Raw genomic sequence first — 72,089 nt, 5'->3', positions numbered from 1 at the left:
TATTTGAACTTCATACTCTACTTTCTTCCATAATCCAAGTCTTTCAACTCCTCAATATTCTAAGTAACATGAATTTAAATGTGAAACTCACCTTTGATCATGTAGGAATGGTCTTTGTATGAAAATACACCACTTGAGAAAACCCAACTTCACCACCCAAGAGGTTCTTGGCTTTTATCAACCCTAGTGAACATTCTTTCACTTGATTTCCCTTGATTATTGGTGTTGGATCTTTAATCTCTCTTCAATTTGTGTTGGTATGGTGTATAGAATATTCTAGAGGCTTCAAGAGGAGTGGAGAAAGTGAGAAATGAAAACTAAGAACTTGGGACTTATATTTATAGTTGCAAAAATCTGACCCGTAATGATTTTATACGGACACTTATACGGTCCGTATAAGTGACCGTATAAGTCCATCAGAGACTGGTCCATTCTGTGACCGTTATACAAACCACTATACGGACCGTATAAAGTTATACGGGCTGTATAGTTGGTCGTACAACTCACCCTTTTTCGAAAATGCTCTCGTCGATTCGTTTGATTTCCAATCCTTATGGAACCTTCTTAACACTTGTTTAACACTTTATTAACAATCTAAGGAACCTTATAACTCATCCTCAAGACCTTAATAAATACTCGTTAGCTAGATAATTACAAAACCTTTCCCAACGCAACTTATTCTTCACTTTCCTTTGGCGAACTTAGTCTTACCAATTCATATAACTCCAAATTCTTATCGCATACACTTTAAAATTACCAAATACCCTTCTCATGGTCGTAAGAGCTCCATGCTCACCTTATGCTTGCTCTAGTCTACTCACAGTATGACAACCCAAATTTCTGAGGTGTAACACTCTCCCCTCCTTAAGAACATTTGTCCTCGAATGTTAAGTTCTCGGGAATTCTACAGAAATTTCGCCAGAGTTTTTCCTGTAATATGGCACCTCCATCCTATCATAACAACCCAAAATAACATCACCTCAGAGGGCTACAACAATAATAGCAAGAAGACATGGCCACACACGACCCAAAAGCATTGAAATAAACATTACATACCTGGGGATAATGGCGTCTCATCTTGCACTTCTACTGGGGGTTGAAATAAGTACTAGTATTTGCACTTCGTATCTTCTCACGCTTCCCAATGCACCTCTTTTACTTATTCGTCTCTTCATAATACCTTCATTGAGCTTACATTTTTAGTCCTCCCTTCACTACTCCAAAACCATTTGAGGGGGCAGCAAGAAATTTTCATAGAATCTTTTAATAATTTTTCCTAAATCTCTTCGAAATGAAAGTTCCACGATCTAATGATTTAATACCCTCTCCTTCTTGCAAGCTTTATGTGACCACCTGTATATATCAATTCCAAGCCATCTTGACAGGTCCTTTCACCTTTCTTAAAGGTCTAACGTACGTGTTCTAGCATGCCTTGGAAAGTTAGAAAATGAGCTCTATCTGCAATGACCTATCTTCCCCAGATCTCTCAGAATGCATCGATCTTCAGGTACCGGTAGAGAACCAAGCATTTTAGTTTGACAAATTTTCATAGGTAGCTCATATGATCATTTACAATTGCAACCCCCATCTCAGTTTTAGGTTCATCCTCATTCTCGACTAGTGTCACAAAATTGCCTTACACAAATTTACTCCCTATTATTTTCTTCACCACCACCTCTCGCTTTTAGTTTCTTATTTAAGTCCATCTTACTGCAATTACCTCGCGATGCGGCTTTAATTTATTCTTGTCTGAGTACTCTAAGCTTGGAATTCTTGTATCACTCATACACTCTCTCTTCTAAACGATCATACATATTTGTTCCTCTTCATTGTAAGTCACTACCGTCAAGTATTCACATGCCTTTAACTAGTTCATTTCCATTTCAATCCTCTTCTATTGTTAACTCCGCGTCCTTGTGTTAGCAAAGGCATTACCAAATTCTAGGTCAATTATTTTTGCCTCCAAGTCTTTCCCTGTACAATGCTTCCCCAATCATTATGCAACATTCGAACTTCGCATCCATGTGTCTTGCTTGCGGTGGCTATTCCACCTGACTTCCCGTCTTAGTCCATCATTCACTTCTCCCTCTAATCCAAATCCTATTTTCACTGTGAACTCATTCGCATGAGCTCTTATTGTATGGAAATACCATTTTTTCCTTGTCTATCTTACACTTGGACTGAAGCCATAATGCTCACGTGATGTATCTTCTTGAGGCTAATACCGCTCTTCCGTCACATGCCCATCCTTTAACTTTACCTCATAAACCACCTTATTTTTGTACAATTGCCATGTTGAATTCTCCACCTGTCTTCCATTCCACGGCCCATATCTTGCATTATCTCATTCTTACGCCTCCGGCAGTCACGTTGCCTCAGAAAATCGAAGACTATTTCTTTGATGGTCTCTTTGGTTACCGTTTTGTTGCCATGGCTATTAAACCATAAGGGAATTGTCTTTACCCCAATGTTCCTTTCATTACTTCTATCAATACCCATAGACCGTCTTGTATGTTCACCATTTACATCGATGTAGCTCATAACTGCTCTATACTCCGTATGCCAAATCATACCCAAGATCTCTCTCTCTCTTGGCTCACCTTTTCTCAATAACCTCTCCCTGGGACCTTCACTGTGTAACCCACCGGGGATACAATTCCATTTGTTGCTATCCTGACATACGTTTAAAGTCAGTCTATTGATCATTCACAACCAAAGTTTGTTCCTCCTTTCGTCTTAACCCTCATACTTTCCTCAAATGAATTCATTCATAGGACAATAACTGTCACGCCCCAAAACCCACCCTAGACGTGACCGGCATCCGACGTCATGAACAACATCGGAAGAACCTAAATGATGCAATAATAACACTTGAACCCGCCAGGTTCAACATTCGCCTCCAACAGTTTAATAAAATAAATGCAAACAGATCATGAATACAAGAGTTAAATCAGCGAAAGTCTTTATAATTTAAATAATTCAACCAAAGCATGATAGTGTGCCTGAAAGGGTTAAACAACAACTCTTCTTCTACCCACATTCGAATGTATACTAAGGAGCTTCTAAGAATAAGGAATAAATGTCTAACTCATCGGGACGCAGCCCGGAAACTAATATAAATAAATGGAATTAAATAAGTAGGGTGTCCCATGAATGAATGTATGGGCTCACCCAATCAGCAGCAACTGCAAGTCCTTTCTAAACGTCCGGAGTATCAAGAACCTGCTCTTCACCGTCACCTAACATACCATAAAAAACAACAATGGTATGCTTGAGTACTTCGTACTCAGTGAGTGCCTCGGGGACAACAAGTAATATGAAAATAAAGTACAATAATACATAAAGAAATCAGTCTTGAAAATCATGTGAAAACCAATGTAAGAACATTTATTCAGTTTGTGTATCTCAATAATAATTATCAAAATTGATTATAAGGCCTCCTGTCAAGGTGCAACTTCAAATATGCCTTTCAATTGATCATAGTTAACAACAACAATTTCATGAGAAAATAAGAATATCACACATGCCAATACAGGCCCAAGAATCAAGCACATCGAAGGGTGACCGTAGAGGTTCCCTTGTCACAGCGCACCACACCGGAATATGAAATTCAGCGGTGGCTATCCTTCCTCCCGAATAGCTAGGCATAATCACACCCCAGGTAGCGAACCCGAAAGTGGCCACTCTTCCACCTGAATGGCTAGGCATTATCACACTAGGATCCATAGTGGATACCATTTCTCCCGAGTAGCTAGGCCAAACACAACAACAAAGTTCATAGCATAGAAGCCGATTCACAATTTATCTCAAAGTAGTCACACCATCAAATAGCATTAAAGTTCATTATGCCATTATGAAATTCCATAGTTTCATAGATAATCCTGAAAACGTTTCCACTTCTTTAAACAAGATTCCTTTGTCTTAGTTTCTTTGTAAAATCATCAATACCAACAATTAACCATCATCACTGATCATCTCTTTTATAGAAGAAAACGATTATGATTTCATATACGTATATAGAAGATAATACAATCAAGGTTTAATGTGGGCTTGTCCCCTTGCGCACACCAACCACAAGCAAAGACATGAATTAGGGTTTTGCATGAAAAGTTCACCTTTTTATTCAATAAATAACCTTTGAGAAGAAAGCATATATCCATGATAAGGTTTTTAAAAGAGAGACATACCTTAGTGTGCTAAACAAAGTTTAACAATTCATTTTCCTAGTGAAGAACACCCAAACCCTAGCTTGAATCACTTTAGGAAGAATTATGTTGCAAACCCTAGGTTTTAGTGACAAGAACCATGTTAAGAATCATGGTTTATTGTTAGGATTGATAATCAATGATTAAGATGTTCTTACCTTAGTGTTGGAGCCCTAGAGAGATATTTTCGTCCTAAGGGTTTTTGAGAGGGAAAAGAATGGAAGAAATACTAAAATTTTGCAACTTATAAAATTTTAGCTCGGCAGGCACAAAGGACGGTACAAAGGACGGAGCGTCGATCAGAACGACGGAGCGTCAATCTGCTCCGTCAAATGGTCTTTGTGCTAGGTCAATTCGACAGTACAAACGACGGAGCGTCGAACAGATCGACGGAGCGTCGATCTGCTCCGTCAAAGTCATGAAATTTTCAGTGAGCAACTTTCTCTTCCTCACAATCGACGGTGCAAAAGACGGAGCGTCGAACATAACGACGATACAAAGGACGACCGTCAAACCTCCTTTTCGTGAAACTGTAGAGACGTTTCATTTTGACCATCTCCTCTTGGGTCTTTATCCTAAAGTCATGCACGTAACCCAACATATAAGGTTCCAAAGGACTCATATAATGCTTTCGCACTCTATACGGATTTACGGGATGTTACATTATCCCCCCCTTAAGATTCATTCGTCCTCGAATGAGAATAATAGATTAGAAAAGAATTCACTAAACCACAAGTTGCTTCGAACAAACAGAATGATTCATCCATGAGTAATTTAAAACGTTAGCTCATACCTGCCATTGGGAATAAGTGGGGATATCTCTTCTTCATGTCCTCCTCCGCTTCCCAAGTAGCTTCCTCAGTATTATGGTTTCGCCACAACACTTTAACCGATGCCACATCCTTCGTCCTCAACCTTCTAACTTGACGATCTAGAATCTAAACCGATTTTTCTTCATAGGTTAACCCTCCATTAATTTCAATCTCTTCATGGTTCAACACATGGGAAGGATCAGGTTTGTACAACATCAACATCGAAACGTGAAACACAGGATGCACCATGGCCATATCAGATAGTAACTTCAACTCATAAGCCACAGTCCCAATTTTCCTAACAATCTCATAAGGGCCAATAAAACGAGGACTAAGTTTCCCCTTTTTACCAAACCGCATTACTCCCTTCATCGCCGATACTTTCAAGAACACTTTGTCACCAACAGAAAACTCCAGCTCACGCCGACTCATATCCGTATAGGACTTCTGTCTACTCTGAGCTGTCTTGAGTCGTTGCACAATAAGATTAACCTTCTCAATTGCTTCATGAACTGAATTCGGACCCAAAAATTCCACTTCAGTTGGTTCAAACCAACCAATTGGAGATCGACAACGCCTCCCATAAAGAGCCTCATAAGGAGCCATTTGAATACTCGCTTGATAACTATTGTTGTAAGCGAATTCCACTAGAGGTAGGTGTTCATCCCAAGTTCCTCCAATATCGATTTTAAAAGCTCGTAGCATATCTTCCAAAGTCTGAATAGTTCTCTCTGCCTGCCCGTCAGTTTGAGGATGAAAGGCAATGCTCAATTTCACTCTAGTTCTTAACCCTTCCTGAAAGGATGTCCAAAAATGAGCCGTAAATTGCGTACCTCTATCAAATATAATCGATGTCGGAACACCATGCATTCTAACTATCTCTTTTAGATATAACTTAGCGTGCTCCGCTGCAGTATATGACGTCTTCACAGGGAGAAAATGGGCAGACTTTGTGAGTCTATCCACGATAACGCAAATCGAGTCAAACTTGGCCTTTGTGCGGGGTAACCCCACAACGAAATCCATATTGATCTCCTCCCACTTCCACTGCGGAATCTCGATATTTTGAGCCAGGCCTCCAGGCCTTTGATGTTCAGCCTTCACCTGTTGACAATTTAAGCACTTAGCCACAAAGTTAGAAATATCAACCTTCATGCTCTTCCACCAATAGTGTTGTTTCAAATCCTTATACATTTTGGTGGATCCCGGATGAACCGAATACTTGGAACTATGAGCTTCCATCATTAATTCTTGTCGAAGACCATCAACATCAGGAACACACAATCGCCCTTGCAACTGCAGAACACTATCACCAGTACCAACAGTAAATGAAGTGTACTCACCCCTTTCCACTCCATCTCTCAGCTTTGCCAAAAGTTCGTCATTATATTGCTTGGATTTTACCCTTTCCACCATGTCAGACTGTGATGGCGTGATTCCCACTAACTCTCCATCTTTAGTTTCATCAAGTCTGACCCCCAAGACTAGCAAGTCTTCGAATTTCCTTCCCCATGGGCATGTCATGTGTACGAAAATAAGCCAACGTGCCTATAGATTTTCTACTCAGAGCATCAGCAATCACATTAGCCTTACCAGGATGATACAAGATATTCAAGTCGTAATCTTTCAATAACTCCAACCACCTCCTCTGCCTGAGATTCAACTCTCGCTGCTTGAAGATATATTGCAGACTCTTGTGATCAGTAAAAATATCACAATGCTCACCATACAGATAATGATGCCAAATTTTCAAAGCAAATACCACATCAGCCAACTCCAAGTCATGAGTCGGATAATTCTTCTCATGCTTCTTCAACTGACGTGAAGCATAAGCAATCACCTTACCGTTCTGCATCAATACACAACCCAAACCAATTATAGAAGCATCACAATACACCACATATCCACTAGACCCAGAAGGTAAAGTCAAAATAGGAGCCGAAGTCAACCTTGTCTTAAGCTCTTGGAAACTCTTTTCACAAGCTTCGGACCACTGAAACTTAGCAGTCTTCTGTGTCAATTTAGTCAATGGCAAGGCTATGGACGAAAAACCTTCCACAAACTTTCTGTAATAATTTGCCAAACCCAAGAAACTATGAATTTTCGTTGCACTAGTTGGTCTAGGCCAATCCTTAACCGCTGAAATTTTCTGAGGGTCTACTTTAATGCCGTCACCTGTCACCACATGACCCAAGAAAGCCACAGACTCAAGCCAGAATTTACATTTAGAGAATTTTGCATAAAGCTCGTTATCCTCCAGTGTTGTCAAAGTTATCCTCAAGTGATTTTCATGATCCTCACGACTTTTAGAATACACCAAAATATCATCAATGAACACAATAATGAAGCGGTCTAGATAAGGCTTAAACACACGATTCATCAAATCCATGAATGCAGCAGGCGCATTAGTCAATCCAAAGGACATGACTAGAAACTCAAAGTGCCCATAACGAGTACGGAAAGCGGTTTTCGGGATATCCTTTTCCTTTATCTTCAATTGGTGATACCCAGACCTCAGGTCAATCTTTGAAAAGAACTTAGCACCCTGAAGTTGACCAAATAGATCATCTATCCTAGGCAAAGGATATTTATTCTTAATGGTCTCTTTATTAAGTTGACGGTAATCAACATACATCCTAAGGGAACCATCTTTCTTTCTAACAAACAAGACTGGAGCGCCCCAAGGTGAGGAACTCGGTCGGATGAAACCTTTATCTAACAAGTCCTTCAACTGATCCTTTAACTCCCTTAGCTCCTCTGGAATCATACGGTAAGGTGGAATAGAAATAGGTTGGGTGTCAGGAATAACATCAATTCCAAAAACAATAACCCTATCAGGCGGAATACTAGGGAGATCTTCGGGAAACACTTTGGGATAATCACTAACTATGGGGACAGATGCAAATTCAGGTACTACGGCTTTTGTATCATTAACAACAACCAAATGGTAAATGCACCCCTTAGTAATCATCTTATGAGCCTTAAGGTAGGAAATAAATCTACCCTTTGGCTTAGCAATTTCACCCTCCCACAAAATAACAGGCTCATCAGGAAAGGCGAAATGAACTAACTTATGGCGACAATCCACATTAGCATAACACGTAGACAACCAATCCATCCCCATAATTACATCAAAATCCACCATCTCAAGTTCATACAAATCAGCCATGGTCTCACATCCCTTAATCACAACAACACAAGTTCTATACACTCTAGAAGCAATAATAGGAACACAGAAGGTGTATCAACAACAAAAGGTTCCAACAAAGGTTCGAGTTTCATACCCATATCAAAAGCAAAATAAGGAGTCACATAAGATAAATTTGAACCCAGATCAATCAATGAGTAAGCATCATAAGAACAGATGGTAAGGATACTTATAACCACAGCATCAGAAGCCTGAGCTGTCTCCCTACGAGTCAGCCCATAAAATCGAGCTGTCTCTCCAGCAGAAGTATTAGCAACTTCCTTTCCTTTGCCGTTGTTACGAGCATTCTGATTATTATTGTTAGCATTACCAACAAACGAATTTCTAGCAAATGCAGAAGCAGGCGAATCATTCTTTTGGTTATTCATAGCAGCCATCTCACGTAGCCACTTTTTGCATTCTCTCTTGATGTGGCCTCTAATCCCACAATGATGGCAGATACGTTCTTCCCACACTGGCGGACGACTACTTCCCTGTAAAACCTTACTACTACTACTACTACTACTACTACTACTACTACTACTATTATTATTATTATTATTATTATTATTATTTTATTATTATTATTATTATTATTATTATTATTATTATTATTATTATTATTATTATTATTATTATTATTATTATTATTTTTCTGGCCTTGCCTACCAGAAGGCACATTAGCATGGGAATAAGCGCCAGACTGAGCAGGTGCAAAATACCCTTTACTCTGCCTTCCCTTATAATTATTACCACTGAAACCACCCGCTGATCGGGCCTTCTTATGCTGATCTCGATCCACCCTCTCTTCATTTTTCCAACTCTCTTGTTGTTCAACAAACCCAACCAGAGATGAGAAAGTGCAAGTAGGAGACATAGCAACAACAGCACATGCAGACTTGATACGTGGTACCAAGTCTTTCACTAAACGAGTCAACTTATGCTTTTCAGTTGGAATCATGTATAAAGCATACTTTGACAGACGAGTGAACTCCAAACTATATTCACGAACCGACTTGTTACCCTGCTCTAACTTTTCAAACTTCGTAGCCATAGCAATTCTTTCATCATCAGACAAGAACCTTTCCATGAACGCCTCTTCAAATTCAGCCCACGTCGGAGCTAAGGCAGCGTCACCTCCCTCAGATTCCCACATCTCAAACCATACGTGAGCAACATCCTTCAACTGATACGAAGCAAGCCTCACAGCTTCTGAATCCTGGGCATCCATTGCCCTCAATGCCTTGAAGGTCTCATCTAAAATGTGTTGGGGGTCATCCAAATCTTGTGACCCAAAGAACTCTGGTGACTTTAAGTCTAGGAATTGCTTAAGTCTGCCTCCACCATGAGGTCCCACACCTCCACGCTGCTGCTGAGCTGCAACCAATGCAGTTAACATTTGAATAGCCGTTTGCATAGTATCAATCTCAGGTACACCCGCAACAGGAATAGCAGGAGCAGGCGGTGCTGGGGGTGGTGCTTGATTTCCAGCATTATTTGCATTAATAACATTCGCGACCCTAAGATTTAAGTTAGCTCTCATGGGTTGTGCTCGGTTACCATTTTTGGATCGCGTCAGAGCCATTTCTGCAAGGCACGAATTAACGAGCGAATTAGAATGATCCTAAAAGGACTTGAAGCTCTAAAGCACAATCTAGAATCAAGAAGAATAGGAAACACCTATAAATGTCCTGGGAGTTTCTCGGTCATGTTGGTGATCAGGCTGCATAAGGAAAACCCCACTAGACACAACTCCACAGTCACCGGCAATAATCCTAGGACGTATTTAAACTTAGGCTCTGATACCAAGCTTGTCACGCCCCAAAATCCACCCTAGACGTGACCGGCATCCGACGTCAAGAACAACATCGGAAGAACCTAAATGATGCAATAATAACACTTGAACCTGCCAGGTTCAACATTCGCCTCCAACAGTTTAATAAAATAAATGCAAACAGATCATGAATATAAGAGTTAAATCAGTGAAAGTCTTTATAATTTAAATAATTCAACCAAAGCATGATAGTGTGCCCGAAAGAGTTAAACAACAACTCTTCTTCTACCCACATTCGAATGTATACTAAGGAGCTTTTAAGAATAAGGAATAAATGTCTAACTCATCGAGACGCAGCCCGAAAACTAATATAAATAAATGGTATTAAATAAGTAGGGCTCACCCAACCAGCAGCAACTGCAAGTCCTTTCTAAACGCCCGGAGTATCAAGAACCTGCTCTTCACCGTTACCTAACATACCATAAAAAACAACAACGGTATGCCTGAGTACTTCGTACTCAGTGAGTGCCTCGGGGAAAACAAGTCATATGAAAATAAAGTACAATAATACATAAAGAAATCAGTCTTGAAAATCATGTGAAAACCAATGTAAGAACATTTATTCAGTTTGTGTATCTCAATAATAATTATCAAAATCGATTATAAGGCCTCTTGTCAAGGTGCAACTTCAAATATGCCTTTCAATTGATCATAGTTAACAACAACAATTTCATGAGAAAATAAGAATATCACACATGTCAATACGGGCCCAAGAATCAAGCACATCGAAGGGGTGACCGTAGAGGTTCCTTTGTCACAGCGCACCACATCGGAATGTGAAATTCAGCGGTGGCTATCCTTCCTCCCGAATAGCTAGGCATAATCACACCCCAGGTAGCGAACCCGAAAGTGGCCACTCTTCCTCCCGAATGGCAAGGCATTATCACACTAGGATCCATAGTGGCTACCCTTCCTCCCGAGTAGCTAGGCCAAACACAACAACAAAGTTCATAGCATAGAAGCCGATTCACAATTTATCTCAAAGTATCAAAGTTCATTATGCCATTATGAAAATCCACAGTTTCATAGATAATCCTGAAAATGTTTACACTTCTTTAAACAAGATTCTTTTGTCTTAGTTTCTTTGTAAAATCATCAATACCAACAATTAACCATCATCACTGATCATCTCTTTTGTAGAAGAAAACGATTATGATTTCATATACGTATATGGAAGATAACACAATCAAGGTTTAATGTGGGCTTGTCCCCTTGCGCACACCAACCATAAGCAAAGACATGAATTAGGGTTTTGTATGAAAAGTTCACCTTTTTATTCAATAAATAACCTTTGAGAAGAAAATATATATCCATGATAAGGTTTTTAAAAGAGAGACATACCTTAGTGTGTTAAACAAAGTTTAACAATTCATTTTCCTAGTGAAGACCACCCAAATCCTAGCTTGAATCACTTTAGGAAGAATTATGTTGCAAACCCTAGGTTTTAGTCACAAGAATCATGAGTTTATTGTTAGGATTGATAATCAATGATTAAGATGTTCTTACCTTAGTGTTGGAGCCCTAGAGAGATATTTTCGTCCTTAGGGTTTTTGAGAGCGAAAAGAATGGAAGACAAACTAAAATTTTGCAACTTATGTAGTTTTAGCCCGGCAGGCACAAAGGACGATACAAAGGACGGAGCGTCGATCAGAACGACGGAGCGTCGATCTGCTCCGTCGATTGGTCTTTGTGCTAGGTCAATTCGACGGTACAAACGACGGAGCGTCGAACAAATCGACGGAGTGTCGATATGCTCCATCAAAGTCATGAAATTTCCAGTGAGCAACTTTCTCTTCCTCACAATCGACGGTGCAAAAGACGGCGCATCGAACAGAACGACGGTACAAAGTACGACCGTCAAACCTCCTTTTCGTGAAACTGTAGAGACTTTTCATTTTGACCATCTCCTCTTGGGTCTTTAGGCTAAAGTAATGCACGTAACCCAACATATAAGGTTCCAAAGGACTCATACAATGCTTTCGCACTCTATACAAATTTACGGGATGTTACAATAATCCTAAACCTATTTCAGAGTACCATTGTCTTCTCTTTCCTTTCTTCTTTTTTCTCTCAGAACACCATCTTTTGATAAAACTGTTACTTAAGGTTCAACGTCAATCCCTCTACACTCTTCTCCGATCAGTTCACACCGCTATAGGAGTATTGTACTATGTTATCCTAACATATTAATAACGGGGTACACATGGTCCTTTTAGAATTCTTTGTATAGATGTCGTGTAAACTCGCTCTTCATGCGTAAGATACCTTACTCAACAAAGGATCCCATATTCCTCGTCATATTTTAATTAGCCACACCATTCTCACAGCCTAATGCCAAATGTCAATCGCTTGACGACACCTATTAACATTCCCACTTAGTGTTAAAAGATCCACTGGGTTCGATTATTTTCCGCCCTTTGCTTATCGGGTTTCTGATCTAGTAGACCTTTCTTCTATTTGCATCACTTCTACCCTTCCTTATCTGTTTCCAACATTTCTCTCTTTCTTCTCTTCTCATTTTACTACACACATCCCACATATCGGGCATTCGTCATTTGTCGTTCTTTCGTTCCGTTGATCAACCTTATCTTAGTTTCGCTTCCCTTCATATCAGTAATAACAAACTTGTTACACCTTGGAAAATTTCATGTCATCATGTGGTAGATAGACTAACGTAGGGTAAGATGTATATGATTTCCCTACAAGTAAGAAGGGGTACTTAATGATTCTAATTAAGATTCCAAAGACATTCGAGGCAAGAGAAGAAAGTTCGTTGAAGAATGTAAAGTATGAGTCGTGTTTTGAAAAGGGTTTGCAAAGTACCGAGCCAATATTGATTTAATAATGTCTTGAGGAAAAGTTATAACGCTTCTTAGATGGTTAATGAAATGTTAAAGAAGTGCTAAGAAGGTTCCATAAGGATTGAAGATCAAACGAATCGATGAGATTAACTTCAGGAAAAAAAATGGAGTTACACGACCACTTAAACGATCCGTATAACTTTATACGGTCCGTATAACTTTAATACGGTCACTTATACGGACCGTATAAGGGTCCGTATAACACTCGACGGGCTGAGTATTTTCCAAGTATAAAAATGTGTTCCCACTTCTAATTTTTCATTCTTTCAATTTCACCCCTTCTCTCAAGCCCTCTAGAAGGTTCTCCACATTTCATTTACAAGGATTCAAGGGAAATCAAGGATCAACATCATTAATCCAAGGAAATCACGTGCAAGGAAGCTCTTTAGGCTTGCTAGAAGTTAAGAATTTCTTTGGAAGTGGAGTTAGGGTTTTCTTCAAGTGAACCATCTCCATCCAAAACCCGTTCCCACACAATAAAAGGTTAGTTTTATGATTATTTCATGTTATTAAAGATGTTGAATGGTTGAAAGACTTAGATTATGGAAGGTATAATATGGAGCTCAATTGTGACATGAATCATAATTCTTGAGATGTTATGAGTATGATTTGGTTATAAATGATATTAAGAATATTGGAGGAGCATTAAATGAGGATGAATGTGGTGTTGTATTATGGCCATGGTTATGGATGACCTTGAGAGGAAATTGTGGGAATTAGATAATGTCGAACTTGACAAAGTTATTGATTATGATGTTATGAATGTTGTTATTGCTATTGGGAGTTGTTATATTATATGGAGAAAGTTTTAGAAACAAAGGAGATTCTGCCCAATTTTCATTAGCTTTAGCTCAAGCTTAAGCATGTTTCCGATCATCTAATTCCAGTACGGATTCTTTTGAATGTAGAATCGCGAACATTGGAGGAAAACGCTTGAATTGATAAGTTAGAACGAAATCAAGGTATGTAAGGCTAAGTCCCTTCTTTTTATAAGGCATGATCCTTACAATATGACTTCTTTATCTTTCCATGATTTTCTCATACTCCGGAAACTATGAGTCCATGATTATTAAGAGCTTCTCATAAAATAAAGATAAGTGATGCACTGTGAATATAACGATGATGATGATGAGCCTAAGTCTAGAGATTCCAAAGCCTATGATATGATATTCTTATGAAGCTAATAATCCTTATATGATTCCTTGATATTATTCACTGTTGCTAGACTCACCTTATAATGCTAGTTCCTCCAAGCTGGGATAGGACGATCATGACTACTCCATGATGGAATCGGGATTCTCAACCTTACGTCACCCCGATAGAGTTGTAGTATTTAATTGATTTATAAGGCATGCTTTATGATAAGTATAAAATGATGAGATTACACCGTGCCTAGATGGCCGGACATGACACCGCTAAGGCGGGCTGCTTATGATTACACTGTGCCTAGATGGCCAGACATGACACCGCTAAGGCGGGCTACTTATGATTACACCGTGCCTAGAAGGCCGGACATGACACTGCTAAGGCGGGCTGCTTATGATTACACCGTGCCTAGAAGGCCGGACATGACACTACTAGTGGGCGGCGTGCGATGATTACCCGGACGCGGGTTAACGATGATGGTATATTTGATATGTATAACATGTGTCTTCCTTTAAAGGTTAAGCAGGCATAGTATTCGCCCTAAGAGGCAATTGACGTACAGGTTATATCTTCGTCTCATTTTTCGTTATCTCTTTATTATGCTAGTAGTATTCATTCCTTACATACTCAGTACATTTTTCGTGCTGACGTCCTTCTTCTTTGGACGCTGTGTTCATGCCCACAGGTAGATAGGGAGATGGATCGGATTCCTAAGAGCCTGTTCAGCATATATATACAGGAGCACTCCATTATTTCGGAGTTGCAGATTTTGGGTATATCCTTTTATGTACATGTATTGGGTATGGCGGGACCCTGTCTCGCCCTTATGTCTCAGTATTCTTGTAGAGGCTCGTAGATACTTATGTGTGGGTAGTAGATGTCTCATGATTACTACGGTGTATATTTGTATATCATTTTTGATATCCTCGTAGGCTTATGTGCACAAAGGTAGATGTATTTTGGAAATGATAACGATTGTATTATGACAAGTTCCGTGCTGAGAGAAATGTATATTCAAGAAGAGTTTGACGACAAGTATGATGGGTGGTGCTCGGTAGGGTAGATCCGGGTACCCGTCATGGCCTCTAGTTGGGTCGTGACAAAACTCCTGTCATGTAACCGTTCGAGTAAATTCCTAGATATATAACCTGAACTATAACACAGAACACAACTGCGGTCATAAGGTTACCCAATTTCCAGGCAAGGAGCTTTTGTGAACACATCTCTTTGGATCTCTTTCCTCGAGGTCTCACCGAGGTCAATAAGGCTAGCTTATAGTGAAATGAAAGTTTTCCTCACATTATAACCATCAGGTGAAGCCTAGCTTAATAATCTAGTTCGGCATATCATGCATCGGCTTATACGTATACATCAAGTTCATCTCATAACTTAATGTTCCCCAAAACGAAAGGAGTTAGCCAAATTTCTAACTTACAACTTCCTCTAGAGTGCTTACCCCTTTAATTCTCCTTAGTGTATAAAACTTCTTTCTATTCCAAGCACATCACTTTCCTCTTCTCATGCTCCTTATTCCATCCTAACCCATTTATCATTCCCTCAGCATAATACGTACTTACTATGTTTATCCCGCATTTAACTACTAACTCCGTCCTTAATCACTCGTTGCTAGGCCCTTTTTCTTGCTTCTCGCAACAATCCTGCCTACAGTTCCCACAACTTCCTTTAGATTCCTGGAAGAATTTTAGCAGAGTTTCCTTCATAAACATAACAATCGCAAACCTGCACACAACCCAGAAAACACATCCCATGCCTTAAAGGCCACATATAGAAGCACATATAATATACAGCTCAGCAGCACAAGGCTGACTATTATAAAAGGGTATAAGTAATAAGGCTTGTCTTATGAGTTGTACCTGCACACTCTTTCTAGAATTCCATTGTACATATTATGTCAATCAGCTCTCACTTCGTGGAGGTTTGCTTACTCATAAATCATAATTCTGGCTATCACTGGGTCACCAACAGGTATAGACACCTCAAAATGTTTAATTGGCTCAGGTTTCACCTCAATACGGTCGGCAACATCAGAAGAAATATATGTAACGAAGTAAAACCCGAATCAATCAATGCATGTATGTCATAAGAGGACACCGATAACATACATGTGATAGCATCGGGGGAGGACTCAAGATCCTGTGGTCTCGTTAATGCATAAGGACGGTGCTGATGACCACTCGAACCGGATGCTCCTCCTCTACCTCTGCCATAGCCTGCCGGTGTCTGCAAGATTTCCTCGGAGGGCGTACTGATAATGAAGAACCCACTGCTAATCCCATAGGCCGAACCTTATCTTTACCACATAGCGATGGACAGTCGGGCCTGAAATGGCCTGGCCGAGCGCAAGCATAACAAACATTCAAACCCAAGTGGCACGGTTCGAAACGTAGTGTACCACACTGAGTACATCGTGGTACGGGTAATTTCTTCTGGCTTAAATCAACCCTGTTCTGGGAACTAGAAACTCTAAAACTCAGATCTGGCCCCAAGAAAGCAGATCTATCAACCCTGGGTCCAGGAAACTGTAGAGGCGCACTAGCTGTTGAACGGGCTGAGTGCCTAGAGGGTTGCTGCCTCGGGGCACCTCTGAACTCACGATCAAACCCTGAAGACCTGACCCTTTTCCTCCAACTCCTGTCACCATGGCCCACACCCTGCCGCTAAACTTGAGCGGCTACTAACTGGGCCAGTAAAAGGATGGCCTGCCTCATCTTCTGGATTGAGGTATCTAGTAGAGGGATTGGGGGTGTTGGGGATAAGGTTGAGACTCCCCTTTGCTCCTCTACAGTGGGCGAAATAAGAGAGAACCGAAATAGAGCCTTACTCTGGGGCTCGCCCTCCTCCATATCCGTAGGAGGCTCCCGTTCAGTCCTCTCTTCGACCACTATCTTGCCTTTCTGGGCTGCTGTAGCTTTTCCTTTCATCAACTTTGCTGAAAGCATAACGCACGGTTAGGGAAAAGGGAATTCTTATAATATAGCTCTATCGCACGATCTATAAAGAAAAAAGACGGTAATCATTCCTAAATGCCCCCACAGCCTCCTGTTTATAAGTGTGGCGTGCTTCACACCCATAAACAAGACTCTACTGGACACGACTGATAGACACACTCTAGGACGGATCTGCTCTGATACCATTTTTGTCACGACCCAACTAGGGGCCATGAAGGGTACCTGAAGCTGACTACCGAGCACCACTTGTCACGCTGACTATCATACTTAACCTGGGCATACATCATTCTCAACACAACTTATCATGAAACAGTCTCTAGACTTCTCCCAAAACATATATAAGCATAGGCCCATAAGGCTACAAAATGATGTACAAAATATACACTGATAAGATCACATAACACCTAATACCCACACATATGTATCTACGAGCCTCTACTAGAATACTGAGATCATAAGGACGAGATAGGACCACCGTCATGGTCCCTAGTTGGGTCGTGATAGCGGGGAACTAATAGTGTTATGTCTTGCAGATGTCTCCTAATTTGAAGTTTGATATGACTGTGGGTCCACTACCGGGTTTAGTAATGTGGTGGGAAGGTTTGACTAATGATCAGAAAAAAAAGATAACGGGTTGCATAGGGCATCTACCTTCGTTGATGAATATTACTAGGGATCTGGGTTTGCTTGAGATTATTACTGGTTATTGGTATAATGACAGAATGGTGTTTAGGTTTGGAGAGATAGAGATGACTCCCACCTTAGAAGAAATTAGAGATGTCTTGGAAAGTGCGGGAAGCGTAAACAGATCCAAAAAGAAGTTAGCTCAAAATATCCTCATCCTTCACAAACCTACCCCAAAAGAAATCAAAGACATGTTTGCTGTCAACAAGGCTGACTGGGTACAGGGGCCCACAATAGCCTTTAAGGAGCTGTATGGGAGGTATTCGTCCAACTAGGGGTATGAAAACCACATCCTCGAGTTTCCTTCATTCCAATCTTGGAAAGCCAACCAAACACTAGCCGTCATTACTTGCCTACTAGGAACCATGGTATTTCCACTAAATTCTTCCTTAGCCATAGACACCAGGGTTGTCTTTGTTGTCCATTCTGTCCTTAGAGGCGTTTACGACAGATGGGCATACCAAGTACTTTGATATTATCCCTATCATCTTGTCTAACATATACCGAGCTTTAGGGAAGTGTCTGAACCACTATTATTACTTCCAGGGTTACAATCTCCTGGTTCAATGGTGGATACTTAAGCATTTAGACAAGAATGGTTCAACCTCCCGCCGAGATCTGACTTGAAGGGAAAATGATCTGAGCATCGCTACCGTACCTTGTAGGGTTCAAGACAAAGTGGGATGGGCTCACATCTTTTCCACAATAAGATAAGAACACATCAGGTGGAGAGTGCCTGACTTTCATTCCAAGTCTGTTTGTGTCAAGAGCCATAGACGTCCATATTTACCACTTATGGGCATTAGGAGGATCAGACCCTACACACCTCTGAGGGTACTTAGAGAGTTCGGTATGAGATAGGTCATCCCAAATGTAAGACATATGGGAGAGTTTGTGTGGGACTACGAAGAAGGTCATATCGAGGGTATACAAGATGCTTGGAAAGATTGGAATAATGTGATAAAAGAAGACAAGTTGGACGAGGATCCAAATAACCCAGGTCATGATGAAGATTACTATGAGTGGCTTGGGGCTGAGTTAGCAGGTACTGCCACTCCAGGTCCATACCTTTACAAATTTCCCATAGATAGGGAAACCACAAAAGCAATTTAGGTTAGAAGAATGAAACGACAAACAGAAGAAAGGGCAGCGAATCATCAAGCAAAAATAGAATATGATCAAAATGTAATTAAGAGTTTAACTGATGAGGCAGATGCCTCATTGGCGAGTTTAGAGTAGCTTGACACTTTTGTTAGGGGATCCATAGATATAGGGATGTCATTGACTGATGTTCAGAGGGGTTAGTGGATTGGGACAACATTGATGCCAGCCCACGTAGCCATTCAGACCGCCCTTCGAAGGGCTAAGAAGGCACGGATTGAGAGGGAGCAGATTTCTATCCGAGGAGTGGACTTCTTTTGATATTATTGCATTCATTTACTTTAAAACCTTGTAATCCCACTTGGGAAAGATATTATTAATGAAAAGCATTGTGATTTTTATTTTTGGGAAACAATAATTTTTTTTTACATATGGCACAATTTTACTTCATGCGTTAGTAGCCTTGGAGTAACGAGGTATAGGAAAATGAATTATTCATTGTCTAAATGCTTATTTGATATAACTTTTTTGTGTGAAAATCATATGTATTATTAAAACTCTTGATTGGTCCACATTCCGAACACTGCCTAAAAGAAAAACCAAGAAGACAACCCATAAAACTAATTTAGCTCTACTCTCAAAAGGTTGATTTGCTAATAGGAAATGGAGACTCCAGACAGTATGAGTGCAACTTCTCCTTACATAAATCTGGTCAGTGACGATGAGGACAGGGAAGCAGCAAGTAGGGAAAACCGACAGTGGGACGATAGCCTAGCCCTACTACTGCTAGAATGAAAGAAGCTGTCCAGACCACTAGGGCAGCCAATGAGAAGATTAAAGAAGCTGACACTCTCCTAGCTTATGTTGAGGAACTAACTAAGCAACACCCTGCCAATCCGGTAAAACCGGGAAAAGTGCTGGAAGCAACACTTGGGAGTCACGTCCCACTCATTAAACAAAAAGGGCTTGACCCGATACCTTATGGAGACGACGACTTACTTATCCCCAATTTAAAGCAGAAAGTTTATGGGGACCCGCGCGAATCTCAGCTCGAGAAACCTCCGATTTCATGTATAATTGTTCTCAAGGGCATAAGACCGCACAATTGGGGTGCGCCAGTAGAAATGTCCAAACGAGAACTCATAGAGACTTTGGGGAGTTTTTGAGTATACACGCAAGGCCCAAATCTGTTGCCACCGTGTGCTCCTTCCATGATCCACAAGAAATGCCTCTACCACCGAAGTCAGTCAGGGCATACAGCCAATGAGTGTGGAGCGCTGGAAAGGAAGTTGGTCCAATGGATTGACCAAAGTAGAATTAGCCAACTATAGTGGACCCACTCTTTCCTGACCCATGGCCAAGGGACAAATCATCCAGAAAAGATATCGAGGGCTAGGTTCTGGAGAAGTGACTTCTCCAAATTTGAGGAGTCATACGCTAGGATTCACTCCCTACTGTGTAGTGTGAAGAAGATAAGAGCAGTGCCACAAACCTATCAGAGTCGCCCATGACCTCCAAGAGAAAGTGTTAGCGTATTTCACCTTGGTCGCCCTGGCCACGACATTGAAGAATTTGTGGATTTCAAGCTGGAATTAGAACAACTCGTGAATGAGGGCCACGTTTGGATTGTCGCAGGAAGACAAGGATAGGAGATGAAGATGAGAAGACAATGAAAAGTTGCCTAGCATTGGTTGGGTAGAAAAATCTAAGTATCCTTTTACTGCTTTCAATTAAGAGGAATATCTCTTTCCCTTTTATGTAAACGGAACCACGCTGACCTGATGTCCCGTTGGGGATACGTGGGAAGCCTACATAAGGCCTGGTCAAGGTAGAAAACTAAGTTTCGAGTAGCATAGGAAAAAACCTTTTATGTGTATTCCTGAACTACAGACGAACTTGATTTTCCTTTGGTGGGATATGTAAGCAGTCTATTTAAGACTCGATCCTTTTATCATAAAAATTAAAAATCCCCCTTAATACAGGATGGCTAGAAGAAAATCAACCATGAAGACCACTTACCGAAAAATCAATGTCCCTAAAAACAGAAAATGACCAAAATACCCACGGAATGTAAATCAATCAAGAGTTGAAATAAGATATACGGATCTATATGCTATAAACTGCGAACAATGTGATATTTTGTATTTTGTGCCTAAACTAACACTAACTTGGGAGCCTTTGAGTTATTTTCTCTTATAGACAGGGGCCGATTCGCTGACACCAGTTACTCGATCAAAAGCTGCTACAGCGTCCTTAAACCTTCCATAAGAAGAAAATATGCCTAACACTCCACCACCAAACAACAACCAAAACAGAACTGCCTTAGTCGAAGGTACCCCAATAGCTGACATAGCTGGGATACCTTTAGAAGAGGATGTTCACCTGCTAATAAGGCAATTGGCTGAAGCTAGAGAAGAAGCAGTTCGCCTGAGGGCTGAAAAAGAAAATGTTGCTAATACCGAGGCTAGAAGGCCTGCACCCACTTTCCCAAATTTAGACTTACCAACCCCTGACCATCTCCCACAACCTCAGATCGGAACTACTTTTCAAACTTTACTGCGCCGAAGCACCACCCATGTGGGGAATTTCTCCCACCAAATACCAGCTTTCCAAATACCTGCTCATGCTATATCATCTCATAACCGAAATGCTTATCAAACTCCTCGGGCAACGGGAACTCTTACAACCCGCCCTATGCAACCAAATGTTACTTTTCAAGACCATATCACCCATATTGACTCCTCACCAAAACTGGAGAACATGGAAATGTTCTTTGAGGCTAGAATAGACAAAATCGAGAAGGAGATGGGGAAGGAAATTACTAAACTAGAGAAGGGCTCTAAGAAGAAAGAGGGGCTGAGATACTCTGATTTGTGCATACATCCAGACTTGGGTTTATCAGAAGGTTTCAAAATTTTCAAATTTGACCATTTCAATGGGTCGGGCGATCCTAGGGCCCACTTGAGAGCTTATTGCGACTAGTTGATCGGGAGTGGTGGAAATGAAGCTTTGCTCATGAGATTATTCAGTCGAAGTCTTTCAGGAACAGCTATGGAGTGGTTCATCTCACAAGACATCAGTCGATGGAAGACATGGGAGGAGATGGCAAGTTCATTCATGGAGAGATTTCGCTTCAATGTGGAAAATGTGTCTGATCGCTTCTCATTGGAGAAAATCGATCGAAACCTATAGAGAATATGCCAGTTGCTGGAGAGATGAGGCACTGCGTGTGCTACTACCTATGACTGAAGCTAAGCTGGTAGCTGCATTTATACGGTATCAAGAACCTGATTGTTTTGACAAAATAATACCTATGAAAGGGAGCTCCTGTGCAGATTTAGTCGCTATTGGGGAAGACATCGAATATGGCCTCAAGACCGACAGGATTGTCAACATACTAAATAGAGCAGGTGCATCTGGCACCACGAGCGGAAAAAAGAAGAAAGAAGATGTAGCTTATCATTCTAGAGCTACTAGCCCAAAAAGCCGAGAAAAAGAGATGACCCACAAAAATCAAGACAACTACCAATCGCCTCCACCAACCAGCTATATAACCACTTCTCCCCAATATAGCCCGATGTCTGTGTACTATGCATAACCTGGTTACCAAGCTCCACAACCAAATTACCAAATACCGGCACCTAGCAATCAAGCTCCACGATCAAATTATCAAATGCCAGCACCCAATAACTAAGCTCCACAAAATCAGACTTTCCAAAACTAGGCTCCACCAGCAAACTATGAGGCACCCCAAAAGAAACCTCCGAGAGTATTCACTCTTTTACCAGAATCAAGGGCTAGTTTGTTTGCCAAACTAAGAGACGACGGTCCAATGAATAATGTTCCACCAAAACATGCTAACCCCAAGGATCGATGGTACAGGCCAGATTTCACTTGCGCCTATCATTCTAACCAAGTTGTCCATACTACCAAATATTGCATAAACTTAAGGCACAAGCTACAAGATATAATTGACAATCATGAGCTTATCATCGAGCCAACAACTCCAAATGTGGACACAAATCCTCCCCCGAAGCATAGAGAGAATCAAATTCACATGATGGAAAGAGGTGATGAGTGGGAAGAGAGCCTCGCGATCATTTGTCCAGATATTGAAGGATTGGAAAGCACCGCTGCCTAGTTGTCCTTATAAGAGCAAAAAGAAGTGTTAGGCCCCATGACAAGGAAATCTGAGATGTCCCAGTCATCCACTGTAGCTAAGAAAGATCCCTTCATGCTCAAATGTCCCTCAACAATCGCTCGAATTCAGAACAAGCCGTTCGTACTCAAAACATCAGGGCCAGTTGAGAATGCACCTTTTGTGATCAAATCACCGCACCTAATGATGGTCAAAGGAAAAGCGGTAGCTACTATAGTTCAGGGTATGACCAGGTCTGGAAGGTGTTACGTTCTAGAAGATCCCGTACTCGAAGCGCCACGTCGTGAAAATCCTCAAAAAAGACCAAGCACTGAAGGTGAAGCTTAAAAGTTTTGGAGGCAAATGCCAGTCAAGGATTATTCAATTGTTGAGCACTTGCATAAGACTTCTACCAGGATATCAGTAATGTCATTATTACTCAGTTTGTCTCAACATCACTTAGCCTTAATGAAAGCTTTGGATGAAGTCCAAGTACTCGGTGGCACTACAAGTGAAACATTGGCCGAGATTGTAAGGTATGTTGTACGAGCGCATAGGCTATCATTTTCTGATGACGAATTACCAAGAGAGGGTAAGACCCACAACAAGGCCTTACATATAACAGTCAAATGCCGTGAGAAGATTATCCCTCAAGTGCTGATTGATGGAGGAGCTGGGTTGAATGTATGCCCTGTGACGACTTTGAAACAGCTTGGATATGATGTTTGCAAAATTCGCCAGTGTCGAGAAAATGTAAAAGCTTATGATGGCACAACCACTGATCCAATTGGAGAAATAGATCTGCACATACAAATGGGTCCCACAGAGTTTGTTGTGGAGTTCATTATCATGGATAGCAAAAACGTTATAACTTATTGTTGGGGCGACCTTGGTTGCACGCGGTTGGGGTTGTGGCGTCTTCATTGCATCAATCTCTCAAATTCACCTGGGATGATCAAGATGTCGTGATTCACGATAAAGGAAGTGTCCATAACTATCCGGACAATTCATTACCAGTCATAGAAAAATCGCCAAGCAATATTGATTTTCACACCGTTGAATTAGCCATGTTAGATCGCAGGGGGAATGATGAGGATATCCCTATGCTACCAGTCTACAAAATGGTGGCCACGACTATGATAAGAAATGGGTTCGAGCCCGAGATAGTTCTGGGAAGGAACTTACAGGGAATTAGAAAACCAGTAACTATCGAAAATGGGAAATGTCGATTTGGGGTTGGATACAAGACGTGTGAGGAAGAAGAAGAAGAAGAAGAAGAAGAAGAACATAGACCAAGAGGTCCTGTTAAAATGAGAAAGTCATTTCCTCATCTATATCAGTCCTTCACCGCATGCCCATTGAGTCACGGTGGCGAGGATCCAGAAGAGGGTCCAAGGATGCTGTTTTAGGAAGAGGAATGCGCATCCATCATTGAAGAATGCTTTAAAGCACTAGAGATTCGTCATGCTGCGCTAGGAGAAATGTCAAGTGGATGGACTTCTACCCCTTTGTTCACCTTACGGTAGAAAGAATGCTAACTTTTAGAAAAACGACGAATGTCGGCTTTGAGACCCGACTTACCTCCTTTTCATGCTTCTACACTTCCTTATTACGTGTTGTTTAATAATGGAAATGGCTCGATGTTCCATTCCAAGTCAGGACCATAGTTTGTATTACTCTTTTTAAATTTCAATGAAAACGCCTCAAAGTTTTCAATAAGACAAAGTTGTTTTACTTTACCTATATATATATATATATATGTCATGACATTATTTGTGGCTTCTTTGTTATTACTGTAAAACACAGTAACACAATTATCAATCATATAAATGCAATTAAGAACGATGACGAACAAAGCAAAGATCAAGAAGAAGAGATAACTGAACCAGAAGGGAAACACCTCAAAGTTTGCAATGAGACAAAGTTGTTTTACTTTGCCTGTATATATATATATATACACACACACATATATATACATATATAAATACATAATTGAGATTGCTTTTATATGATTGATAATTGTGTTAGTTTGCTATACAGTAGTAACACAGAAGCCACAAATAATGTCATGACATGTTACGAAACAATTAAGAATGATGACGAACAAAGCAAAGATCAAGAAGAAGAGATAACTGAACAAGAAGGGTTGATAGACGTCGAAGAGGAATATAAAATAGACCAACACCAAACCTAGAGAAAACAGAGGCAGTTAATCTAGGAAACGAGGAAATGGTTGGAGAAACCAAGATAAGTGTACATTTGATAGAACCTGAGAAAGAAAGGTATTGAAGTCTGTTGAAAGAGTATGAAGATGTTTTTGATGGGTCATACACCTATATGTTGGGTTTGAGTACAGACATTGTCGATCATAGGTTGCCAATTCTAGAGGGATTCGCCTCGGTAAAGCAGAAAATCAGACAGCCTAAGCCAGATGTCAGCATCAGAGTCAAAGAAGAAGTCGAGAAACAGATTCAGTCGGGAGTTGTGAAAGTGACACCCCACCCGACATGGTTAACAAACATAGTCCCAGTATCAAAGAAGGATAGGAAAATGAGGATCTGTGTGGACTATCGTGATCTTATCCGCGCTAGTCCAAAGGATAATTTTCCACTCCCTAACATTCACATACTTGTTGACAATTATGCAAAACATGAGGTGCAGTCTTTTGTGGACTGTTACGCGGGTTATCATCAGATAATGATAGATAAAGAAGATGCTAAAAAAACGGCCTTCATCATACCATGGGGAGTATATCACTACAGGGTAATGCCTTTTGGGCTCAAGAATGCCGGCGCTACTTACATGAGGGCGATGACCGCTTTTTTTCATGATATGATGCATAGAGAGATTGAAGTGTATGTGGACGACGTCGTCATCAAGTCCCGCGTGGGTGATGATCATATTGAGCTTTTGAGAATATTCTTCTACAGACTCGCAAATACGATTTGAAGTTGAATCCTGCTAAATGCGCATTTGGAGTGCCTGCCGGAAAATTGCTAGGATTCATAGTCAGTCGTCGTGGTAGTGAGTTGGATCCCACAAAGATCAAAGCAATTCAAGAACTCCCACCACCAACAACAAAGAAAGAGGTCATGAGTTTCCTAGGAAGGTTAAATTACATTGGGGGCTTCATTGCCCAGTCCGCAGTAATTGTAGAACCAATTCCCAAACTCCTCAAGAAAGATGCTCCAACCAAATGGACAGAGGATTATTAGAAAGCTTTCGACACAATCAGAAGATACTTGTAAAATCCACCCGTTTTGGTCCAGCCAAGACCGGTAAGCCCATTACTGCAATATATGTCAGTATCAGAAAATGCTTTTGGGTGCATGTTGGCACAAAATGACGAAACAAGCAAGAAAGAGAGAGCCATCTATTACATCAGTAAGAAGTTCACACCCTTTGAATCCAGCTATTCCTTGGTAGAAAAAACGTGTTGCGCTCTAACCTGGGTGTCTCAGAAATTAAGACATTATATGGCTTCATACACGACCTATTTGATCTCAAGAATAGACCCCCTAAGGTACATCTTTTGCCAACCTATGCCAATAGGGAAGCTGGCCAAATGGAAAATGCTATTGAGTGAGTTCGACATCCAATACGTCACATAGAAAGCAGTTAAGGGGCAAGCATTAGCAGATTTACTGGCAGGAAGTTCGGTGGATGACAACCCCGTACCTTTATAGACTTACTTCCCGAATGAAGAAGTGATGACAATTGAGGGTGAAGATAATGAAGATGAATTAGGCTAGAAAGTATACTTTGATGGAGCGGTCAACTTTAAAGGATCGGGAATCGGAGCCATTTTGGTTTAAGACTCAGGCCAATATTATCCAGTGGCCGCCAAGTTGAACTTCAGCTGCACCAACAACATAGTTGAATACAAATCTTACATCATAGGTATTTGTTTAGCCCTTGACATGGATGTGCGAAACCTTCAGGTAATTGGCGACTCGGATTTGTTGATTCATTAGGTTCGAGGAGAATGGGCTACCAAAAATGAGAAAATCATACCATATGTTGGACTTGTGCAAAGACTGGCGGATAGGTTCCAAGAAGTCAAGTTCAAACATATACCAAGAACCCAGAATGAGTTTGCTGAGGGATTGGCGACAATAGCATCCATGATTCAGCATCCTGACAGTAAATACATTGATCATGTCAGAGTCGAAATCAGAGATCAACCAGCTCACTGTACTTTTGTAGAAGTAGAGATTGATGGAAAACCTTGGTACATCAACATTAAAATGTACTTGGAGAAAGGAGAATATCCTGAAGGAATCACCATCAATAAGAAGAAGACTATCAGGAAGTTGGCAAATGGTTTCTTCCTTAATAAGAATGTTCTGTATAAAAGGACCCCAGATTTAGGTTTGCTCAGATATGTTGACTCTGTCGAAGCCAAAAGGTTGATTGAAAAAGTACATGCTAGAATTTACAGGCCTCACATGAACGGGTTCGGGTTCGTACTGGCAAAGAAGATTTTAAGTACAGGTTATTACTGGATGACCATGGAGAACAATTGTAGCAAATTCATCCAGAAATGCCACAAGTGTCAAATTCATGGAGACTTGATAAAGGTCTCTCTAACATAACTGAATGCTATGACGTCGCCTTGGCCATTCGCCGCTTGGGGCATGGATGTCACAGGACCGATTAAGCCAGCTGCGTCAAACAAGCACAATTTTATTTTGGTTGCCATAGACTACTTCACCAAGTGGGTGGAAGCGACATCTTATACGTCAGTAACAAAGAAAGTAGTAGCGAATTTTGTGTGCAACAACATCACATGCCGATTTGGCATCCTAGAAATGATCATAACAGATAATGGGGCTAATTTGAACAGCCACTTGATGAAAGAAATGTGTGCGCAATTCCGAATCACTCACCGAAATTCGATCGCATACAGGCCACAAATGAATGGAGCTGTGGAAGCCGCCAACACAAACATCAAGAAGATCCTCATAAAGATGATTGATAACTACAAAGGCTGGCATGAACAATTGCCATATGCATTACTGGGATATCGCACAACCGCCAGAACTTCAACTGGAGCCACTCCATATTTGCTGGTGATACCGGCCAAAGTAGAAATCCCATCTCTTCGAATCATACAAGAAGCAGGATTGGACGATGCAGAATGGATCCATAAAAGGCATGAGCAACTAGCTCTGATAGATGAAAAGAGGATGATCGCTGTTTGCCATGGTCAGTTGTACCAACAAAGAATGGCGTGAGCCTTCAACAAACATGTGAGGACTAGACTTTTCCAAGTAGTGCAATTGGTGCTCAAGCGGATATTCCCAAATCAAGAAGAATACAAAGGGAAGTTCACGCCAAACTGGTAAGGGCCTTATATGGTGCGAAATGTGTTATCAGGAGGAGCAGTTGTCCTCGCTGAAATGGATGGCCAAGAGTGGCCAAGAGCAATAAATTCAGACGCCATCAAGAGATACTATGTTTGAGAAAGTAGACAACTACAAAGATTAGTAGCTTTTGTTGTTTTATGTTGGTTTTAATTGCATTTTAGAAAAAACAAATCCAAAAATTATGTATGAACTACGCGTGGACCTGATTCCCTATACTTATAAGGGGATACGTAGGCATTTTTCCAAGCTCGATCGCTTTAACCCAAAAATCCAAAATCATGTATTTTGAACTACGTTATGACCTGATTCCCATTTGGGATACGTAGGCGCTCTTTTGAGTTCGATCTCACCAATAAATCCCAATATATTTATCCCGAACTACATTATGACCAGATTCTCATTTGGGATACGTAGGTGCTCTCCTGAGCTCGATCGTTCCAAAAAAAATTCCCAATAAACCCTAAGAAACCGCAGAGATGTTTTGGCAAGAGAAAGACAAAGACAACCCCATACGGAAACCGGGGCAGAATTTTTTAGAGGACCTCATAATTCTTTTGATATACCAGTTCAAAGGAATAGGCTGATTAAAACTTCTACACTGGGGCAGAATTTTTGAGAGGACCTCAAAAATTCTTTCAATATATCAGTTTAATGGGACGAACTGATTAGAACTTCTACGCTGGGGCAGAATTTTTTAGAAGGATATCAAAAAATCCTTCAACGCCGTAAAATCCAGAATCAACAAGTACACTTTTACACTGGGGCAGAATTCTTGAGAGGGTCTCAAAAATTCCTTCGACATAGTAAAATTTGAGTTGGTACAAAGACATGTATAAACTGGGGAAAAATTTTCGAAAAGGATTCGAAAATTTTAAGTAAGAGTCAAGATCAAGATGAAGAAGAAATGATAGAAGATCTTGTTCGAAGTAACCAATGTCATGACATTAAAAGGCTGTGTATAAAATATACCATTTTCAAAATTACCATTACTACAGATGTATCGCTTACAAATATATATGTTTTCAAAATCATCGCCCAAAAATCCCCTTTTTGCGAAAAATAAAAGATTTTCCAAAAAATTGAGCATTCTTTCCTGTCGAACTGTGAATGGAAGAAGTCCATATGCAGGAAGAGCAGTTGACCACATAGGGAACTGACAAATTTTTCTGTGGATGCAGGAACAAACATGCATGGACGTTTTACACTAACTTGCTTGCTAATGATGTTTGAAACAGGGAAAACAACAACAACAATGACGACAAACAAAATGAAGAAGAAATTTCAAGAAAAACAGCGAAGACGAGCATACAAAAAGGGTAACGAAATCCTCCCTAAGTAAAATATCTTTACGCTAACAAGTTTATTCGTTTTGCAGAGCACAAAGATTTTTATAAAAGAAAATTTTAAGACTATTAAAAGATATAATCACGATTTACCGAAATCTGGTCTCCACTAAACAGTATTGTATCAAGGTATTGAGACCCCGACCTAGACGTCGCATGGCTTGCCTTGATACATTGACTGATTAGACGACTTAAATTTGGTAAGCACAGTTCTCGCCTGAATTAGGTGACATAATTCTGACATCAAATTTAAGATTGTCTACATGGAATGTCGGCAAAGATGGATTAATTCTAGCCCGAAGGGTGGTTACAGTTTTAATTCTGACAAAGCTGTGATTTGAAGACAAAGAGTTGATATCGGCATTGTAGTGCCGTATTCATAACGCAAGAGTCTAGTCCTTTTGGAAGATGTGAACCCTGTCAACGGGCGGGTATTCTTTCCCGGAGTCAAAAAAGGAGCGTGTCAGTTTTGCTGCTGAGGTAAGGTTCATTCCTCAAAACGACGATTTGGGTGATACGACTTCGTGCCAAAGGGGTTGTAGTCGCCATCTATATATAGCCAAAAATAGGTAGCATAATTCCGAGGTTGATGTCCACAATCGTTGAAATACGAATGTGATTCCTACATCAAGATTTGCGGTCGCTATTGCAGTTTATTTCAAGTTAATGTAATTCTGGTTCATGGATAGCGGTTGTCATGAGAAAAGGCCCCATACTTGAGTATGCAGTCGTTAACTTGAATATTCTGACTAAATGATGTAATTATGGACACAGAGGTTAGTGGTCATCATAGAAGGAATATGATACTGCACTCTAATGTACAGTCTTCATTTGGGTATTTTTGACTATAAGTGATGTAGTCCCAACTGGTATACCGCAGACTTTGTATGAGGATAACGATGCAGTCAACACCAGTTTCGCGACAGTCACCGCAGTATGTGAAAATGATGTGATTCCAAATTTTCAGGGGTAGCGGATGTCATAAGAAACAAAAATGACCCCGCACTTGGAAACATGGTCTTCATTAATAACATCCTGCTTACGAAAATAAAAATTGGACTGGGGTGTGAAGGTTTCGCAAGAATGCGGTATAGCCCGACCCAGATCCCAACGGAAGTTATCATTGAGAAATGAAAACATCTGAAAATGTCGAGAAAAGAGCCAACTGAAGTATTAGTATTATTATCCAAAATAGTCAAATTATTTAAAAAATATATATACACACAAAAGCACACACTTACAGGAAAAGAAGAAAAAGACGGATGAGCGTTCGCCAAGAGCCGGACAAATGACGAAAACTGACAGAGTTAACTTTTAAAGCAAATGGCAAGAATGCCGCACAGGTATGGCATTTACGATAAAGATAAAAAATTTAAATCACTAACACACAGGACTCAACATTTGGGGATGGCTAAAAGCTACCAAGATAGGAGCAAAAGAGCCAGACTCAAGACATGCGGAGCAAACGTGGAACTTTTCTTGGGAAACCGAGCAAAAACAGTGTACGAGAGTCAAGCTTTCTACACCAGGGTTGAAACATCCCTTCAAGTAACTAAACCCTAAAAAATCTTCCAAAAACCATCTCCGGTCGGATTTTTATCGAAAATTGTCAAAGGGGATCCCACATAAAGGGATATTCCTTTTCGAGCCATAGAGTTGAACTACAATTGGCCTGGTTCCAAAAAGTCAGGGATATGTAGGCTACTCAAATTTCGAGGCTCGGCCATATTCCCTATGATTATCTCAGGACATCTTGAGATAATCTAAAAATCTCCTTATTTTTAGTCCTCTTAGAGTCAGAACTACAAACGGCCTGAATTCTTATGTAACCTGAGATTTGTAGGAAACCCAGAGACCGGGGTCCGGCCATACTTCCGAAATTTTGCATAAAAAAAAAAAGTTGTAGTCTCTCTTATACGGTAGAAATTAGGTTTGTCAAATTTCGCAGCACAAGGATGGCCTTGCCATCCTCGAACTCCGAAGGGACAGTTGTTGACACTTAATTTTCACCTCATAAGACACGTATTTTAATTTTCAAATTTCTCGAGTCAAAGACGGAGTAAGGATACTTCCTTTTAATTTTAAAATTTCAAAAATCCCGAGAAAAATGCAAAAATGACATTTAATTATTATTTCCTAAAAAAACTGACAAATATAAGAAATATGAGTTATTTACTTCCATCCCGCTCTATCTAGTCCTGAAAATTTTTTAAGTTAACAACGTATTAAGTACGGCTCATTTTTGACTGCATTGTTCACATGTTTAAATATTACCCGAAACTATATCAATATCGGGCTTATTTTCAAGCTAATTTTTTAACTGTGCGAGTTTTAAATTTTAATTTGCCTAAATAATTGTTTTACCTAATATTATAAGTCTTTATAATATTTAGTTTATAATTGATTAAAATAGGGTGGGGGGGCTTGTTTGATAAGTTTTAAAACTTAGTGGGGTGGGGAATTAAAAAAAAGGGTGAGAAGTTTGTTACAAACTTCTCACCCCCCACGTTCAACCATCACCTTCTCGGGCGATTTTCACCACTTTCTTAGGGTTTTAATACCGTGCTAATTGATGGCGATTTTGGGATCATTTTAGCTAATTCTTTGAGGGGTTTTATAATTAACCATGTGTAATCATGGTTTCTAGGTTCAGTTCCCTTCGAATTTCATTTTTTACTATCTAAATTGATCCTTACCTAGGTTGTTACTCGGGTTTTTGTTGTGTTAAGGTTGCCATGGGCGAGGCCTCGAGCCCTTAGCCAGCTTGTGCACCTTAACACCTTAAATCAAAAACCTAGGGGGAACTTCCTAGAAATTTCCTAAATTAGGGTACACAAATTGGGGATTTTATCCCTATTGTACTATTTAGTACGATTGTACCGTTGGAATGGTACAATATAGGCTATATTCGTACTATCCTAGATTTTCAGATTTTTATTTGATTTTTTGATAGATTTTAGGTTACAATTGGTTGTGATTTTGTTGTCTATGTGTGAGAATTTCGAAAAATCTGATATAGAGTACAAAATTTAAGGTTTGGGGGGGGGGGGGGGGGGGATTAGGATGAGGTGTCCATTTCTATCCTAGGAATCCCTAATTTTGTTAAGTCTATAAATAATAAGTTGAGAAGTTGAACTAAAGACCTTGGACCTTGACCTTTTTTTTTTTTTTGAAAACTTGAGAGCAAAAACTGAATATAAGAGTGATACAAAAAATATACACTATCTACATACATATACAAAAACAGTCTACAAAAATACTATAGATATATACTAAAATTCACTCAATATACAAATAGATATATAAGAAGAAGCAAATATAAGAAAGAGGTTTTGGAAGACAAAAAGGGTTTTTGATTACTTGAAGTTGATTTCAACCCCTTTTTGGTCATTAGGTTGCCTCTACAAAAGGTAATCCCTTTTTCAAACTACTTTACTTTCAATTTTGAATACTTACTGTTTTATTGCTTATTCATTATGAAAATGTTATGAACTGCTGTTTCTTACTTTATTATAATAAGATTCTGTTTTAGTTTGAATGTCTAAAGTTATAGAAAAATAAGTTAAAAATCTAGAATATGATAGTATTAAGTAACATTATAACCTGTTAGGTTCATAAAATGAGGAAAAGAAGTAAAGGGGGGGGGGGGGGGGGGGTTAGTCTTAAGTTCTATATTGTGGTTTGAAATCTACATTTGGATTGTTTCATTAAAATAGTGTTATGCAATTATTAGTTTTAGTTTAAATGAGACTATTTTGAAGTCTGGAAGTAGTCTGTGTAGTATTAGACTCAGTTCTTTTTAAGCAGGTTGAATGTAATCATTAGTTGCTATTTGGATTCATTCTATCGTAATATACTTGTTTGAGGTATGAAAATTGTTTTGAATTGATAACTTCCCTCCTAAAAATGAATTAGAGAATCACTTGTTTACTTTGAATGCATTTTTGTGAAAACTGGCTACTTGAAGTTGTTTATATTGTTGATCATATTCTGTTCCTATTTTACTATTCTAAAACTGTTAAAACATGACCCCTAATGGTTAAGAGGTAAAAATGAACATATTTGGACCTTAAAATGTTAACTGTAGTAATATGTTGTTATAACTTGCTACTTGTTTGTGTCCATCGAATCTAGAATTCCAAAAACTGAGTGGGAACCTCATTTTTCAGTGCCAAAACTACTTGAACTTTGCTATTTGTAAATTGTGATAGACTGTGGGATTAACAATATTGAACCATGTCTTGTTTGGCATTATCTATGCTTATGGCTTAATGTTATGTTGAGTTGAATCTACTACTTTGCTAAAATAAGATCATTAAAGGTAAAAATCAATAAAAGTGAATCTGTCTTCACCTAGAATGTGAACTGTGACCATTTGCTATCCTATAACTTGCAACTTGTTGGATTCTTGAATCTGGATCTTCAAAAATGAATGAAGAACTTTTTTGTGTTTGTTGCTTTGCAACATAGAATAGGAGCTTGAAAATGAAATACAGGATCTAATTTATCTTGTTTATATGCTAAGCTGAGAAAATAGGTTGTTGAACTACTAAAAATAGGATTTGCGAATCTTTTGTGAAAACTGATAAAAACCAGAACTTGCTTTTTTCTTAAAAACTTGACCCTGCACTTAGGTAGAGGCCTTCATATGCATACTTTGTCTAAAAACTGGATCTTGATCAACTTGGCACTTCATAGATATTTTAGGACACTGTTTATAAATATAACTTGTCATTCATTTGGAATTCCACACCTTAAGTTGTTGTTGATGTGGAAGGTACATTATATTGGGATTTTGGAAACTCGTTTGGTTTAAAAACAAAAAACGAAAGTTTGGAATTTTGTGTGTGAATATGTGCTTAACTGTGTGTGTGCTAGTTTTTGTGACTCCTCCTTAATTGCTTGTGCCTTATTTAAGTCTTGGAACATGCATTATTAAGCAAAGACAACTGAAATTGATAGAACAAGGTTCAAACTTAGTGTTTGAACTGGAAAGGTAAACTACAAAATTTTAAAAAATGGAAACCGCCTACTTGTTTTGTTGATTGGCTTGACACTGCTACATTCCACCTAGCGAGATCAACTAGCTTTGAATCTCTTTGAGAGATCATGCATTACTGGACTACATTTTAACTTGATAAGATCATGCTATTAAGAAAACTTGCAAGAATACAATATATCCCTGTTTCTTTCTAGAGTAGAGATAGAGCATTCACCATGATTAAAGTTTATTGTTAGTTTTCCTACATGATACTTATCCAAAACTGTTTGAAATTGCAACATTGATTCACTTGTGACCCTTAGGAGATAGTAAATGTTTGAACTTTGAAAACAGCTTGGGAATTTGCAGTTTTGAAAACAAAAAGCCTTTGTGCATGTTTTGTCTTTGAATCTTCCTAAATTAATTGAGTTTGAATTGAAGACCTTGCTTGTGAATTACATTTGTCTAACCTTGTGCCTCTACTTCTTTAAAATCTGGAAATTTAAAAACCTTTGTCAAGTGAGAATTGCTCTCATTCTGGACTGTATAGATCCAGAACCGTAAGTGTTTATTTGGCTTCAAAACTTGCTTGGTAGTCTATATTTGGGTGCTGATTTTGCTTTACTTAGACTCTAGATCTTTGGCTATCTGTTTTCACTGGAATGTTACTTAAACTACTTGCCTAAAACTTGCTATGTGAGAAGAAAGACTTGCCTATCTACTTGTTTGAATCATTGTTAAGTTCTGAGTATTTTTTGGAAATTTGATGCTACTTCTGGGTAGTTTTAAGGAGTTGCTTGAAAGAAAAACATGGGAATACATAGTATACAATAAGTATATGTGGAGGGTATGCCCCCTTAAGGGGTTTTGCTCTCCACATATGAGTATATCACCTAGTATATCTTGTATATTGGGGCTTCTACACTTAGAAAAAATCAGGCTTATGTGACTCTTTGGGCCAGTTGGACCTGGGGGATCGATTTAGCTGAGATTCTTTAAATTTTGTCCCTTTTTGCATAAAATGATCCCTCCCTTTGATATTTAGAAATTATGGACCTGGCCCAATTGTCTTGTAATTAATTTTTGGCTATGTAATTAAATTTATGTCCCTATATTAAGTACTAATATGTTGTATACCTCTTATTTTTGTAAAAATCCCTATCCGTTGGCGGGTCCAACGAGGCCCACCAACTCTATTTAGATCGAGTCGACCTCAACCATGGACGAGTTAAGCATAGGAGCAAAGTTGGAGCGGAATAAGTTAAATTGCTTTATTTTTTGTCGGGCTTGGTAGACCCAACTCCTTACTTTATATTGCTTATTTGTCACTATATGCTTATTGGAACCCTTTAATAATTGTCACAAATTTAGAATTGCTAAAAAATTATTATTTCTAAGTGATAAACTGATTTTGATGAAAAAGTGACATGTAAAAATTGATTTTGGGACAAAACAGACTTATGGACAAAAAATTGACATTTTTTCAAACATAAACTATGATTTTGAATAAAAAGGACTTGGCAATTTATGGACATTGAGACAAATTAGGACCGTACCTATGGACGATTTGGACAAATGGACTTAAAATAACCTTGGACTGATATTGGACTAAAAAGACTAAAAAAACTAGAAATGTAAAAAATGGTTAACATATGAACACTAATAGTATGCCAAAAAGATTTTTATAAAACTTAAAACTAAAAACCTTTTCTAAAAACTCGGGTGGGCTTACGTAATGTTCTACTTAGGTTAACGCCTTCGGATTTTAACCTAGATGTACTAGTCCGAAACCCAAAACGCCCAATTTTGGGCAAAACTCTACCATTTTCATTTCTTGAAAAGTGAGTATTTTTGCATAAATGACACACCTTGATTTGCGGAAACATAAACAAAAACAGTTTTTATCAAAAACAACTTATATCTACAAGGCATACTATTAGAACCCGTTGGTCAACCGTATTTTACGGATCCTCAATACTGGGGTGCCTAACACCTTCCCCGGGGGATTCCCGGAACCCTTACCCAAACTTTGGTATAGATTAGTTTCTTTTAAAACTTAGTCGTTTTAAATGAACCCTTTCGAACTGGTTTTCCTAATTTACCTATAAGTTAGGTGGCGACTCTGAAAACAATGTCCATTTAGAGCATCATCCACGTAAAAGTATATTTTTTCCTTTTTTCCGGTACGATTGCCAACGTACTTACCTGGGAAAAATTTCTTTTTAAATAAGGCAAGTGCAAATACAAATCAGAAAAAATAGAACCGCTACAATCATTTTATTTGTTTTAATTAAACATTGTGTGTAAACAGCTTGTAAAAACTCACATGATATTGGAATCAATTATGGTTTGAGCTAGTCGTCTTAGGATAACGTTGCTTATGCCGTTTAATAGACCTCTAAGTCCCCGAACGATTTTCAAACGGTTTTTAAGACTTGAAGAATAATCAAACGAGTTCAAAAAATAACCAAAAGATTTCAAAAAGAATCCATGGTCCCGACTTTCTTTGCTAGACGAACTAAGTTGGATTTAAAAAAAAAAATTGAGGTACGTTTACAAAACTAAAAATGCTGGATTTGGAAAAGGATTAATATGGAATGATTTTGGGTCAAATAAAACAAGATTTTGGGAGTCAAAGCCCACCAGAACTTGCATTTTTAGAGCCAAGTACCAACAATAAAATTGATAAAGTTTGGGCCAAAAGCCCACTAAGTTTTCCTCCAGAAATACTAATAGGTGGACCTAGCCCAAATGGAATTTTCAAAAGATGAGATAACAGGCCTGGGCTAAAGCCCAAAATTCATTTATGAAGTCACGATTTGGCCCAAGCCCAGTTGAAGAATAAATTTTGTTTCTTCTTTACACACTTGTCCGAAAAAATGCGTAATAAACATAGTTAGACTATTTTGTAAGCTTAAAACGATTTCAAAAATAGAAGTTGGAATACATTCGTGATTATAAAGGTTTAAGTGAGACGTTCTAACGTAATGTAAGTTGACCGGAGACCAAGTGTGGATTAAGCATGAACAAAGAGGATATATACTTACCTATGTATACATTGCAAAAACGAAAAAAAAAATTACATTCTGTCTTTACAAATAAAATATATACTATCCTTACACGTAAAAGGAGTTTATTCTTATCCGGATATTATAAATCCGAACCTAAAGTACCCATATATAAGGGGAATATATTCAATTTTTCCAAAATCAAATGGTATGCAACAAATGATAATATTTTTAAATGCGAAATTAAACACTTAATAAGCAGTTCATGCAAATACTCATCATTGGAACTCGAAGGTCAACCGTATAGTATGGATCCTTAATACTAGGCTGCCTAACACCTTCCCTAGGGGATCACCAGAACCCTTACCTAGAACTTTAGATTACGAAGGTTTATTCACGGTGTTTGAATAAACCCTTCACCACTGGTTTTCATAATTTTCTAAAAATTAGGTGGCGATTCTTTTAAAACAAAGTCCGAAAGAGCACCAACAAGGTTGAAGTAGCATTTCGAGCGCTAACCCCACCCGCAAAATGCGAACCGTAACAGATGGCGACTCTACCGGGGACTTAAACGTTCTAACCATAAGGATTCCAATATAATATGAGTATATTTGCTTTAACTGTTTATGTGTTTACTTTCCCGCAAATATTAGTCGTCATTGCACGCATATCATAACTCCGTCAGTCCTGACATTTATTTTACACCTTGTTTCAAAGAAGACTTCGCAAAGCACGCGGTCGTTCGTTCAGTATAAAATCAAAATATTTCTTTTGGAACCATTATAAGGCTGGGTTGGATAGCGATCGTCCAATAGCCCTAACGATTCAGCCCCAGTTGTCTGCTCGGGTTCCCGGTCTTTCGTAAAAAGCCCACTCTAGTGGAAACAAGGATAGAGCTAAGTCAAATCCCTACTGAACTAGAGCATTCATACTTAGAAGAGCCTTGGGTATCTCAGAACTACCTAAGGCTCATTCAGACCTCCGGAGGTTCCGGACGTCACCGGGTATAATCTATATCAGAGGTAGTTCGAAAGTAGAGAAGAATGGGAAGCTATTAGCCCTTTGGCATTTTCCATAGCCCTACTAGGCATTATGGTATTCCCGAAGGATGAGTCACTAGCCATAGACACCCGAGTGATCTACTTGGCCCATGCTATCTTCTATGTCATAACCAGGGATCAGGAAACCAAGTATTTTAACCTGGCACCCATCATCCTAGCGGATATTTTTCGGGCTTTAAACAAATGTCGGAGTTATTTCAGATACTTCCAAGGGTGTAACATGTTGCTACAATGATGGATTATCAAACACATCAGCATGGCTGAAAGAGTCTAGTATCAGAGCAATAACAACAGGATAGACCACCTCATAAATTACTGTCCAAACCTTGGTCACATGTCCAAAGGGGCGTGGGCTCGCTTCTTCGCAGAGTTGACTGAGGATAAGATCCAGTAGATGTTCCCTGACTTCATTTCTGAGAGCATAGTGGTTTGGGGAAAAAATTGCCCATTTGTGCCATTAGTCGGGGTTCGAGGAATCCGTCCTTATTATTCATCTCGGGTTTTAAGGAAATTTGGTAGAAGGCTAGTGATAGCTTAAATAGGGAACCCCGAACAATTTATTATCGAGCATACCAAATAGAGAATTAAGAATGTTGTTACAATCCTCAAGGAGTGGAATGGTCATGTGAGTTGGGGTCCAGATACTTTAGCTCCAGACAGGTTTGAAGCAGTGTGTGACCTAGGGTATTATGAGTGGTTACAGGGACACTTGGCCTGTGCATACATCCCAGGGCCCATACTTCATCATAATGCCCGAGAAGAGGAACATTTGAAAGAATATTTGAAAAGCACAAATGAGCACTTGACCCATATTTTGGAAGAAACAGACCCGGTGATAGTCAGAATGGAGCTGTATTAGACACGCCTTAGTATTCAAACCACCCTTCTGAGGGTCAAGAAGGCCAAAACAAGCCAAGCCTCAACATCAGCCGCTGGAGGAGGACCCTGCTGATTTATTGCTTTATTATAAGCCCCATGTCGGCATCATCATCTTTGTAATCCCTTCAAGGAAGATATTTTTATTACTTATTAACTAATGATAATTTTCCGGGGCAATGGTTCATCTTCACAAATGGCACTTGCATGTTTCTAACGATTAAGAAAGCCTTAGCTCAAAAAGGCCTTAGGAACCCGAGTAGTATAAATATGTGCAAATTACAGGATTGCTTGCTACGTGCTTCACATGCTTACTTCCTATGTGTGTTATCATATATTAAAGCTTGAGTACAATTGATCCGATGATCTAAACTACATACCCAAAAGAAAAACCATAAGACTTAAAACTTACCCGAATTTATCTCCAATAAAGGTTGACTTACAATGGCGAATCAAGGAGAGTAGGAAGCGCGGACTTTAGGAGAGACAACTGAGATGCTGAGGGATAAGGTGCTACAAATGGAAAAGCATCTCCAGGAAATAGGAAAGAACATCGAGGAGGTAGACAGGTTGCTGGATATGGTTGGGAATCTACCAGAAGACATACCCCAAGAGCAATACTATGGGAATGTCCCGGAAGAAGTGAGAGAATTGGCGCTGAATTATATACCCTTAGATAGAAGGCCTGTGATGCCCAGATAAGTGTTATATCCCGTATTTTTGAACGTCAGATTAATTGCTGAGGTGGGACCCACACATCGAGATTTTTTTGGGACATCTAAAAAAAATTCATATGAATCACATATGAGAAGTTAAACACGACTCAAGAAGGACCCTTGGGCCAAATCAAAGTGGAAGTCCTCCAAACGAATATTTTAAGAAAACGTTTTCGGGTGATCTGACTTCAAGGGGCAAAAACGGTATTATAAGTTTTGAATTTGGAAGGGTACCAAGATATATAAGTTGTAGATAATTGAATTAGCTTTCCAACCATAGGTCGTGGGTCCCCAGGTGACGTCGGTACAAGGAGATATGAACGTTTTAAGGTCGAAAGGTCAGTGGGCTAGGCCCAACTCGGGACCAACCGGGTTGGCCCAAAAAAATCAAAAAATAATAATAAGGCCCAAATTTGTGAGGGATGGCCGTCCAACATGGCCCAAGCCCATGATTTTATTAATTATCCATGTGATAATTAATATAAAGGATCAATTAATGAGTCATATCTCATTAGAAACTTCAAGAACACTTGAGAAAAAGGAAAGAAGGAGAAATCTCCAAGGCCATTTCGGCCAAGTGCAAAAATTGACAAGAAAATTGACAAAAATTTCTTCAAAAATTATTTTCTACCAATTAAAGGATTCCTAGCAAGGTGGAGTGGTCTTTGGAGCAAGAAAAATTCATATTCTAGCAAGTTGCAAGACTTAGCTAAGTGAAAGATCAAGGAAGAAGGTAAGAACTTATTCTTTACATGTTATGGATATTTTTGCATGTTGTAGTGTGCAAAAGTGAGTGAAATTCATGAATAGCAAGAATATAGTTGTGTGGCGGTGAGTTGTATATCACATGTATAGCCGTGTATATTTGGTGAATCATGAATGCATGGTGAGCAAGTTTTATTTAGTATGTTGGTTGTTGTGTTGTGGATTTTATATTGCAAACAAAAGCCTAATGAGCTTAGTGAAGTATTAGTAGTTGGAGGCTTGTCTTGGAAGATTATGTAAATTGAATATTATGTTCTTACATGTATGGAAGATAATGATATTAGTATGGTGTTGTTGGAGTATATATTATAAGGTTGTTATTGTTTTCATTGGAGTTGGAAGGTTTTGAAAGAAGTAGTAAGTTGATTAAGTTGTTATAATGTATCTTGGATTGAATATGGAAATTGTTAGTGTGGTTGAGTTATGTTAATAGTTTGGCCGGGTTTGAATTCCCGGGTTGTTGTTGATTGAAAACTTGCTAGGTAAATGTTGAGGATGGTGTATTTACAGAGGAAATGCTGCCGAAATTTCGGTAGCCAAGTGTTTCCTTAAGATTCTAACTCTAAGTACCCTAATGAAAGTTTGGGTAAATGTGACCAAATCGCAGATTTTGGCGGATTTGCAGCTTGAATTCGGAATAGCAAAAGAAGCGGAAAGAGGTATGTAAGGCTTCACCCTTCTTTCTATGGCATGTCTTAGTTGAAATAAGTTGGGTACGAGCCTCGGGGACAACTCGGTTCCCCGGAATCCGCACCTAAAGTTTTCCACTTTTTGTTCAATAGAATTGAACTAGAAAGTGTGCCAATTGTTGGAAAAACCTCCTACGCCCTTAGAACTTGTATAAATGGGACCCGATTACCCTAAGACCCTCACAAGTAACGCTATGACACGTAACATACGTAAATCGTATACGCTACCTCATCCGGCCCGAGGTGGGCCCGCTACGCTCGGATTCTTCCTTACAGTCTTGCTTGACTTACTTGAAGTGAATCCAAAGGGAACCTTTGATCCCGATTTCGTTACCAAATGATAAATACTATGACTCCTCTAACGAGGGCACTTCCATGACGATAATGATAACAATGATGTTAGATAAGAGAATATGCCTATGATACGTACTACCGGAACGACTCTATGACTAAGATGACTAAGCTAAGTATCTTATGTAAACATGAAAATGATAAACTAATTTTTGAATATTATTTATATTTCCTAGCTATGACTTTATTTTCTAAAAGATTTCAAAGTCTATGAACTATCATCTATGATGCCCCGATTTCATTCTACGTTTACTTTAATATTATTCCCCGTTGATAGTCTCACCTTAAAATACTCGTTCCTTCAAGGTGAGACAAAGCGATCACGAGTGTTCTATAATATAATTGGAGGTCACCGACCTTACGTCACTCCGATGACTACATGATTCTTCTTTGGGCTTTCCTGCGTGCCTATGAGACATATGTATATAGGATACGTAAATGCATATAAGACATGTAAATGTATGTAAGATATGTGTATATATTTTTAAAATATGCACATGACGAAAGAGCTAGAGCGCTATAGACGCTGATACATGCACATGACACACGTATATGTATATGATAAAAGAGCTAGAGCGCTATAGACGTTGATATATGTACATGATATATGCATATGTATACGGGGGAAATGGAGGTAAGGGCAGAGCGTTATGAACGCATATCCACCTGATCAGTTGGCATTACATGATATGATATCCTCCCGGACGCGGGATGCCCGGACGCGGGATGTGTATATTTATGGTTAAATGGATCGGCTGCCGATGCCTCGGCAATATGAGATGTCCTATTTTATATGTATATGTATATGAACAAGGAAAGATTCTTAAAGGAAAGCTAAGTACGCATAGCACCTGCCAAGGGTATATATATATACAGGTTATGTTTTTACCTCAGGACATGTGCTATTATCCTCTTATGTCGTTATTTCCGTTTTATACTTTCCGTATGCTACTATTCATGCCTTACATACTCGGTACACTATTCGTACTGACGTCCCTTCTTGTGGACGCTGCGTTTCATGCCGCGCAGGTCAGCAGACAGGCGGATTTGATCCTTAGAAGCCTTACCAGCAGTGTTGACAGTGCTCCAGTTGTTCCGGAGCCCCACTTTCGTGGTACTATTTTGTGTATGTATTTTCGAGCACGACAGTACTCGACCCTTTCTATGTATAAGTGTACTATGTCTAGAGGCTCGTAGACAGATATGTATAGTCAGTCGGGTACAGTTAGATATATGGTGTTCTAGCATGTTAATGTTGTTGTAGAAAGTGATAATGAAGTTGACTAGTCTATGCTCATAATGATGCTGCTAATGTTCAAAAACAAAAATATGGCATAGTTCATACGGCCTGCTAAGAGGAAAAAGTAAAAGGATAAGCAAGGGGTGCTCGGTACAAGTATCGGGTACTCGTCACGGCCCCTAGTCGGGTCGTGACAATAAGGGACTCCAAAAGGAGTGAATGAAGATCAAGGGACTAGGTTGGACCCGTCGGTGATGGAATCAGAACCACAAGAAGAGTCGGAGCCTCAACAGGAAGCCTCCAAACCCATTGAGAAGGAAGAACCCATAGAAGAGGAAGAGCAAGAAGAGGAAGAAGAAGAGCCTCAAGATATGGAGGAAGAAAAATTGGAGCCTATCGACATAGAGGTCGAGGGAGAAGAGGAACCATTTGAGATGTTTCCTGAGTTTCAAGAAGAAGAGAATGATATGAATGATGAATCTGACTATTATGCCCCAAACAACGAGGGATCTGACTTCTATGCACTCTCACCTGTGATAGTACCTGCGGTTTCTACTATGACGTCAGAGAATTTTGGGAGAGCAGACCCTCTCAAACCTGCTTGGTGGGGCATAACCTTCAAAGCCTATTTTTCCCCATTCAGACTAGCCCCTCGACCGGTCACCTGTAAGGATGTGTTCGAGAGAATGATAGCCATGGGAATGTCTTGCACCACTAGGGCTAGGTTGCCACCACCCGAGTTAGTGTATGCCTACAAAAGGTGCCTATTTCACTGCAATCAGGCGGGTAATACCTTGAACAAGTGCCTGGGATTAAGAAAGAGAATTTGTAGCTTGATCGATGATAGGATCATCGGGGACTTTGTGGGGACCACACACCCTACTAGTCCATGACCATATTGTCCCAGGAGAAGGGGTCACCACTGAAACCCAGATTTGGCGATATGATTTCACGGTCTTTGAGGAATCATACGCCAGCATCTTCTCAACTCTGGCTACCTTAAGGAAGGTTACACCCGTGGAGCCTGTCCACGAGCCCGCGCCATCAGGGCCTAATAGGAACAAATTTTGCTTGTACTATACTGGAGTTATGGGACATGACATAGAAGAGTGTTACGCGTTCAAGCTCGAGCTCGAGCATATGATTAAGATGAGGAGATTTTGGTCATCCTCCCACCACAGTACTGAGAAAAAATAAAAGATGAGAGAGCGAGTTCGTAAGGACAGCAACTCGCAAAGCTATGTTTTTGGGTAGGTATTAGATGCCCCCACTTTTTCACAAAAAAGTCCCCCCTCCCCCCCTCCCCCCCCCCCCCAAATAAATATGTAAGGAACCGCGCCGACCTGATATCCCTAAGGAGGGATACACGGGAAGCCCTAGTCGGGCCTGGTCTGGGGATGTGTTTAGTTAGGGTTAGCCAAAAGGATATCTAGGAAAAAGTGAATATCCTTATTTTGTAAAACGAACTACGATGGGGCCTGATTTACCGTAGTGGGATAGGTAGGCAGTCTACAAAAGACATGGCCCCTATATAATATAAATTATAACCCCTCCCCCCGCCCACAATTTGTTTTAATTTTTGTACCAGGTTGAAGGGTTGCCATAGCAAGTCAACTATAAAGTCCATTCAATCAAGATCCAACCAAAATGTAAAAGCCCATAATGTCCGAACTTTTAGAACAAAGGATCAAAAAATATTCAAGCTTTAATATATGACTTTATGTGCTATATGCGCTTTAAATATCAATATGTGATATCTTGCCTTTATATTTATGTTAAGTAACTAACTAACTTTGTCTACTGTTGAGTTATTCTTATCTTATAGAACGAGGCCGATTAGTTTAGTACCGAAAGCTGGCATACTTCACAAGATCAAAGGCCGCACTAGCATCCCTCTCGAAAGAAGATTAAGGAAAAAAGAAAACGACTGGTACATTGGATAATGGTGGAAATGAGCTCGTTCTCCGCGAGGGAGATACCAAAGACCCACAGGAAGTATCATCTCAAGAAGATGTGATCGCGACATTACTGATTGCCGTCACGACCCTCGAGGAAAAGGTGGCTAGGAATAAGGCAGCCAATGCTGAAAAAGGAGCCCCAACTGGAGAAAGAAGGTCTCCTTCTCCCTTTCTTTCACTAAGCTCTCCAATGCCTGATCACTTCCCCATCTACCCACAAGGAACCATCCCACCTCCATTAAATCCAACTAACCTGAATCACGTTGATACTTCTGGTCGCACTCCACCACTAACAAAATACACCTAAATCCCAGGGACCACTCACTCGATCCCTTCTTACCAGGTTCCCCAGCCGGTATTCATCAACTCGACAAACCAAGGATGTGTTACAGCCCCACCAACTGGGCAAACCACCACTGCCCCCACTCAACCATCCCACTCATCGAGTATCTTTCTTCACTCCCAACATCCTAAATGAATCCTCCCCAGGGTAAGAAAAACTAGACCATTACGAGGAAATGGAAAAGGCCTGAAGGGCCGAATAGGATAAACGTGAAAGAGATATGGAAAAGAAGATGGATGAGTGACTAGAAAGATCCAACAGGTCCGCAAGGAAGGCTACGGGCCTAAGATATGGTGACCTGTGCATGCATCTGGATTTGGACCTACTAGACAGGTTCAAAATTTTGAAATTCGAAATGTTCAATGGGACAGGAAATCCCAAAGCGCACCTCCACTCGTACTGTGACCAATTGATTAGGGTTAAGAAGAACGAAATCCCTGATTATGCGACTAATCAGCCGTAGCCTAACTGGTAAAGCCGTTGAGTGGTTCGTAACCTAAGACATGTGCCAATGGCTCACTTGGACGGACATTGCAGAATCCTTTATGGAGAGATTTCGCTTTAATGTCAAAATGGTACCCGACCGCTACAACCTTAAGAAGGTCAAACAGAAGTCGACAGAGAATTATGGGGAATTCGCCAGTAGATGGAGGGCCGAGGCAGCCCGTGTGCAACCACCAATGTGTGAGGGAGAGTTGGTCTCCGTGTTCATCCGGTCTCAAGAGGCTGATTTCTATGATAGAATGTTATCCATGGCTGGAAGGCCATTTACTGAATTGGTCAAAATGGGAGAGGCCATAGAAGATGGTCTCAAATCTGGGAAAATCGTAAGTGTCTTCAACAAGACCTCTGGACAAGCTACCGTAGGAATCTTCCGCAAGAAGAAAGAAGACGTGGCGAGGATATCCCACATTCCAAACCCAAGCCCAAAAGAACCACAATCCTCCCACATAACTCCGTCTCTCATAAATTACTCCACACCTGCCTACAACTCAGCACCAGCATATTACACACAGCCAAGCTTCACTACTACTGTACCGGCCTACACGGCTCCGCCCAGTGTCCATGTATCCACTCCTGCTTTCCAAACCCCACCATAATAAACATATCAACCACCTCAACAAAACAACCGCCGACCACAAAATAACTCACCATAAGAATATCAACCACCTCAGAACTACCCAAATCAGTCATTACCCCCAGCATATAATGCTTCAAATCCTGCTTTCAAGAGAAAGCTAATGAGAAAGTTCACAACACTCCTCGAGCCTAGAGCTCGGCTCTTCGAAAGGCTATTATCCGCGAGCCTAATCCAGGAGGTCCATCCAAAACCAGCACAGTCAAGGAACAAATTCTATAGGGTTGTTCAGATTTGTGCCTACCATTCAGGAGGAAACACAGCACAGAAGACTGCATAAATCTCAAACATAAAATCCAGGATCTGATTAACAAAAGAGAAATCAACTTGGAGACTGCATCTTCCAATGTGAACATAAATCCTTTACCCAACCATGGGAACAACGAGGTTTACATGATTGAAAGGGACGAGGACTAGAAAGCTTGCACAACGTTAGTCCTCAAAATAATTAAATCCCACGAACAAACAGTGGCTTTCCTCACACTCCAAGGGAACCCCAATTTCAAAGTTTTGATCCCAGCATCGGGAGCCCCAAAAGCTACACTAAGGTTCAAGACTTTGGTCCTAGCACCCGTGGTAGCCCAGACAGCGCAACAAATTGTACCCGCTCCTAAAGAGCCAATCACTGTACAAGCAGCCATGGCTCAGGGCATGACCCGTTCAGGAAGATACAATACCGCTGAAGAGTTGGCTCAAAACGCCACAAGAAAGGAGAGCGCCCCAAAAAGATCCATAACTGGGGGAGAAGCCAAAAATTTCTGGCGACGTATGCAACCAAAGGATTATTCAATCGTTGAACATTTGAAGAAAATGTCAGCGCAGATATCAGTGCTAGCCCTATTGGTCAGCTCCCCACCTCACAGACAAGCTCTCATGAAAGTATTGAATGATGCACATGTGCCAGCAGGTACGAGCAGTGAGGACTTAGCCGGGCTAGTAGCCCACATCATCGGAGAACATAAAATCTGCTTCTCCAAAGAAGAATTTCCAACAGAAGGAACCTCCCACAACAGAGCTCTCAACATCACTGTGGAATGCGGTGGCAGGGCAATAGGGAGAGTGCTTGTGGATAATGGATCGGGCCTCAATATTTGCCCCATCACCACATTAACAAAGCTTGGCTACAACGTAGATAAAATTCGCCTGAGTGGGACAAACGTCAGGGGATTTAGTGGGTCCCAAAGTGAATCCCTGAGAAAAATAGACCTACAGATCCAAGTTGGGCCTGCCTCTTTCACAGCAAAATTTCAAGTCATGGCGATCACTGCCAACTACAACATGCTCTTGGGAACACCCTGGATACATTCTGCTGGCACAGTACCATCAACTTTGCACCAAGCCATAAAATTTGAATGGAAAGGCTAAGAAATTGTGGTCGCAGCCGAAAAGGATACCCAGAGATATCCTTACAACATCATACCTGTGATTGAGGGGAGCCCTCACAGATCAAACTTTCATGTGGTGGAATACGCTGGGGCTACCCATTCAGAAGGGGAGGTCGACAAACCAATGCCAGCAGTCTACAAAATGATTGCCTTCACCATGGTGAGAAATGGTTTTGAAATGAAAAAAGGCCTGAGAATAGACCTTCAAGGGATAACAGAACCTGTGCTAATCCCAAAAGAAAATTACCACTTTGGTCTGGGGTATGCTCCTAGCGAAGAAGAGCTCACGAAGTCTATCAAGAGAGAACCCAGAACGGGAAATCTACCTCAACCAATTCTGGGTGTATACCAGTCATTTTCTAAAAAGATGCCGATACCGAATGGAGAAGAAGTTGATGGGGGTCTCGAGTTGCTGTTTCAAGAAAAGGGATGCTACGCGATCATTGAGGAAAGCCATGAGACATTCACCATACGCAGTTTAAGGCCAAGAAAGTGCTTGAGCAATTGGACATCTACTCCACCTCTTGGCTCCTCGGTAGAGAGATGGGTTTTTCTTAAAAAAAAAAAATCTAAAAAAAGCGGTGACATCGGCCGAGGCCCGAATGATCTCTTTTTCTAAATTACTTTGTGATGTTTAAAAATGAAAATGGTCCGACTTTGTTCCGAACCAGGACCACAGTTTGTAACCAATTACTCTTGAATTAATGAAAAGCCTCGATCTACATAAAACTGCTATCCTTATCAGATTATAATAGTGATAGTTTTCTAACTAACCAAGCATAACAAACAATAATAAATCTAAATATACTTTGCCTCGCCTTTTCAGTAGTAACCATAATAAAACAATCGAAAATAGCATGATGTGTCGTGAAACGAATGGGAAAAATAGTCAGCAGGAGTACGAGGAGTACAACAAAGTGATAATGATGCCAGAGAGACTGGTAGAAGAGTTGGAAGAATTAGAAGATAAGAAGAAGCCAAATATTGACGAAACCGAAGTAATCAATCTCAGCGACGAGGAAGATGTTAAAGAAACACGAATCAGTGCTCATCTGAGGGCTCCACAGAAAGAAGAGCCCAGCTCTATTGAAGGAATATGTGGACGTCTTCGCCTGGTCATACGCAGATATGCCAGGATTGATCACTAAAATAGTGGCCCACATATTACCCATCAAGGAGGATTTTGTCCCGGTCAAACAAAAGACACGAACATTGAAGCCAAACATGAGTATCAGGATAAAGGACGAAGTAGAGAAACAGATCAAGTCTAGAATAGTTGGAGGTAACATCCTACCCCACCTGGGTGGCCAACATAGTGCTAGCACCCAAGAAGGATGGAACGATTCGAATTTGTGTGGACTACTGAGATCTCAACCGAGCCATTCCAAAGGATAACTTTTCCCTTCCAAACATCCACATTCTAATAGACAACTGCACTAAGTACGAGCTGCAGTCAATCTTCGATTGTTTCACCGGGTACCATCAGATAGTCATGAGCGAAGAGGATGAAGAGAAAACAACTTTCATCACCCTTGGGGAGTCTACCATTATAGGGTAATGCCGTTCGACCATAAGAACGGCGGCGCCACGTATATGAGAGCCATGACTACCCTGTTCCATGATATGGTGCATCGAGAAATCGAAGTCTATGTGGATGGTGCCATCATAAAATCAAGGCAAAGCTCAGAACATACCATGCACTTGCGCAAGTTCTTTGACAGACTTCGCAAGTTCAATCTGAAGTTGAACCCTACAAAGTGCGCATTTGGAGTGCTTGTAGGTAAGTTGCTAAGGTTCATAGTCAGCCGCCGGGGTATTGAGCTATAACCTACCAAAATCAAAGAAATTCAGGAGTTACCGCCTCCTAAGACTAAGAAAGAAGTCATGAGCTTCTTGGGAAGGTTAAACTACATTGGGCGGTTCATAGCCCAATCGACTGTGATTGTGGAGCCGATTCTTAAGTTGCTCAAGAAAGATGCTCCCACAAAGTGGTCGGAGGAATTCCAAGAGGCATTCGACAAAATCAAGAGATATCTTTCCAATCCTCCCGTCCTAGTGCCTGTCAGTATAAGAAAATGCTCGCCTAGTATGATGAAGAGGGCAAAAAGGAACATGCCATCTACTATTTGAGCAAGAAGTTCACATCCTGTGAGGCATGGTATACGCTCGTAGAAAAAACCTATTGTGCTCTGACCTGAATTGCTCAAAAGTTGAGGCACTACCTGTCGCTGTTCACTACTCACCTCATATGCAGAATGGATCCATTGAGATACATTTTTCGGCAACCGATGCCCATAGGAAAATTGGCTAAATGGCAGATGTTACTAATAGAATTCGACATTTTATACGTAGCACAGAAGGCAATCAAAGGACAAGCCCTAGCTGACTTGCTGGCAGAAAGTCCCGTCGATGACAAACTTAAACCGTTACTGACTTTTATCCCAAATGAGGAAGTGATGGCTATGGAAGAAGAGGTGGTAGAACCATACTCAGGTTGGAGACTATTCTTTGATGGAGCAGTCAGTTACAAAGGATCAGGCATCAGGCAGTGTTAATATCAGAAACAGGACAACACTACACGATCGCTGCAAAGCTCAACTTTAGATGTACCAACAACATAGCGAAATATGAAGTGTGTATCCTCGGCCTCAGGATGGCATTGGACATGAACATACAAGAGTTGTTAGTAATCGGGGAATCCGATTTGCTCATAAATCAAGTGAAAGGAAATTGTGCAACCAAAAATGGTAAGATACTCCCATATGTGAATCGGGTATAGAGATTGTGTGGGAGATTCAAGAGTATCGACTTCAGGCATACTCCGAGGGCTCAAAATGAGTTTGCAGACGCATTAGCTACGATAGCCTCCAAGATCCAGCACCTCGAGAGTACTCAGATTGATCCACTAGAGATCACACTGAGAAAAGAACAGGCCCATTGAGCCTATGTCGAGGCCGAGTCGGATGGCCAACCATGTTATGCCGACATCAAGGCATACCTAGAGAAAGGAAAGTACCTCCCAGAGAGTTCAGCGAATCAGAAGAAGACCATCAGGAGGTTGGCTAATGGGGTCTTCTTGAACAAAGAAAGGTTGTACAAAAGGACACCTGACCTTGGGTTACTCAGGTGCGTGGACGCCGAAGAGGCTACGAAACTGCTGAAAAAGGTGTACGCAGTGGAATGAGGACCCCACATGAATGGATTTATCCTCGCTAAGAAAATCTTAAGGACAAGATACTATTGGATGACCATGGAGCATGACTCCGACAAATTCGTGCAAAAGTACCATCAGTGTCAGATACACGGAGATCTGGTCAAGGTTCCACCCACAGAGTTATACGCGATGAGCTCGCCTTGTCCATTTTTGGTATGGGGAATGGACGTCATAGGACCCATCGAGCCTCCAGCCTCCAATGGACATCGCTTCATTTTAGTCGTCATCGACTACTTCACTAAATGGGTAGAGGCAACTTCTCACAAGTGGGTGACTAAGAAAGTCATGGCTGCCTTTGCCAAGAACAATCTAATATGTCGCTTCAGTATACTTGAATCCATCATCACAGATAATGGTGCCAATCTGAACAGCCATTTGATGAAGGATATCTGTGACCAATTCAAGATAACCCACAGAAACTTTACCGCCTACCGGCCACAGATGAATGGAGCTGTAGAGTCTGCCAATAAGAACATCAAGAGGATCTTGAGAAAGACAATCGACATTTACAAGAATTGGCACGAGCAGTTGCCTTATACTTTATTGGGGTACAGGACAGAAACTCGAACTTCCACCGGGGAAACCGTGTACCTTCTTATAGAAGTAATCTTACCCGCAGAAGTGGAGATCCCTTCACTCAGGATCATCCAAGAGACAGGGCTGAATGATGCAGAATGGATCAAAAATCGCCATGAGCAACTAGCCATGATAGATGAAAAACGAATGGTGGTGGTATGCCACGGATAGCTGTATAGACAAAGAATGTCTCGAGCCTTCAACAAGCGGGTCAGAGCCCGACTCTTCCAAATTGGGCAACTCGTGCTCAAACGAGTCTTCCCCTACCAAGAAGAATACAAAGGAAAATTTGTGCCAAACTGGCAAGACTGTACATGGTCAAGAAAGTACTTTCAGGAGGAGCCATAGTCCTAGCCGAGATGGACGGACAAGAGTGGCCCAAGGCTATTAACGTCGACGCACTCAAAAGATATTATGTTTAGGATTCCATTTGCTTGTAATCGCATTATTATTTATTTGTAATTGTACCTTTTGCTTGTAATCGTACTTTTGTAATAGAATAGGAAAAAACAAATCACCTATGTAATGAACAACGCAATCGCCTGACTTCCCCATAGTGGGATACATCGGCAGTCCATATCAGACCTGGTCGCATTATTAGTAAAACCAACACTCAATTACTTTCCTCCGAACTACGTTCGACCTGAATTTCTGCTGCGACAGGATACGTAGGCGCTTTCGAGCTCGGTCGTCATAAAAGAAAAACCCAAGAAACCCTTAGGAAACCTCAAAGATAATAAAGCAGGAGAAATCAACAAGATCAAGCTATAAGGGCCAACACAAGAATCAGCCAGCATCAGCCCTACACTAGGGCAGAATTTTTTAGGAATATTAGAAATCAACAAAGAAGAGGCCAGAGCAAAGCCATACACTGGGGCAGAAGTTTGAGAGAACCTCAAAAATTCCTGCATGATAAGACAATACAAGAGTCGATCAGAGCAAGACCCCAAACTAGGGCAGAATTTTTGAGAAAGATCTCAAAAATTCTACTAATTCAGAACTCAGCAATCGCATCTACTGGAAGAATCAGAAGACCTCGTTCGAAGAAAACACACGTCAGGACACAAAATGAAATAAAACATTTCTAAAAAGGAAAACTACGCGCATTTTACAAACATTAATTTAAATTTTAAAATTAGTAGAAGTACATCTCTCGAAATACCGCGCCCAAGAGGGTTCAAAGGAACATCAAGAGTAGACACCAGACACGAGGACAATGGCGCCAATTGGCCTTTTAGGAAACTCACAATTTTTCTGTGGATGCAGGTTTTTAACAGGGCAGCAGGCACATCATCAACCAGGCTTGCTCACAGCAAAGGCGGAAAGCAAACTCAGTCAGGCGGCGAAGTACCAGAGGTCGCAACAGAGAATAGGCGGTAAAAACATATCTGACCATGAGGGTCAGAAAAACAAATGGACAAAATCATATCTGACCCCGAGGGTCACGAAAAGAATGAACGACAAAGACACAGTTGACCAAAAGGGTCATGCAAAAAATGAATGAGTGTAAAGACAAATCTGACCAAAAGGGTCACACAAAGAGCGAATGACAAAGATATATCAGACTAAGAGGGTCACAATGAATAAGCACAAAGATGTACGGCGAAAAGGGTCATGACAAAGACAAAAGGGCATATTCGACCACAAGGGTCAACAACCAATACAATGGATGAAAGAAAGATTATCTAGCCACAAGGGCCATATCTATCATCTGCATGCCGAGAGGGCCATTCATTTATTTAATTTGTCGAGAGGGCCATTCATACAAACTGCCGAGAGGGCCATTCATACAAACTGTCGAGAGGGCCATTCATATCAAACTGCCAAAAGGGTCATTCATACAAACAGCCGAGAGGGCCATTCATACAAATAGCCAAGAGGGACATTCATACAAACAGCTGAGAGGGACATTCATTCAAACAAGACAAAAGGGCCATTCATTCAAACAGCCAAAAGGGTCATTCATATCAAACAAGCCAAAAGGGCCATTTATTCAAACAACCAAAAGGTCCATTTATTCAAACACCACGAGGAATATCTGCAATGCTGTCAAATCAAGGAGATAGGCACATAGCCGCAAAAAAGGAGTCGGCTTGCCGAACTAGATCCAGACAAATTGCGAAGCGAACGTGGAACTTTTTCTTACGCAGCCGGTCAAGATAGGGTGCCTATGAGAGTCAAGCTATCTGACAAGTATTTGGAAGCCTTCCAACCTCAGACTCAGCCACAATTTTGTCTGTTTTTATTTTTCTTATTAAAAACCGTAACCGGTCGGACACACACTGGGAAATATGAAGGTGTTCCCACATAAGGGATATACTCTTCTCCAGCAACTCGAATTACATATGACCTGATTTTCAGAGACCAGGGATATGTAGTCGGGCTCAAGACCAGAGAGTTGACCATATTCTAATAGCTGTCCAGAGAAACCCTGGTCACTACACCGGGAATCTTAGGACTTTCCTTTCGAATCACTTACAAGTTTTTAGTTGAGTTAAACTACAAGTGGCCTTAATTCTCGTATAGCCCGAGATATGTAGGAAACCCAGAAGCCAAGGTCAGGCCACATATGTGAAAATTGCTTAAAGTTGAGAGGTAGAATGAGTTGGGTCAGTCAAATTTCATTGCTCATGGATGGTCCCGCCATTCCCAAACACCGCAGGGGAAGTTGTTGATACCTAATTTTTGACCTCCCATAATTTATTTTAATTACTCAAGGTCCTTGGATAATAAACAAAGCAAACCATGAATCTTAAAAAGGGTTAAATAATTTTTATAAAATTGTTTAGATCAATATTTTACTAATTTAAATTGATAAAGTGATTTTTATGCATTATAAATTATTTAGGAATTAATTGGAATTTTATGACATTTATGAAATATTTTGTTGGGATTAATCAATGGCAAAACAATTTTTTGAATAATTATTCACTTAATTGCTAATTTGTCAAAAAGACCAATTACCAAATGATTTATTCTCTTTAAATCCAATGAATATGATTAATTAAAAGAATTGACCATTCTACTCCGCAACTTTAAAAATGTGTGCTTGCATAATTGATTTAAATTAGTGAACTTATTTAGTATTTAATTAGATTGATTAGTCAATAGGAGGGACATTATTGCAAATTTATTTTTAATTGTTTTAGTTATGGCCACAATTGAATTAATCAATTCACGGTTAAAGCAATTGGGGTTAATTATGCAAAATTAGCCTTTTTATGGCCTTAATTGAAATGGACAAATTCATTTGGCTCAAATTAATTGAGCTCATTAGTGTAATTTAACTTTAATTAGCTAGTTAAGCCAAATAGGGCCATAATTGAAATAATCAATTAGATTAAAATCAATTAAGGTTGTATTTGCAAAGTTGAACCCATTTACGTAACTAGCCGATTTTAAATCAATTAATCAGAATTATGTCTTAATTAGGTTATAATTGGAATAGTATGGTTAATAATCAACCATTTTAAACTTATTCAATTTACCCACCTTACCCTTTATACGTGTATATACATTAAATATACATATATATATAGATATATATATATATATATATATACACGTGAAATGGCCATCCTCATTTCTTTGTAACTCGCAATCCTCACCCCTTTTCTCTCTCTCTTTCCCTTTCCTTGCAAACCCTGAAGCCGCCACCTACACTCTCTCTTGCCAAAAATGGTATTTTCACAAAGGACACAAAGGTTGCACAGCTTTTGCATAACCATTTGAGTGAAACAATTAATGTTTCTACTTCAAATCCGCTTCTCTCACACCAAACACGATAATAACCCTTCTCTTTTTACCTTTTCTTTTAAATTTTAAGTCAAACATGCGATTCTCTAAATTTCTATTGTTGTATTTTGTTTATATTTACTCAAACTCAAATCTCATTGGTCAGGAGTGAATCAGTTGGATCGAAGAAAACAAGGCTCAAATCGAGCCATTCATTGTTGATCTAGGTTGATCTATACCATAGGTTTTGTTTACAAAGGTTAATGTATGAAGAGATCTGTTTGTCCCACATCGGTACTCTTAAGTTTCTTTACAATTTTGGGGTTCTATATCTCCAAGTTGAAAAAAAGGGAACAGATGCGAAAAGCCCCAAATTTTAAGTAATAAAACTTGAGATTAAGGCTTTCCTAGTCAAAATTTTAAAACTTCGCTTTTAAGAGTTAAGTTCTCTAGTTTCAAAATTTTAATTTCTTTTTGTTGTGTGTGTTCGGCTGAGCTTGATTTTGGAAGCGCAAAGAAGGCTCCAAGCCCATTCTTTCTCCGGTTGCACCCCAAAAAGGTAATTTTTTTATCTTGTCACTGCTTTTACTTTAATTTCTTGCTTAGTTTAAAAAATAGTTTAATCATGTGCTGTTTAGTCTGATATTGCGTTGATGATGTGGATTAGTTATGTTGTTAGTTTGATGCAATGAAGTGTTCTGTGTTTATTTTAAGATGCTAACACAACTGTGTTTTACTTATTTCCATATTATATTTTGTTCAAATGATCAATGTAGAAAGGTGTATCTGTACTTAATGGTATAGCTTAAGGTTTGCTTGGTTGTCTGTTGTTCTTGAAGGATTGATTCAAGTTTATCATTTATGGTCAGTATGTGTTAACCTGTTCTTTTGTTTTACTTATTAAAACCATGATCACATAGGGTAAGATAAAAGTAAGATGATCAAGAGGTTTCTGGACTAAGTTAAACAAAAAAACAAAAAAGGAAGGCTGAAGCTGATGTTTAAAGTCCTGTTTTGCTTAAAATAATTTGAAGTGATGGGGTAATTGATGTGTGAAATCATGACATATTTTAAAACAAGATCAGTAAACATTATAAATGTCTAGTTATTTTCAGGACAAGATGTTTGTTAGTTAAAATGAGGGTTAGCTTAGCTGCCTGGGATTCTGGATATGCAATTATCTTGCCAAATCTTTTTGCCTTGAATACATGATTTAGAGAAGCTCTTTTAGGATCTGTTTGTACTACCAACTTGATTGATGTAACCTTATTTTTAATAGACTGTCAATGATCACTTTGGATCATTGAACTAAGTGTATATTGAACCTGTTTGATAACTTGTTGGCAAGTCTATAATGGTATTTTACTGGGAGTATGTTGTTGTTTATCTTATCTGTCAGCTCCCCTATCTTACCAAAACTGTCTTGGCTTGTTTTCTTCATGTTAAAATCAACTTCAAATAGACCATGATAGCCTATGGGGACTCTGTGATGGCCAAAGGATTAAAAAGCATCTCATGACTAAATTTCTAGACTCAGCTAACTGCAAGGCCAGTTTGTTGTCACTGACTAGGAATTTGACTTGGTTGGATTATAAGAATATCAAGCCACTTGTGTGTACATGCCAAACCATAAGTCACTTGGCTTGGTAAGACTTTTAAAGGCACCTTAGGATGGTGATTGAGAAGAGTCAAGTATAACTTGGTTCATAGTATCTTTCCCCTAAATAAAAGGTGCCATGGCATGCCTTTGGGTCTATGGGATGTGTGTTTGGTCATGTTCATGCCTTTGGATTGCTATTTTTGTTATTGGATCAAAGGTTGTAATAAAATGAATTTGCTAAGTGATAAAATATGGCTAGCACAGTTAAAGGAGAGGAACTGCCCACCTAGGATCACTGATTCCCAAAATAAGGAAAAAAATTAGATAGGTTGAAATCTGAAAATTTTTACTTTTAAATAAAATGTTAAGTGTAAGGCATTAGATCTATTTGAATACCTTTTGTTATCCCCCTCTTTAAAAATCTAGTTGAAACTGGATGTCACAGTTGTTTCTCACAGTTGTTTCTTTTCTTTCTTTCATCTCACCTAAGTCATAGTGTATATGTATCCTGTGTATCTTTTCTGTATACTTTCTCCTATGCTATTGAGTTTAACTGAAGCCTAAAGGGGTCATCCCTGTATTGTCTACAGTCTCTTGAACTTGTTAAAATCCTAACTTGTTTGTGGTATATCTGCTTGTTTAATTGTAAGCTTCATACTCTCTGTGATCTATTGATATGATGAGCTCTTTGCCATGGCTTTTGTTTTCTCCTTGTTTGGGTTTGACTCATTCAGTGAATATTCACCTTCCATTTGACATTGTCCAGAATTATGAGTAGTTGAGGAGCATAGGTTGACTCCCTATGTTTGTGTCACGACCCAACTAGGGGCAGTGACGGGTACCCGCGGCTAACCACCGAGCACCACTCGTTCTACTACTCATCATACTTATTAAACATTCTTTTACCAAATTCATACTCAATCATAAGAAAATTCATTTTTCCTTTGAGAACACAAATACTTTTATATACATAAGCCTCTCGGCTGTCAAAATCATAACATACGCATATATACATATATTCAGTAGTAATCTCGTGAGACCATATAACCCACACTACATATCTACGAGCCTCTACTGGAGTGCTAAACATAAGGACGGGACAGGACCCCGTCATGCCCAAATTATACATGTGCACAAAAGAATAATCACAAGCACCTCCGAACAATGGAGTGCTCTCAAATCAGCTGCTGGCTCCTATGATTCTGGATCAGGATCACCTCCCTGTCTACCTGTGGGCATGAACACAGCTTCCAAATAAAACGGACTTCAGTACGAACATTGTACTGAGTATGAGAGGCATAAACAATAAAGATACGCCAATGAGATAGTGAAAGCATCAATAAGGACCAACTATATATGACTGTCACTTATAAAAGAAATGACATATGCTGACTTACTCATAATCATCATCATATCATGTATGCAATAATATATAAGTCGCCCGTCCATGTAGGTACGGTGTGATAATGTATAACCTGCGTCCAGGCCTCCCGCGTCCGGGGTATAAGCTACCCACTATAGTGGTGTGTATATCTGCCCGTCCATATAGGTACGGTGTAATATCATCAACATATACTCATCATAATGCATGTATAATAACTCCAAGATAGCTATGCTTTATCGAGGTGACATAAGGTCGTGAACCCCTGATTCTATTATGGACATCTATAAATATCCTGCCTCACCTTGAAGGAAATAGTATATAAGGTGAGTGTATACAATAACTGACATCCTTAACTTAATAGTATTCTGCCTCACCTTGAAGAGAACATATGTATAAGGTGAGTGAATACAATAGTGAGATCATTAGCTCAACGGTATTCTGCCTCACCTTGAAGGAAATAGCACATAAGGTGAGTGTGTACGACAACCAATAGCATTAACTTTATAGGAACATCATATCATGAACTCTGGAATCTTTAGACTCAAGCTTATCATCATCATTATTTGGGCTCGTAACATATTTCTTATCTCATATAGCGATTCATGAACATGGACTATTGGCTTTCCGGAATGTAGGAGATTCATGGTGAAGAAAGAAGAATCATACCATCGGATTCATGCCATAGAAAGAAAGGACTAGCCTCACATACCTTTTACGTTTAACTAATCTATCTCTTGCTTGTTCTCCTTTGATGCCCACGTTTCTACCTTCAAGAGAAGTCGCATTAACATTAGCTAAGCGATTATAAGAATGTGCTTACTAAAGTTAAAGAAAATTGGGCAGCATTTCCTTCGTTTATACAACTTCCTCCATATTCCATATCAACTCCCAAACATCCGTAACATCATTCATAATATTATAAATAACAATCATCATTTATCTACATTATCCACATTTCACAATTTCACTTCAATTTTCCCATAATCATGGTCATAATTCACTATTACGTTCTTGCACATATAATGCTCATTCCATGTTTTAAATGTCATTCATAATCTACTTACAATCACAACATATCCATATTCATGATTCATTCCAAACTACTATTCAACCATGACACTATTCACTCATTCATGACCCACTTCATATATCTTCTACAATCCAATTGTTTCAACTTTCAATTACTTTAAATAACATGTAAATACCATGAATCTTATCTTAGATGGTGTAGGAATAAGCTTTGAGTGGTATTCCTCTTCTTGTACCAAAACCCTAGTTCACTTCTCTTGAAATTTCATGGCTTAGATGACTTTAATGTGCTTCACACTCTTGATTTTTGTTGGTTGATGAAGTTGATCTTCAATTTCACTTGGATTCTTGTATATGAAGGGTTTGGAAAGTTCTAGAGAATTCTTGAGTTGTGGAGAAGAAAAATGAAATGAAATAAATGTGATTGGGTCTCTTATTTAAAACTTGAAATCTGTCCCGACGTCATTATACGAACACTTCTACGGTCCGTATAAATTTATACGGTCCATATAAGTGACCGTAAAACTGCTTCAGTGACCATCCATTCTGTGTCAGTTTAACAGCACATTATACGGGCCGTATAATTTTATACGGTCCGTATAAGTGACCGTGGAATCACCACCTCAACAACTTCATTCTGTGACACTCCTACGGTCCATTATACGGGCCGTATAACATTATACAGTCCGTATAATCGACCGTATAACTCACCTTTTCATTGATCTTTTTCTTGTCACTTCATTTGATCTCCAATCCATAAGGAACCTTCTTAGCACTTGTTTATCACCTCATTAATGATCTAAGAGACGTTATAACTCTTCTCCTAAGCACCATTTAGTCATCATTAACTCATTACTCATAATTTCTTCCGATACATATCGTATGCCCTGCCTTCTCTCGGCAAACTTTCTCCTCTTATCTCAATTGCCTTTGAAATCATAATTAGGGTCTTCTAACGTCATTCCTTTCTTATTAAAATATCAAATACTTGTATTCTTCGTTAGTTCACTGTACGTAAATGGGGAATTTTTCGAGGTGTAACATTCTTCCCCCCTTTTGGAACATTCGTCCTCGAATGTTAAGCTCTCGGGAATTCTACGAAATTTTTTCCTGAGTTTCCCCTGTAATATGGCACTACCATCCTGTCACAACAACCCATAATATCATTGCCTCACAGGGCCACAACATAATAGCAACATAAATTGGCCACACACGACCAAAAGCATGAAAAGAAAACATACATACCTTATAATGTTAGTGTTTCATTTTGAACCTCTCCTGGGGGTTGGAATAAGTGCGGATATGTGGATTTCATTTTCTCTTCCGCCTCCCAAGTCATTTCTTCTCGGTTGTTGTTTCGCCATAAGACTTTGACTGAAGCTACTTCCTTATTTCGAAGTCTTCGTACTTGCCTATCTAAGATGGCAATGGGCACCTCTTCATATGCTAGCCTCTCTGTCACTTGCACATCACCTATTGGAACAATTTTCGTGGGATATCCAACACACTTGCGGAGCATCGAGATGTGGAAAACTGGATGAACCGATTCAAGCTATGAAGGCAAGTCCAATTCATAGGCTACATGACCCACCTTGCGGATAATTTTATAGGGTACAATGTATCTAGGACTTAACTTTCCTTTCTTGCCAAACCTCATCACCCCTTTCATTAGCGACACTTTCAAAAATACCCAATCATCAACCTGAAATTCCAAGTCTCGCCGGCGATTGTCTGCATAAGACTTTTGGCAACTTTGTGCTGTCAACAATCGATCTCGAATCGCTTTGACCTTTTCTACCACTTGCTGAATCAATTCTGGGCCTATCAACTGTACTTCTCCTATTTCAAACCATCAAATTGGAGACCTGTACGTCCTTCCATATAGAGCTTCGTACGGAGCCATTTGGATACTCGAATGATAGCTATTATTATATGCGAACTCAATCAGAGGTAAATGGTCATCCCAGCTACCACCAAAGTACAGAACACATTCTCTTAGCATATCTTCCAAAGTCTAAATAGTACATTCGGCTTGCCCATCTGTCTGCGGATGAAATGTCGTGCTAAGCTTCACTTGGGTACCTAGACCTTCTTGAAAAGACTTCCAGAACTTGGCTATAAATTGTGCTCCTCTATCTGTGATAATGGATAGTGGAATACCATGGAGTCGCACAATCTCCTTGATATACAACCTTGCATAATCTTCAGCCGAGTATGTGGTTTTGACAGGGAGAAGATGAGCTGCTTTCGTAAGTCTGTCCACGATCACCCATATGGAATCATACTTGCCTCGTGAACGAGGTAACCCTACAATAAAATCCATATTGATCACTTCCTATTTCCAAGTAGGGATTTCCATTGCTTGCAGTAATCCTCCTGGTTTTTTATGTTCGATCTTTACTTGTTGGCAATTTGGACATTGCGCTACAAATTCTGCTATGTCTCTCTTCATGCCATCCCACCAATATATCAATTTGAGATCATGATACATCTTTGTTGCACCTGGGTGAATAGAATAACGAGAATAATGGGCTTCTTCTAGAATCCGTCGGCGCAATTCTGCCACAATCGGCACACACAACCTGCCTCGGTATCTGAGAATTCCATCAATGGAAACATCAAATGGGGACTTCTCTTTTCCATGAGATTTATCTCTGTAATGGCACAATTGAGGATCTTCATACTGGCGCTCTTTTACTTCCATATTTAGGGATGAATTTGTGAGATCATTAACACTAACTCCTGCACTACCTGAATCGATTAGACGTACTCCAAGATTAGCTAGCTGGTGAAGCTCATGAGCCATTTCTTTCTTTTCCGGTGGAACTTCACATAGGCTACCCATGGATTGGCGGCTAAGCGCATCGGCTACTACATTCGCTTTTTCGAGGTGGTACAAAATATTCACATCGTAATCTTTCAATAACTCTAACCACCGCCTCTGCTGCAGATTTAACTCTTTTTGTTTGAAAATGTATTGAAGGCACTTGTGATCCGTATAAATATCGACATGCACACCGTACAAGTAATGTCTCCACATTTTCAATGCATGAATAACTGCAGCTAATTCGAGATCATGGATTGGATAGTTCTTCCCATGTTTCCGCAGCTGTCTCGAAGTATATGCAATAACTCTACCGCGCAGCATTAACACGCATCCTAACCCAACGCCGGAAGTGTTAAAACTGGAGCTGAGGTTAATCTGCCCTTCAACTCTTAGAAGCTGCGCTCACAAGCATCATTCCACAGAAATTTAGCTGACTTCTGGGTTAATTTCGTCAATGGGGCTGAAATGGAGGAAAATCCCTCTACGAATCTTCTATAATAACCTGCTAATCCCAGAAAACTACGGACTTCTGTAGGCGTCGTAGGCCTTGGCCAAGTCTTTACAGTTTGAATTTTCTGAGTGTCAACTCGAATACCATCATCCGAAATAACATGGCCCAGAAATGTTACAGAATTCAGCCAAAACTCACACTTTGAAAATTTCGCATACAATTCTCGGGCTCGAAGAATTCCAAGAACAATTCGTAAATGATCGGCATGTTCTGATTCTGTGCGAGAATATACCAGAATATCATCAATGAATACTATCACGAATAAATCCAAGAGTGGCCGGAATACATTATTCATCAAATTCATGAACACTGCCGGAGCATTAGTCAATCCAAATGACATCACCTGGAATTCATAGTGGTCATATCTTGTTCTGAAAGCTGTTTTGGGAATATCTGCTTCTCTAACTCTCACTTGATGATAACCCGACCTCAAGTCTATTTTAGAGAACCACTTGGCACCCTGTAGTTGATCAAACAAATCATCAATTCTTAGGAGAGGATATTTGTTCTTTATCGTCACCTTGTTCAACTGTCTATAGTCGATGCACATTCGTAGGGAACCGTCTTTCTTCCTCACGAACAAGACTGGTGCTCCCCACGGTGATGAACTGGGTCTAATAAACCCCTTCTCAAGCAAATCTTTCAACTGTGCCTTTCGCTCTTTCAATTCTGTCGGAGCCATCCGATAAGGAGGAATGGAAATAGGCTTGGTATCCGGCAACACATCAATAGCGAAGTCAATTTCTCTTTCTGGAGGAAGGCCTGGAAGTTCGTCTAGAAATTCATTCACTACCGGAACAGATTGGAAAGTTGGCGACGTTGCTTCGGTATCATGAACTCGGACTAGGTGATAAATATAGCCTTTAGCTATCATCTTCCTTGCCTTAAGGTAGGAAATAAACCTACCTCTCGGAGATGCTGTATTACCCTTCCATTCAAGCACGGGCTTTCCCAGAAATTGGAATCGAACTACTTTCAATCGGCAATCAACATTAGCATAGCACGAGGCCAACCAATCCATACCCATAATTACATCGAAATCTAACATTTCCAGCTCAACTAAATCAGCTTTAGTCTGGCGGTCACATATCACAATTACACAATCTTTGTATACTTGTCTAGCTATCACGGGATCACCAACCGGAGTAGATACCTCAAAGGGCTTAATTGGCTCGGGTTTCACCCCAATACGACCAGCAACATACCGAGTAATATAAGAGAATGTAGAACCCGGATCTATCAATGCATACACATCATGGGAAAACATGGACAATGTACCTGTAACCACATCTGGGGAGGACTCGAGATCCTGTCGACCGGCTAAAGCATAAATGTGGGGCTGAGTGGCACCTGAAGTAGATGCTCCCCCTCGGCCTCTACCTCGGCCTGCTGGAATCTGAGAAGTCTGCCCTACCGGGTGCACCGAAGAAGAACCAGCCACTGATCCTGTGGGCTGAACCCAAACTCTACCACTCATCGACGGGCAATCTCGCATCATATGCCCAACCCGGCAGCAGGCATAGCAAGCATCCGAACCTTGGCGACATCGTCCAGAATGTAATCTACCGCACTGGTTGCATTGCGGTACGGGGGGTCTTCCCTGGCTATAATCTACCCCAAACTGAGAATCTGGGGCCCTCGAACTCTGACCCTGTCCTGAACGAAAGAAGCGATCAAATCTCCTACCTGTGAATCGCGGAGGTGCACTAGTCATTGACTGGCCTGAGTACCTAGAATGTGTCTGCCTTGATCCCCCTCTATAAACACTGCCTGTCCCCATAGATCTAGCCCTTTTTCTTTGCCTTCTATGTGGTTGCGGTCGTTGTCCTTCTAAATTTTGGGCATGGGCTTGTATTCGGGAAATATCCATCCCATATTGCAACGAAGCCGTCAAACAGTCCTTGAACAAATGTGGCCTAAGCCACTCACAAATCTATGTACCCGATATCCCATGTCGGCCACCATAGTCGGGGCATATCTAGCCAAAGCATTAAATTGCAGGTTATACTCCCGGGCACTAATATTTCCTTTCTTCAAATTTAGAAACCTATCCGCTCTAGCTCGGCGGACCTCGGGTGGCAAATAATGGCGAATGAAAGCATCTACGAATTCTTGCCAAACGGGAGGAGGCGCATTCTCTTTTCTCGATGCTAGCCAATTATTATACCACAATACCGCCACATCTCGAAGTCTATAAGATGCCAACTCCACAGATTCAGTCTCGGAGGCATGAATAATCTTCAATGTCCTCAACATCTCATCAACGAAACCTTGCAGGTCTTCATCCGGCTTTGACCCGAAAAACTCCGGAGGATTCAGACTCATAAAATCACGGGCTCTGGTACTAGCTGACCGATCACTTGGGCTCGCATTCTGCCGCTGTGCCTGGGCGGCAACCAACTGTGTCAATAAGTGAATAGCTTCGGTCATTTGTTGATCCGAAGTAGCCGGTGGAGGAACTGGAGGCATAGGAGTTGGAGCTGGAGCTGAAGCCCCTTCTTGTTCCTCGGTAACAGGTGGAGTAAAAGAAGCATTAGATGGAGCCTCATTATGTGATTCACCCTCATCTACATTCATTGGCGGCTCTCTTTCTGGCCGTCTTTTCATCGTAGTCTTGCCCTTCTGGGCGGCTTTAGCCTTTCCCTTTGGCAGCATTTCTGAAATTACAACACACTATTAGGGAGGATAAAATCTTATACACGGCTCTATCGCACGATCTCATAAGAAGAAAGATGGTCATTTTTTTCCTAAATGCCCTGTAGCCTCTTGTTTATTAGTGTGGCGCACAACACACCAGAAACAAGACTCTACTGGACACGGCTCGCAGACACTTCCTAGGACTGAACTGCTCTAATACAACTTTTGTCACGACCCGACTAGGGGCCGTGACGGGTACCCGGGGCTAACCACCTAGCACCACTCTTTCTACTACTCATCATACTTATTAAACATTCTTTTACCAAATTCATACTCAATCATAAGAAAATTCATTTTTCCTTTGAGAACATAAATACTTTTATATAGTTAAGCCACTTGGCTGTCAAAATGATAATATGCACATATATACATATATTCAGTAGTAACCTCGTGAGACCATATAACCCACACTGCGTATCTACGAGCCTCTACTAGAGTACTAGACATAAGGACGGGACAGGACCCCGTCATGCCCAAATTATACATGTACACAAAATAATAATCACAAGCACCTCCGAACAATGGAGTGCTCTCAAATCAGCTGCTGGCTCCTATGAGTCTGGATCAGGATCACCTCCCTGTCTACCTGTGGGCATGAACAAAGCGTCCAAAGAAAACGGACGTCAGTACGAACATTGTACTGAGTATGAGAGGCATAAACAATAAAGATACGCCAATGAGATAGTGAAAGCACCAATAAGGACCAACTGTATATGACTGTCACTTATAAAAGAAACGACACATGCTGACTTACTCATAATCATCATCATATAATGTATGCAATAATGTGTAAGCTTCCCGTCCATGTAGGTACGGTGTGATAATGTATAACCTGCGTCCAGGCCTCCCGCGTCCGGGGTATAAGCTGCCCACTATAGTGGTGTGTATATCTGCCCGTCCATATAGGTACGGTGTAATATCATCAACATATACTCATCATACTGCATGTATAATAACTCCAAGATAGCTATTCTTTATTGAGGTGACATAAGGTCGTGAACCCCCGATTCTATTATGGACATCTATATATATCCTGCCTCACCTTGAAGGAAATAGTATATAAGGTGAGTGTATACAATAACTGACATCCTTAACTTAATTGTATTCTGCCTCACCTTGAAGAGAACATATGTATAAGGTGAGTGTATACAATAATGAGATCATTAGCTCAACGGTATTCTGCCTCACCTTGAAGGAAATAGCACATAAGGTGAGTGCGTACGACAACCAATAGCATTAACTTTATAGGAACATCATATCATGAATTCTGGAATCTTTAGACTCAAGCTTATCATCATCATTATTGGGCTCGTAACATATTTCTTATCTCATATAGCTATTCATGAACATGGACTATTGGCTTTCCGGAATGTAGGAGATTCATGGTGAAGAAAGAAGAATCATACCATCGGATTCATGCCATAGAAAGAAAGGACTAGCCTCACATACCTTTTACGTTTAACTAATCTATCTCTTGCTTGTTCTCCTTTGATGCCCACGTTTCTACCTTCAAGAGAAGTCGCATTAACATTAGCTAAGCGATTATAAGAACATGCTTACTAATGTTAAAGAAAATTGGGCAGCATTTCCTTTGTTTATACAACTTCCTCCATATTCTATATCAACTCCCAAACATCCGTAACATCATTCATAATATCATAAATAACAATCATCATTTATCTACATTGTCCACATTTCACAATTTCACTTCAATTTCCCCATAATCATGGTCATAATTCACTATTACGTTCTTGCACGTATAATGCTCATTCCATGTTCAAAATGTCATTCATAATCTACTTACAATCACAACATATCCATATTCATGATTCATTCCAAACTACTATTCAACCATGACACTATTCACTCATTCATGACCCACTTCATATATCTTCTACAATCCAATTGTTTCAACTTTCAATTACTTTAAATAACATTTAAATACCACGAATCTTACCTTAGATGGTGTAGGAATAAGCTTTGAGTGGTATTACTCTTTTTGCACCAAACCCTAGTTCACTTCTCTTGAAATTTCATGGCTTAGATGACTTTAATGTGCTTCATACTCTTGATTTTTGTTGGTTGATGAAGTTGATCTTCAATTTCACTTGGATTCTTGTATATGAAGGGTTTGGAAAGTTCTAGAGAATTCTGGAGTTGTGGAGAAGAAAAATGAAATGAAATAAATGTGATTGGGTCTCTTATTTAAAACTTGAAATCTGTCCCGACGTCATTATACGGACACTTATACGGTCCGTATAAATTTATACGGTCCGTATAAGTGACCGTAAAACTGCTTCAGTGACCATCCATTCTGTATCAGTTTAACGGCACATTATACGGGCCGTATAATTTTATACGGTCCGTATAAGTGTCCGTGGAATCACCACCTCAACAACTTCATTCTGTGACACTCCTACGGTCCATTATATGGGCCGTATAACATTATACAGTCCGTATAATCGACCGTATAACTCACCTTTTCGTTGATCTTTTTCTTGTCACTTCATTTGATCTCCAATCCATAAGGAACCTTCTTAGCACTTGTTTATCACCTCATTAACGATCTAAGAGACGTTATAACTCTTCTCATAAGCATCATTTAGTCATCATTAACTCGTTACTCGTAATTTCTTCTGATACACATCGTATGCCCTGCCTTCTTTCGGCAAACTTTCTCCTCTTATCTCAATTGCCTTTGAAATCGTAATTAGGGTCATCAAACGTCATTCCTTTCTTATTAAAATATCTAATACTCGTATTCTTTGTTAGTCTATTCACTGTACGTAAGTGGGGAATTTTCCGAGGTGTAAAAGTTTGCCATTTGATAATAGCTTACCTATGTGTTTGACTTGAGTAGTTTGAGTTTAAGTATGCCTTAGTTTAGGATTGATATTGTTGTCTAAAGATTGCAAGATGATTAGGATATTGATAACTAAAACAAGTGTAAAGTTTAGATTGAGTATACACATATATGTAGTGATATACATTGATACTAGTGAAACAATTAGGGATGGCAAAGTGAATATAAGAGGACTATACTTGAGATATGTGCTTGATACACACATCACCTGCGTATATCAGCGGTATACCATTTGTATATGAGGATATTTTGGCATAATTAAGTAAGTATAAGGGAGTAGAATACTCTTTGGCTTGAATACTTGTCAAAATCTAGAATTTGGAAGGTGTTTGGGCTTGGCCCATTCCAGTAGTGCAAAAACAGGTCATAATATGCTTCTTTCCTTTTCTTCTATACGTTGTATGTATACATTAATGATAAGATCAGCGTGTATATTTTCTAACCGGGTTTCCTTTGTTCTATCTCCCTCCTCCACTGCATGGCCATTTGGGTCGACATAAAACCCATCTGTTGGACCAAAGGCCCTACAGGCGTTTCTTTCATGATGCGATCGAGTCCGATGCAAGGAAAAAGGAAGCAAGTATTATAAATATATAGAAGGCCAAGGCATGGGTGAAAATGGCCAATTTGGAGTTTGGTACACCTCAAATCTATCTTTCTCTTTATCTGTTTTGATGTCATTTTATTTGTTTTAATTAAACATTGTGTGTAAACAGCTTGTAAAAACTCACATGATATTGGAATCAATTATGGTTTGAACTAGTCGTCTTAGGATAACGGTGCTTATGTCGTTTAGTAGACCTCTAAGTCTGCAAACAATTTTCAAATGGTTTTTAAGACTTGAAGAATAATCAAACGAGTTCAAAAAATAACCAAAAGATTTCAAAAAGAATCCATGGTCCTGACTTTCTTTTCTAGACGAACTAAGTTGGATTTTATTAAAAAAATAAAATAATAGAGGTACGTTTACAAAACTAAAAATGCTGGATTTGGAAAAAGGATTAATATGGAATGATTTTGGGTCAAATAAAACCAGATTTTGGGAGTCAAAGCCCACCAGAACTTGCGTTTTTAGAGCCAAGTCCCAATAATAAAATTGATAAATTTTGGGCCAAAAGCTCACTAAGTTTTCCTCCAGAAATACTAATTGATGGACCCAGCCCAAATGGAATTTTCAGAAGATGGGATAACAGGCCTGGGTTGAAGCCCAAAAAAATTGAAAATTCGTTTATGAAGTCACGATTTGGCCCAAGCCTAGTTGAAGTATAAATTTTATTTCTTCTTTACACACTTGTCTGAAAAAATGCCAAATAAACATAGTTAGACTATTTTGTAAGTTAAAACGATTTCAAAAATAGAAGTTGGAATACATTCATGATTATAAAGGTTTTAAGTGAGACATTCTAACGTAGTGTAAGTTGACTCGAGACCAAGTATGGATTAAGCATGAACAAAGAGGATATATACTTACCTATGTATACCTTGCAAAAACCAAAAAAATATTTTGTATTCGTTCTTTACAAATAAAATATATACTATCCTTAGGCGTAAAAGGAGTTTATTCTTATCCGAATATTATAAATCCGAACCTAAAGTACCCATATATAAGGGGAATATATTCAATTTTTTCCAAAATCAAATGATATGCAACAAATGACAATACTTTTAAATGCGGAAATTAAACACTTAATAAGCAGTTCATGCAAATACTCATGCATTGGAATTCGAAGGTCAACCGTATAGTACAGATCCTTAATACTAGGGTACTAACATCTTTCCTAGGGGATTACCAGAACCCTTAAGATTATGAAGGTTTTTTCACGGTGTTTGAATAAACTCTTCACCACTGGTTTTCCTAATTTCCTAAAAATTAGGTGGCGACTCTTTTAAAACAAAGTCCGAAAGAGCACCAACAAGTTCGAAGAAGCTTTCTGAGCGCTAACCCCGCCCGCAAAATGCCAACCGTAACAATATATACTATTATCGAATCATGAATAAAGTTTATACACAAACTCAATACAGATGTTACAACGCTTGAGGACAAACACATATATTTTTCATATAAATAAAACCCGCTTCATATTATCCAAAATTCTTCATACGCCAAAAGGAAATACCCAGTCCCACTACAACCCTATTACATATTGCCATATAGCAAACACCACTAATAAACCATACAAAAGCATCGTTAGTCTATTCTCTTTCTCTTCAGCCACCATCAACCTCTGTTTTACTTCATCCCTCTCAATTTCAGCTTCTCCCAACATAACTTTCAAGTGATTCTTCTTTTCTTCAGATTCTCTAAACAACGACTGAAGTAATTCCTCGTTCTCTAAAGATTCTCTGAGCCTATTTTGCAGTTTAGATTTGGTTAAGCCTTTTGATGTTGGTGTCTCAGGTCCACCTGGGCTCCTACTAGGTCCTAGGCTCATTTGAAATTTTCTTGGTGTTTTGTTAGGGTGTGGATTATAAACCTGAACTAGTCGCAACCACCATAATCCAGAAACAAACAACAATCAATTAGAGTTTTTTGTCCTGAAACCATATAAAAAACGCATGCATTTTGAATTAAAAACTTACAGTTCCAACTGCACAATTAAAGAATCTGCGACCTGGGTTCTTTGGGGGTGTGTGATGTCTTCAAGATAGTGTATTCACTGTAGAAACTAATGATGGGATCTTGTGGTTGAGATGTTTCGGATAGCTGAGACATTTTGGGTGTTTTGATCAAGAAAAAAGATAATGGTGGAGTTTGATCAAGAAAATAGACTATGGAGGTGTTTGATCAACAAAAGAGACAACGGAGGTGTTTGAATTTTGATTCGGTTTTATATAGGGAAGGGTGTATTGTTACCATTGTAAATTTAAGAATATTTTATTTTATTACCATTGTAATAAATACGTTTTCTAACTGTCGAAATAAAGGTAAGTGTGTTGGGTCTATTAATAAAAATAACTATAGTAAACGACTATGATATATAATTACTCATTGAGACGGTCTATGATGGAGCTTCAAGGTTTATTATAAACCACGGGAATAAAGGTTTTTATTGGAACGAGAAGCCTGCTAAATTTGCACAAGTCCAACAGACAAAAAAAAAATGAACCCCAAATCTAAAAACAAAAAGTAATAAATAAATAAAATAAAATAAATAAAAAGACTTGATACTATTTAAACATTATAATAACACTTTAATACATCATATGAGAGTCCCCATCCATTATACACATGATCAAAATAGTTTAAGGACACCTAATGGTCCTAAAATCACTAATATTAGTCTAAAAAGCCAAAATAAATAAAAAGACTTGATAATATTTAAAAATTATAATAATAATTTAATACATCATATGAGAGTCCTCACCAATTAGACACATGATCAAAAGACCTTAAGCACAAGTAATGTTGTCCTCAGAACAAGGTTGGCCTTTGAGAACAATAACTTATTGTCAGATTAATTGGATAGTAGTGATATGATTACCATTACTTGTG

General features: G+C 39.7%; 2 protein-coding genes and 1 long non-coding RNA gene across 3 annotated transcripts; all 3 read left to right on the top strand.

The window, feature by feature from the left end:
- The first annotated feature begins 27,541 nt into the window (after window positions 1-27,541).
- LOC132639634 (uncharacterized) lies at window positions 27,542-28,402 on the top strand. Its single transcript, XM_060356073.1, has 2 exons — window positions 27,542-28,145; window positions 28,317-28,402. Exons 1-2 carry the CDS (start codon window positions 27,542-27,544, stop codon window positions 28,400-28,402), a joined length of 690 nt encoding a protein of 229 aa, XP_060212056.1.
- Window positions 28,403-51,410: 23,008 nt separating this feature from the next.
- On the top strand, window positions 51,411-53,330 carry LOC132639633 (uncharacterized). The gene is made up of 2 exons (XM_060356072.1): window positions 51,411-52,106; window positions 53,217-53,330. Exons 1-2 carry the CDS (start codon window positions 51,411-51,413, stop codon window positions 53,328-53,330), a joined length of 810 nt encoding a protein of 269 aa, XP_060212055.1.
- Window positions 53,331-55,552: 2,222 nt separating this feature from the next.
- LOC132642615 (uncharacterized) lies at window positions 55,553-69,355 on the top strand. Its single transcript, XR_009583273.1, has 2 exons — window positions 55,553-56,244; window positions 69,118-69,355. It is a non-coding gene; the product is annotated as an uncharacterized LOC132642615 (long non-coding RNA).
- Window positions 69,356-72,089: the final 2,734 nt, after the last annotated feature.

This window comes from Lycium barbarum, chromosome 5 (assembly GCF_019175385.1).
Source record: "Lycium barbarum isolate Lr01 chromosome 5, ASM1917538v2, whole genome shotgun sequence".
In the NCBI taxonomy this organism is placed as follows: Eukaryota; Viridiplantae; Streptophyta; class Magnoliopsida; order Solanales; family Solanaceae; genus Lycium; species Lycium barbarum.
Note: the sequence above shows the minus strand (reverse complement) of the source record. Positions and strands in the feature narration are given on the sequence as shown.

Excerpts from the sequence above, each read along its gene's own strand:
- LOC132639633 (XM_060356072.1), top strand. The coding sequence starts at position 51,411 with ATGGAGCATGACTCCGACAAATTCGTGCAAAAGTACCATCAGTGTCAG. Across the intron at positions 52,107-53,216 it reads ATGAAAAACGAATGGTGGTG|GTTTTTAACAGGGCAGCAGG; the intron begins GTATGCCACGGA and ends CTGTGGATGCAG.
- LOC132639634 (XM_060356073.1), top strand. The coding sequence starts at position 27,542 with ATGACGTCGCCTTGGCCATTCGCCGCTTGGGGCATGGATGTCACAGGA. Across the intron at positions 28,146-28,316 it reads GATGATCGCTGTTTGCCATG|GAGGAGCAGTTGTCCTCGCT; the intron begins GTCAGTTGTACC and ends ATGTGTTATCAG.